Source organism: Rhinolophus hipposideros (genome assembly GCF_964194185.1).
Source record: "Rhinolophus hipposideros genome assembly, chromosome: 10".
NCBI classification, from domain to species: Eukaryota; Metazoa; Chordata; class Mammalia; order Chiroptera; family Rhinolophidae; genus Rhinolophus; species Rhinolophus hipposideros.
Genome location: NC_138056.1, coordinates 74,150,737 through 74,222,825, shown reverse-complemented (window position 1 = coordinate 74,222,825; position 72,089 = coordinate 74,150,737). Strand labels below are relative to the sequence as shown.

The 72,089-nt window shown below is 38.7% G+C and overlaps 1 pseudogene across 1 annotated transcript; it reads left to right on the top strand.

Moving 5' to 3' along the window:
* The first annotated feature begins 41,330 nt into the window (after positions 1 to 41,330).
* On the top strand, positions 41,331 to 41,727 carry LOC308503521 (small ribosomal subunit protein eS12-like; annotated as a pseudogene). Its single transcript has one exon. The product of its transcript is annotated as a small ribosomal subunit protein eS12-like (transcript).
* The last annotated feature ends 30,362 nt before the right edge of the window (positions 41,728 to 72,089 follow it).

Below are 72,089 nucleotides of genomic sequence, written 5' to 3'. Positions count from 1 at the left end.
GCTGTTCTGTGTGATGAGCAGAGAGTCCTTTAATGTGTTATAGATGCCCCATGTGTGATAAAATCTGGAGGAAAACTCAAAAAGTGTACCCTACTGCTGCCATTCCTATGACGTCTATCCTCATTTTTTTTCTTTTTCTTTTTGCTTTCTGATTTGGTGATTTCTGCTACCTTATCTTCTAAACTGCTGATTCAATCCTCTGACTCATGGAATCTACTGTTGATTCCTTCTAATGTATTCTTCATCTCAGTTATTGTATTCTTTATTTCTGACTGCTTCTTTATATTTTTTACCTACAATTTTATGTTTCTTATCTCTTTGTTGTTGAAGTTTTCCCTGACATCACTGAGCATCCTTATAACCAGTGTTTTGAACTCTGCATTGGGTAGATTGCTTGTCTCCATTTTGTTTAGTTCCTTTTTTGTGGAGCTTTGTTCTGTTCTTTTATTTGGGACATGTTTCTTTGTCTCCCCATTTTGGCTGTCTTCTTGTCTTGGATGGATATATTAGGTAGGACTATTATGCTTCCCAGTCTCAGTAGCAGGTGACCTTATGTAGCAGGTGTCCTGTGGTGCCCAGTAATACAATCTTCCTGGTAACCTGAGCTGAGTGCTCCATGTGTGTCCCTTGTGTGGGTTGTGTGTGCCTTCCTGTTGTAGTTGAGACTTGACTAATGTTTGCACATCAATGGGAGGGACTGACTCTTGGGCTTATTGGTTGTAAGAACCTGTGGGGGTTCCAGTGGAGGAGCTGCTGTGCAGGGGCTGACCCTACAAAGCAGCATTCACTTTAGCAGGATTCTGGTGCCTACACAGTCTGCCCTTTGGTTATGTCATCCCCAGAGGTGGCTGGGTAATACTGCAGCTGTGCCTGAAGCTGGCCACCAGGTTTGCCAGCCCCAGGACATCCTAGTAGGGACCCCACCAGAGCCCTAGTTTAGCCGCAGCCTGTGCCCTGCCCTGGAACACCTGACATGAACCACAAAGCAATCTGCAGATGGACACCATCTGTGCTGGGCTTTGAGGTGCCTCAAGAGGCCAAGACATGAACTGAGGCTGGCTGTCGCTAGTGCCAAGCTTAGGGCTGATCAGGAACAGATACGAAACATGCTAAAGCCAGATGCTGCTTGTTTGGGTTTTTTAAACCTTTTGAGAAATTCTAGGAATGTCTACAACATGAGCCAAGAGAAGCTGCTTATGCAGCAAAGCCACTGGAAGAGGCATGGGCAGGCCTGAAAGTTGACTGCAGGTGGGTCTCAAGGAAATTGGGAGAATGAATGGTATTAGCCATGTTAATGGACATTCAGATATGGCAGCCTCCTGTGTCTGCATTCCAGGAACTGGGAAGACTCAACAAAAAAATGACAGCTTCCACCATTTCCTCTGTCAGGGAGAAAACTTCCCCTTCAACCCTCACCCTAAAACCAGATAATTCAGTTCCTCCCTGTATGTCCCTGGCACCTTTCAAGCAGCTGCCTCAGTGCTGGAGCTTAGAGCAAGTTAGTCTCTCAGTGAGGAAGTCCATGTGCAGGCCCTTTAAGAGGAATGCCTGTGAGTGCAGCTGCCCTCTGTCTCAGCCACAATCTCTAATGGTTTTCGCAGCCAGAAGTTATAGGGACTTCTCTCCCTGGCACTGAGACCCTGGGTTGTAGAGCCTGTTGTGGGGCTGGGACCTCTCTCTACTCTGGGGGTGTGGGAACTTCACAGCTGAGATATCCCTTTCCATTTTAAATGGTCACATGCAAGTGTGGGACCAGGCCATTTCACATCTCTGCCCCTCCTACCAGTCTCAAGGTTGCTTCTTCTGTATGTCCTTAGCCGTAGGAATTTGGTTCATCTAGACTTCAGGCAATTCTCAATGATGGCTGTCCTATAGTTTATTTGTATCTTTGATGGTCATGATAAGGTGGTAAGCACATCGTTCACCTATTCTTCCATCTTGACCGAATCTCCTAGGTAGATTTTTGAGTGGGGATGTTGCAAAGAATGTATACTTAATTCCCTTTAGAAAACCACAGAGTACTTAGGGCACTAGTGCGTTATTAGTTCCTAACCTGTTTTCATTCTTGACAACAAAATTTTTACAACAAAGATTTCAATGTCATCCTCAAATGATCCCGTGGGGTCCATCTGTATAGTAGCATCATACATTTTAGCATTTTCATCCTGTCACTACGTGGATGGACCACAGTGAGAGATTTTTGGTGACATGTTCAAGGTCATAATGAGAATTAGTGGAAGGTCTGAAACAGACAGTAGAGAAGAACATATAAAAAAGTGGAATTTTACCTTAAACTGAACTTACTAGAACATAGGTTCTAACAATGTGAACAGAACCAAGAGAATAAGAGTAAGGTGGAGGGTGAGAAGATAATCTCCAAGAGGGGCTGAAACTAATTCATCTCTGTAATCTCCCCTGACCTATCACAGTACTTAGCCCATAACAGACTCCAAAATTAAGATCAGGAGCTGTTTTCTGATGGCTCTGCCATAGCTGTAAATAAATAAATAAAACTAGAAGTTCCCAATAGAAAATATTAGTGTCCACAAGGGGACTCCAGAAAAGACATGATTTTCAGAAGCCTAGTAACCCAATAAATTTTCCAGAAGAAACAAGAATAAAAATGAGAATAGTGTGTAAATACCCTATGTGATCATAAACAAAGAAGTTAACATTTTGGGAACTCAGTTTTGACTTTGGATTAACAAGGTCATGATTATGTCTCTTCCAGACTGAACACTCTACAATTGTAAATAATTTGTGTGTGTGAGTGGACATTTGAAAAAAAAACTTACAACAGAATATTCCCTGGACTTCTGTATTTTGAGCTTTGGAGAACAGCTTGGGTCTATTTTGAGAAAATACCACATTGATAACCCTGAACTCTTCTGGATGTGGAATTCAGGGAATGTTAAATATGAGATAATTTCAACTCTGTGGAAAGAGTTACACTGTAGCTTGGGCATGAGCTAGCTATCACTTATCAAGAGTGTCTATGAGAAAAGTATTCATAACAATAGTTCAACACTATGCCTTTTAGCTTTCAATTCATTGTCCAAATAGTGGCTCCTGTTGGTTCTATTTGTGTCACAAATAGAAATAAGTCACCATCCTTTACCTCCGTGAAAGCTCAAATTCAAGTGGGGTATTTGGACATATGAGTAATGATAATGCTATATGCTAAATATAATAAAACAAGTCAAACTTATAAAAAGTATCTCTCTACCTCAAGGAGCCATCCCACTCATTCAAGTGTCAAGCATTGACACATAGAATCAAATAAAAGGAAGAAAAACAATAAGAATAGTTCCATTGTGTTAGCATATTTAAAACAACTGTTTGATCTGAAAAGAAAATTTACAAGTCAATGGAAAGAGACAGTGAAATATTATAAAGATGACCTCAGCATTTGAGTAAAACCTGGTTGGATGTGAATTCTTGGTCTGTCACATACTGCATGTGGCTTACGGTGGTTAACTACTCCTGAGCTCTGTTGCACATCTACCTAAAAGGAAGAGAAATATCTATTTCACTCGGTTCCAATGAAATAATTATGTGAATTATGTGAATTATCCTATTATCCTATTATCCTATCCTATTACGTGAATGGTCCTAACTCAATAACTAGTAAGTAGACAGGTTGAGTCTAAAAGATGACTTTTGGTACCTTTTAATGAGAATTAGAACTCAGACCCCACTGTTTATTTTTTTCTCATATTGTTGATGATTTCCATGTAAACCCTTTCTTAGTTTTGTACACTAAATATACCAGTCTAGGCCTTTGGAAAATGCTTTCCTCCACAAGAGGTACAGATCCTATGGAAAACAAGTAGCAGCTCCATAATCAATCCTGCAGTGCACAATCATGTAAAACTTTGAGTGCAATATTTAGAGGAATCCAGCATTGATTGTCTCATAGCTAGATGTGTGGCCAACGGATCTAAAACAAAAAACAAATAACTTGGAAAAAAATATGTGACACGTGTTGGTTTGATCATCAAGCTTGAGGAATGAACAATTGTCAAGAAATGTCAGTTTGGAAAGGATACATCTAAGAAGTTTCAGTGATGCTTTAGATGGAAGAAATATGAACTAGGACTGATTTTCTATGTGGAATATGATACTATATAAAAATACACAAACACATAGAAAAGGTTTGCAAATCTTTTGAGAGTCCCATAAAAAGTAAATATCTAAGGAAGACGGTCCTTGAAGTGACATTCCGTAGTTTCAGGTTGTGACATCAGGCTAGTACCCACCAAACCTGTGGCAAGCTTGACCCATGAAATGCTAGTTTCCTGAAATAAATCTAGAAACCTTAATGCTCACACAAAGACTTGCTCTATGAGTGATAAGAGCTCAGCTCTTTGCTTTTGCTCTAGACTTTAAAATCCCACTGTCGAAAGCTAATGAGCCAGTAAAATTTGGCATCTAGGATAAAAGTCAAGCCTCAGATCTGGGAGAATTCTGTATTTAGTTTATTTGAAGTAAAGATTTAAAGACTATAAATCTCACATGTTGTCTCTTGGTCTCCTTCCAGAATATATTTCAACATATCATTTGACAGAAGATATTACATGACCTAGAACAGTAACCTTTCTGTGGATTAAGACTAATTAGGCTTTTAATTGAGTTTTGCTGTGAAACTGATGGTCTAGCTATCAGTAGGGAGGTCGTTATTTTTGACCACAAACACAGAAAATACATTGAAAAATAGGAAAGAGAATCTTTAAACAAACAGACCTTAATGTGTTTAGTATTTATAAAGTGTTTTTCTTTCAACATGAGTATCTAATGTTAACTGTAGAACCTGATTTGTGAGAAGAAACAGGAAAAAAATAGTCCTTGGGCTGGCCAGGTGGCTCAGGTGGTTAGAGCTCCATGCTTCTAACTCTGAAGGCGGCCGGTTCGATTCCCACATGGGCCAGTGGGCTCTCAACCACAAGGTTGCCAGTTCGAGTCTGGCAAGGGATGGTGGTCTGCGTCCCCTGCAACTAGCAATGGCAACTGGACCTGGAGCTGAGCTGCACCATCCACAACTAAGACTGAAAGGACAACTTGACTCGAAAAAAAGTCCTGGAAGTACACACTGTTCCCCAATAAAAAATCCTGTTCCCCTTAAAAAAATAAAATAGTCCTTGGATGATTAAATAACTTTAGTTCATGAAGCATGAGGTTTACCCAGCAAGTTGGCTTTGAGTAGTTCCTTTTCCTTCTCTTCCTTAGATTCTTCATTTTTAAAGGAGGAGGTATCGCTAAAAGATATATAAATGCCATCTGGCTCCATATTAAACTGTCACTTATAGTGTTGGGAATCCTAATTATTTCATCTCTCCATATCTCAAGGATATTGGCTTATTCAATTTTTTACATGTATTACATATTTTACAAACATATATTGAGCACCTAATACACACCAAGCAAATAGATGCCAGAGATATAACCAATGAATGACCCAAACAGCAAAAATCTCTGCTGCACTGAAACTGACATTGGGGGACTGGGGGAAATAAACAAAGGTAAGTCAGGGTGATAAGTTAAGCAGAGAAATCAAAAGAAGGAAGGAAGGTAATCACTTCAATGGAGTAAGATGTGACAATTTTAAAATAGAAACCTCACTAAAAATTCTCACCATTTAACCAAGGATCTGAAGGAGGTAAAGAAGTGAGACATGTAGAAATCTGAGGCAGGCAACTCAAATATTCCCAGCCAAGTACTGGGGACTTTACCAGGACTAGCTAATTGAGCCTTCAGTGTACTAATGAGAGAAGTATTACAATTATTTCTATTTTAGTTATAATGAGGGAACTGAGATTTTTTTGTGAGTAAATTGCTCAGGAGATTTGAACTGAGATCAACAGATTGCTGAGCTCAAGGGCTTCCTCTGCAGTTGACTTGCTTTATCATCCATGCCATTCCATGTTTGTCTTACAGAAGGACAGACAGCAGTTGTAGGAGGGGAACTGAATCTGAGACTCACCTCTCTTCCCCTAAGGAAAATAATATGCACACAAATTTCCTGAAATGGAAAGGGTATTGTTTAAATGGATTGATTTGTTTAAATAAAACTGGGACATAATTTTACTCTGTAATTAATCAGTCTGTGAACACTGATAAATGTAAGTTTCATTATACCTTCAAAAACCTATCCGTGTGCCTTGTAATTACTCACCGTCATCTCAGAGGCTTGAGAATGCAATATTTAATTAATGTGAAAACCATTACCAAGCCTCAGAGCTGCATATTTTGAAAGGAAGACTCACAAAGCCTGGGTTTGCAGCTGATGTCAGGAAGTTTGACATCAGCCTGGGTACGTGGGAAACTGATGGGGAAAAATCACATACTCGCAGAGAACTGAGGATCCAGGGTCTCTGAATTCTTCCTCTGAGCCTTCCCTCAGAGATCTCGACTGAGAGGAACATACAGCTGGATCAATCAATTAAGACTTATTTATTGAGTCCCTACTATATGGCATGTATCATTCTAAATGTGGCATGTGCACAATCTGCCCTTCTTTTTGTAACTTTAGTCAAGAGACATAATCTTTCAGATTTCAGTTTGTCTTGCAACATGAGGAACATAGGATTTAACTTGAATGGTTTTAAGTAATTCTAGGCTAGGCTGTTTAGCACTCCTTTTCTAACTCTCCCATTAGTGAGCACAGAGTAAGCACAAAAGAGATCCCTCTCACTACGTAATTGCCATAAATGGGCTGAACACTGGATACAAGAGTGAGTGGCCTCACACAAGTTATTTCCTCTCTCATCTATCATTTCCTTGTAATATCGGAATGATAAAAGTATACACCTCAAAGGGCTGGTGGGGATTAAAGGACATGAATAATGTAAATCACCAGATTTAAGGTCTAGCATCTTCAATAAATTGGGTTATTATTATAAAGTTAAAGTTGTGTAAAATACAAGTTACTTTAAAATCCTTCCTTTCCAGTTTTATAGAATGCACCATGTTTACTAAGGTCAAGGAAGGCTGATTTTTTGCATTGACACCTAATCTCCTGGGAATTCCCAGGTCTCCTTATCCGTCCCATCTACAAAGGAATGTTTATTAAGCATTCTGTTACAATTTCTTCCTTTCTCAAATGGGCTAACAGAAAGCTCAATACATTTATATTGTTCGTTTGAGCACTAGCCTAGCAACTCTGATTTGGCATGAAAGGATTCCTGTTAGAAACAAAAGGCAAAAAACCCCACAAAAAAACAAAAACACTATTTCATATACTTTCTCAGTTTTGACTGTCTCACTATAATGCCAACTTTGAATGATGAGAGCTAGGATACTATAGTCAATGCTTTCTTACACTTCACCTTGAAGGATGTCAAACTTTGTCACGACGGTATTAGTGCCTTATATGGCAGCTTTTATAGATATCTACCTGGTACATCGCCTTTAATTTTCAGAAAGGAGCAAGTATGATTATCTCCATTTACCACTATGTAAATTCAAATTCAAAGAAATGAAATAACATGTTCAAGGGCATACAACTAGCATATTATGGAGTGGAGATTCAAACCGTTGACATCTAATTCTGTTGTTAGTCTTTCTCTTTTTACTACACCTTGTAACTGGCTTCTGAAGACTTGATGTTCTCACCACCTCATTCACCATGTGCTTATTTTATCTGGCAACCTTACTTTCAAATTTGTTCATTCATCAAATAAATATTTTCCTCTCCTAGTAGATACCATGCTAGGACTGGGACTTTAAAGATAACCATAAACAGACATAGTTGCAAAAACAAATGTAAAATTAGAACTGGGATGGGTGTTTTGAAGTATATGACGCTGTGAGAAGACATACGAGGGAGAGTTTATCTAGAGAGTGATCTAGTGTCGCTTCTTGAAGAAGTGACAACTAAGCTGAAATCTGGAAGATCAGTGGCAGCTACCTAGGCAAAAGAAGAGTATTCTGCAGAGGAAAAGGCAAGCACAAAGAACAGTGAAAAGGGAAGGGAGAACGAATGTCACAGAGAACTGAGAAAAGACCTGGGAAGCCAGAGCAAAACCAAGGTAAGGATGGGTGTAGTGTGATGAGACAGCCCATAATACGGATCTTCATCACTATCCTATGAAATAATATTTACCTCTTTCTCTTATTGATTCAGCACACATTGATAGAGCACTAGGAGAGCCAATGATAACAGATACCAACCCCTGCATCTAGGGACCTATAGCCTTCCCCTGAACACAACACATAGGTAATTGAGATTCAATTCTATGATAGAGAAAATACACGATACTAGAGGTAGACTGAACAGGGACAATTAACACAACCTGAGAGATCAAGAAAGCAATAGCTGATCACTTCTCGGCCTTTTGGCTAAGATCAAGTGTAAGAAAGCAATAGCTGGACCTAAAGATGGATGAATGCTAGCCATGTGAAGAGGTGCAGACGTCCTTTATACATCAAGGTAACAGATTAGGAGAAGGTGCAGGGTAAAAAAAGGAAAGAGGACTAAATCATAGAACAGAAGAAGAAGGGCCTAGAGACGACATTGGAAACTTACGTATGGTTAGCATGAGTCTCAGAAGTCATGTTACAGAGTGTGTGATTTATTCTAATCACTGGAACATTTTAGTAGAGAAGAAATCAGATTGATTTATGTGTTGGAAAGTTCTCTCTGGCTGCTGAGTTGAAAATGGATTGAATGGTACACCACAAAAAGTAGAAATATAAGGAGGCTATTGCTATAATCGAAACAAGAGATGATGGCACTCTCACAGCAATGATGGTGGGTATAGTGAGAAGCAGACGGACTCACGTCATATCTGGAAGGTAGAATCAACAGGATGTGCTCTTTTACATAAATTGCCTTTTTCTTAGCACATTATCTGCCACGCCTACAGCTCCTTCTATTGAAAATGATTCTGCCCCTGGCCACTGCTAAAGGAACAGCCATATTTTGTACCATGTGATGCCACAACCCAGCAGGTCCAGGCAACTGGACACGAGTCATCTTATTTGATGAAAGCTGAGTATTTGACCCAAAGCTAGACTATAGTCTGTCTTAAAGAAATTCACAGTGTCCCACATGGGAATTAAAATCAAGAAATACAAAGAGAATAAGTTAAGGAGCAAAGTACAATCGCAAATTATGAGAAAGCCCAGACATGTGGAGGTTAACACTGAGTTGGAGCCCTAGAATGAAAAGCCATATATTCCAAGCTGCTGAGATCACTTAAGCCACTTGGACTCAGAACCACTCTTCACCTCCTGCTGTTCTGAGTTTGTTTGACTCTCTCTGAGGAAGCATGAGGACCTCTCTAAGGTACCATGCCTATATTTTCACATAACTTCCCAGCTGTTTGAAAAAATTTCAGTTAGTCTCAATTTCTTAAGACTAAATTGGTCTAACTAGAACAGTCTATCATACATATCTTATGGATGATACATCAGATATCCTCAAAAGTACTGAGTCAATAGTATTTTTATTTCAAAAATCATTCCCTAAGAGAACTCTGTTTAACTGGTGATTATCCTCAAGAGCATACAGAAAGATTCAAGGGCAGTGATTCATTGTTCCGTATTTTCAATGAGAAGTAAACAATAAAAAAGTGGACTTCAATTGTAGTAGGAGAAATTTAGACCCAATTTTCTGTAAAATTAATGGTTTTGTTACACTGGAAAGACTACAGAATAAATCTCCTCTGGATGAAATAGACAGCAAACCATTTTAGAAAAGCATGATTGTTTTTTAAACTGGAGTTCATTGTCCTCATCCCTCTCCAAGGCTCCATGTGCTCTGATGGTTGCACATATCGTAACCAAAAATCAGCTCATCAGCTCTAGTGGCCACAGGGTCCCAGGGAGCCATTTGGAAAATACTACAGCCTGCAGATCTTTACTTCACATTGTGATGGAAAGCCGCAAAACCAGCATTTAGAGTCATAATATCTCCATTGAAGGCTTAGCTCTACCCATTCTAAGTTTCTATTTTAGAATTTGTAAGGCGGAGGTAGGAATACTTTTCGTGGATATTGTGAGGATTAAAAAGAGTTGCCACGTAGAAAACCATCATATAAACTGGACATCACCATACACTCTTAATATTTGCAATAAGAAGAGTTTTCTTACAAAATAAGAAAACTACAGGTGAAATTCACTTAGGAGTTAAGAACAATGACTTTGGGATCAGACTTTGGGACCTAGCTTTGTGAGCCTACTTACTATTAGATCACTAAACTCTTAATATTGGACAAATTATTTAAACTCTCCAACTCTCAGTCTCATCAGCTATAAAATGAGGTAAAATAGCACCTCACCACATAAACTGTTGTGATTTAAAATTAAATTGAATTACATGAGATCAGGACTATAAAGCACTAAACCATATAATTCACACTTATTATACACTCTCAATGTCAATTAACAGTAGTAGTAATAATAGCAGCAGCAAGTGGTATTTATTTCCAATATTATTTATAAACAGAAGAGTATCATCTCAGATCCAGTAACATCTTGGATTGCCTATTCCCAGGAAGTAACTCAGATCGGGCAGACTTGACTATGAATCAAATTTAATACCAACTAGCAAGTGGCTTCATTCAGGCAGCACAATAGTTTTCTCTTTGTAAACTTCTCACACAATTAGCAAAGGAAATTAAATGCAGTCAGCTTTTGCAGGCACAAATATGCAGTTGTCATTTACGGAGAATTTAGGACTGGTGGGCCGTAATTAGGAAATATATTCCCTTAACACCGGTGTGCAATTTATTGTTTAAAGTCTTCTAATTTAGCCTACACTCAAGACTGAAATCTGGCAGGAAGAAAATATTCTATGCTGTAACAAAGGAACGCCTACATCCTTAGAGGTTGTAATTTTGACTCCTATTTAAAATATTTTCCCCACTTACCCAATCATTAAACATAGATTTATTGGCACTGGATTAAACATCGGCTATTTAACAGCAAGCAAGATACACACAGTCTCTGCCTTTCAGAGCTACTAGCCAACTGAATGCATAGGTAAGATATCCAGCAGTTACAATACTGTGTTAAAGTTATGATAGGAGAAATATGCTTTACGAGTAGCTAGGAAGGAAAACTTCCCAGATTCTTGAGGAAGCAACCCACAATATAAAGACACTGAACTTGTCTCTTCTCCCCTGTTACATTATAAATTTCTCGATAATAGAATCTGGCTTACTCATGTTTATATTCTCTGTAGGACCTGCAATTATTACTTCACACAGATACTTGTCTGGGGTATATCCAGCTGATTGACTCACTCCACATCTATCCCAACCTCCTTGTATTATCCTGCAAGGCTAGAAAGCTACAAACATTTCCCAGACTCCCTTGCATATTTGGTTATGGATGTGACTTAAATTATGCCAGACACAAACACACAGACTTGTTGTGGAAATAAGTTAAATAGAAGCAGTATGTGAGCCACCCATGCTGCTGTGGATTTCAGCAGGCACGTGGGACTGGAGCCAACAACTTCAACAGCGACTTCCTGGATTATATAGTCAAGGAGCCAGCAATTTGAATGGCAGCTTCCTGATTTTCTGGCTTCTTAACTGTGACAGGGCTGGCAGCTCTCTTTGTGGGACAGTTCTGCAGTGTAACTCTTATTCTGCAGTCATCCCAAGAGGCTCAGCCTAATGGCTGCTTCTTCAGCATTTTGAACAATGTTGTAACAAACTAAATCCCTGTATGAAGTCTCTTTCTGCTCAAACTAGCTGGAACCGTTTATCTGCAACTAAACCTTATTGCAATTTAAGGTTGGCTCAACACTGTTGAGCCAAACTGAATTAGAAAGAAATATATACTAATCTCTATAGTCAGTACATAAAGCACCATAACATAAGATAAAACCACTCACTGTGTGTGAAAACTGTAAGAATGAGCATACAATGGCCACACTTAATCAACTACATCAATAATTCTGCTTGAGGTGATTTGTGTATGTGGTGTTTGTCAGTAAGTTGGCACCACTTAAGGCCAATGAATGAGGTCTGTTGCATGCTTAGAACTGGCATGCAATAAGTGGATGATCGAAGCTGTTACATTTAAGAATATGCTGTTGTCTGCAAAACGTCTACAAAGAAGGAAGTCAATGAACAGGAACAGGTCAGTGTGTCTTTGCCACCTTAGAGTAGATGGTGACCTGACCAGCAGATGACAATCAGCTTCCCTTGGAAGGTATAATTCTGTAGGTTATAGAACAATGACATTTTCCACAAAGATTTGCCACCTAATTACTTTGTGTCTGTTCACAGATTAATTATACTTGTAAATTGTTATAATATCTACCTACCTGCCAGTCATGTGGTAAGTACTTTGCATAAATTCATTTTATTCTCTCACCCTGCTCTTTCTAAATCCATTTTATAGATGAAAAAGCTGCAGCTCCTACAGAGTAAGTGATATATCCCAGGTTTCATAGCCAATAGTTTGCAAAGCCAGGATTCTCTGGTTCTTTAATGCTATGTGCAAAAATTTTTCTATTATTATTAAATTTACTGGGGTAATATAAGTTAGTAAAGCTATATAGGTTTCAGTGTACGTTTCTATTAATACATCGTCTATATATTGCACTGTGTGTTCACCATCCAGTCAATTCTCTTTCCACCACCTTATATTTGACCCCCTTTTCCCTCTTCCATCACCCCCTCCTCCCCCTTACCCTCTGGTAACCACTAAACTGTTGTCTGTGCCTGTGAGTTTTTGTTTGTCTTGTTCATTTGCTGCCTTCAGTTTTATATCCCACATAAGAGTAAAACCATATAGTTCTAGACTTTTTCTAACTCATTTCGCTTAGCATGATAATCTCAAGATCCATCCAGGTTGTCGCAAATGGCAGTATTTCATCTTTTCTTATGACCAAGTAGTATTCCATTATGTATATGTACCACATCTTCCTTATCCAATCATCTATCAAAGACACTTCAGTAGTGTCTATGTCATAGTCACCGTGAATAATGCAGCAAAGATCATGATGAACACATATCCTTACAGATAGATGTTTTTAGCTTTTTGGGGTACCTACCCTAGAAGAGGGGTTGCTGGGTCATATAGTAATTCTATCCTTAGTTTTTTGAGGAAACTCCATACTGTTTTCCATAATGGCTATACCAATTTACGTTCCCACCAGCAGTGTATCAAGGTTCCTTTTTCTCCATAGCCTCTCCAACACTTGTTATTACTTGTCCTGTTCATAATAGCCATTCTGATAGGTGTGAGGTGGTATCTCATTGTGGCTTTGATATGCACTTATTTAATACTTACTGAAGGTGAGCATCTTTTCATATATCTGATGGCCATTTATATGTCTTCTTGGGAGAACTGTCTATTCAGGTCCATTGCCCATTTTTTTATTGGGATTTATTTTTCCTCTTGTTGAGTCCTATGAGTTCTTTACATATTTTAGACATTAGCCCCTTACTAGAGGAGTTCTTTGCAAATATCTTCTCATTTAGTTGGTTGCCTCTGCATTTTGTTGATGGTTTCTCTTGCTGTGCAGAAGCTATTTAGTTTGATATAGTCCCATTCAATTATTTTTGATTTTATATTCCTTGTCTTTGAGGTCAAAATCATAAAATCCACTCTAAAACCCAAAGTCCATAAATTTAGCACCTATGCTTTCTTCTATGCCATGTTGTTTCAGATCTTATATTTAGGTATTTTATCCATTCTGAGTTAATTTTGGTGTGTGTTGACACATAGCAGTGTACTTTCATTTTTCTACATGTGACTTTCCAATTTTTCTCAGCATTATTTGTTGAGGAGACTTTCTTTTCTCCATTGTATGTTTTAAACTCTTTTGTCAAAAATTATCTCCACGTATATATGTGGGTTTATTTCTGGGTTCTCAATTCTGTTCCTTTGGTCTGTGTATCTGCTTTTCTGCAAATACCATGCTGTTTTGATCACTGTCACTTTGTGGTATAATTTGAAGTCAGGGAGTGTGATACCTTCGGGTGTGTTCTTTTCTCTCACGATTGTTTTGGCTATCAGCTTGTTTCTGTGATTCCATACAAATCTGATGATTTTTTGTTCTATTTCTTTGAAAAATACCATTGGGATTTGGATGAGGATTGATTAAATCTGTATATTGCTTTGTTTGATATGGCCATTTTAACTATATTGATTCCTCTAATCCATGAACATGGAATATTTTTCCATTTCATTGTGTCTTTTTCAATTTCTTTTAATAATGTCTTCTAGTTTTCAGTGTATACGTCCTTCACATCCTTTGTTAATTCCTAGGTACATGTATTTTATTCCTTTTGTTGCAATTGCAACAGGTGTTTTGTTTTGTTTTGTTCATTTGTTTTTCTGAAATTTTATTGTTAGTATATAGGAATGCAATGGATTTTTGTACATGGCTTTTGTATCCTATGATGTTACTGTATTTGTTTGTTTCTAATAGTATTTTTTGCTGTCCTTCTCAGAGTTTTCTACGTAAAGAATCATGTCATTTGAAAAAGGTGACAATTTGACTTCTTCATTCCCAATTTGGACCATTTTATTTCTTTTGCTTACCTGATTACTCTGGCTAGCACCACTGATACTATATTGAATAACAGTGGTGAGAGAGAACATCACTGTCTTGATCATGATCTTAGAGGAAAAGCTTTCACTCTTTTACCATTCAGTATTATATTAGCTGAGCGTTTATTATATGTGGCCTTTATTATGTTGAGGTACTTTCTTTCTATACTCACTTTATTAAGTGTATTAATCACAAATGGATGTTGTGTTTTGTCATGCTTTTCCTCCATCTGTTGATACAATCATATGATTTTTATCCTTTATTTTGTCTATGTGGTGTATCACACTGATTGATTTGCATATGTGGAACCATCCCTGTGCCCCTGGAATAAACCCCATTCGATTGTGATGTATAATCTATTTAATGTATTGCTGTACTCGAGTTGCTAGTATTTTGTTTAGGATTTTTGCATCTGTATTCATCAGATATTGGTCTGTGGTTTTCTTTTCTGTGTGATATCATTACCAGGTTAGGGTATCATGGTAAAGTTGGCCTTATAAAATAAGTTAGGAAGTATTCCCTCTTCTTCAATTTTTTGGAAGAGTTTGAGGAGGAAAGGTATTAAATCATCTTTTAGATTTTGGTAGAATTCACTAGTGAAGCCAGCTGGTGCTGGGTTTTTGCTATTGGAGATTTTTGGATGATTGTTTCAATTTTCTTACTGTTGATCAATCTGCTCAGATTTTATACTTCTTTGTGATTCAGTATAGGAAGGTTGTATATTTCGAAGAACTATAGTATTGACTACAGTAAGAACTAGTTTATTGAATTGGTGGCAAAGCATTCTTATATGATCGTTTGTGGTTTTATGTTATTCCATTGTAACTTCTCTTTCATTTCTGATTTTATTTGTCTTTTCTCTTTTTCCCTTTGTCCAGCCAAGGGTTTGTCAATTTCATTAATCATTTCAAAGAACCCACTCTTTGTTGCATTATTTTTTTTATTGTCTTTTTATCTCTATTTCATTTAATTCTGCTCTAAATTTTATTATTTCCTTCCTTCTGCTCAGTATGGGTTTCACTTTTTCTTCTTTTCCTAGTTCTTTAAGATATAACGTTAGGTTATTTGGGATTTTTCTTCTTTCTTGAAATAGGCCTGTAATGATATAAATTTCCCTCTCATTACTGCTTTTGCAGCATCCCAAAAGTTTTAATATGTTATGTTTTCATTCTCATTTGTTTCTATGCATCTCTTGGTATCTCCTTTCTATTTCTCCTTTGCACCAGTCATTCTTTAGTAGTATGTTGTTTAATCTCCACATATTTGTGGGGTTTTTCCCACTTTCTTTTTGCAGTTGATCTCCAATTTCAAAGCACAGTGGTCAAAGAATCTGTTTGGTATGATTCATGGTCCAATGTACCATTTAAAGCCAATATTTACTTATTGATTTTCTGTTTGGATGGTCCATCTATAGTTTTCAGTAGGGTACTTAGGTCACCTACAATAATTGTATTTTCTGTCAGTTTCTCCCTTTAGTTCTATTAGTAATTGTTTTATATATTTTGGTGCTCCCTGATTGGGAACATATATATTGAAAAGTGTTATTTCTTCTTGATATATTGTCACCTTTATCGTTACGAAATGTCCATCTTTGTCTCTTGTAACCTTTTTTAGCTTGAAGTCTATTTCATCAGATATAAGTATGAATATACCTGATTTTCTCTAGATACCATTTGCTTGGAGTATCATTTTCCACCCTTTCACTTTGAGTCTATATTTGTCCTTACAGCTGAGATGTGTCTCTTGAAGAAAGCATATGGTTGGGTTTTGTTTTTTGATCCAATCTGCTATTCTGTGCTTATTGATTTGTGAGTTCAGTCCATTTACATTTAGGGTGATTATTGATATATGAGGATTTTATACAGCCATTTTATCTTTTGTTTTCTGGTAGCTCAGTGTATCCATTATTTCTTTGTCTTTTTGTTTCTGTCTGTTATTTTACTTTGGTAGTATTCAATGATTTTTTTTCCCTCTGTTTCCTCTTTTTTTAAGTTATGTGTCTCAGTTGTGGATTTCTTTTGTGTGCTTACCATTAAGTTTATGTAAAAGAAAGTTTCATATTTACAGTAGTCCTTTTTCATCAGTACACATATTATCTCCATTCCCCTTTGCAAATTCGGACCTTTACTCCTCCTTTTATGGTTTTTCTTCTCACAAATTATCCTTATTTATGCTGTGAATTCATTTTTCAGTTGCAGTAGCAAATTGTCCCCTTTTCCTTTTTTTATGTTTTTATCTTTTTTACTCTTTATGTTGTGTTTAAGTGTATAGTGCCCTATTCTGTGTCGGGGTTGCCATTTCCTGCTCTGTCTGTTTGTTAGTAATCTGACTCATAGGTTTGTATCCTTTTGTCTTTCTGTTTCAGGTAGAATAACCCCTTTTAGTATTTCCTCTAATGCAAGCCTTGTAGTGGAAAATTCCCTCAGCTTCTGTATATCTGGAAAGGTCTTTATTCCTCCTTCATATCTAAAGGATAAGTTTGCTGGCTATATTATTCTTGGCTGGTATTTTCTGTTTCAAAAGTTTGAATATTTGATTCCACTCCCTCCTGGCTTATAGAGTTTCTGTTGAAAAACTTGATGATAATCTAATGGACTTTCCTTCGTAGGTTACCATCTTCTTTTCCCTGGCTCCTTTGAGAATTCTTTCTTTGTCATAAATTTTTGACAGCTTCAGTATAATGTGTCTTGGGGAAGGCCTATTAGGATTGGGGTAAATAGATGGTCTGTTTGCTTCTTGGATTCAAGGATCCAGTAATTTCCTTAGGTTTAGGAAGTTCTCATTGACTATTTGTTTGAACAGAGTCTCTATGCTCTTCTCCCTCTTCTCCTCCTGGTATACCCATTATTGTTATATTCCTATTTCTGATGGAGTCAAATAGTTCTTATAGAGTTCTTTCATTTCTCTTAACTCTCAAGTCCCTCTCTTTTTCCATCTGTGTCATTTCCAGATTTCTATCTTTGATATCACTAACTCCTTTCTCCATCCTGAGCTCGTTATTTCATTCTCCATCTCCTTTATTGAATTCTTCAGCTCCAAATAGAATTTATATTTGGTTCCATATAGAACCAATATATACATTTCTATATATTGGTTCTATATAAAATTTTCAATCTTTTAGATAATGTATTTATTTTGTTTGTTGATTTTATTTCTGATTTCATTAAAGAGCCTATCTGAGTTTCTTGCATCTCATTGAGTTTTTTCAGAACTGCAATCTTGAATTCTGTCATTTAAGTCACACATTTCAATGTCTTTAAGTTTATCTTCTGCAGATTTTTCATTTTCTTTCTGAGAGGCCTTGTTATCTTGGTTGTTCTGGTATTTTAGAGATTATTTCTCTGCCCCAGCATCTATGGGGGTGAATTCTGCAGCAGGTTGATAAGAGGAGGTCTTTTATTTTTCAATAGGTAATGCTGGAGCATTTTATTTTCTCTTGCAGTGCTCCAGTTGGCGTTTCAGATCTTTGCTTCGTCGTAGGAGATGACTTATATTCTCTAGGAAAGTGATTATCTCCTCTGTGACCAGGTCACTTCAGTCTGAGGACACCATCCCCATGTGAAAGTGTGATAGTGATGCGGTTCTGAGCCCCTGAAATCCCAGTGGTGCCTCTGCAGACCGATGCAGTGCTGTCCTAGATCCCCAGCTGGAATAAACTTTGAAGAGGGGTGGGGTGGGGTGGGAGAGACCACTGGTGTATTTGTGTCTTCGTTCTCCTCCCAGTAATAGCAACTGCCAGACCTCAGCTGCCTTGACTCTTTATCTCCACCCTTGTTTTAGGATTAGCTGCAGTGTGCGTCTGTTGTTCAGGAATTGCGTCTCTTGTTCACAGGGCTATAGATACTCTGCTTTGTAATCCAACAGTGCTACAGTTTCTTCTCGGGCTCACTGCTAGCTCTGCAAGGGCACAGGGAGGTGAGCTCTGGGAGGTTGTGTGGAGGTAGCCATCCTCCATGCCTTTGCTTTCTGCCTGACAATGGCAGCTGCTAGAACACAGCTGTCACATTTCTGTATTTGGTCTTTGCCCTAATTGCTGGGTTCAGCCATATTATATGCTGATCACTCAGGCAGGAATACTAGGACCACAGAAAGTATACCTGCAGCCTTAAATCCTCCTGTCTCCTGAGAACCTCAGTAAGCTCCAGGCCGCATCCACAGTACCCATCTCTGCTCTTCTCCTTTACCTCTTCCCGTTTGCCCCAATTTGCCCACGTTCAGATATTTTGATGCGTGGATCTCTCAGATGTGTTTGTGTGTTGTGCAGGGAATCCTTTGTTGAATTATAGCTGTTTAACTTGTAACTTCAAGGGGAGAGGTCAAGGGGACTCCTCATACTGCATGCTTCTGCTGTCATTTGCTATGTGCAAAATCTTGACTGGCAAATTCCACTCTGCTGCCTCCTACAGAGAATTTCCTTCCAGGGAGACAATGCATTGACCGACTGACATTAATATTCAGTTCCTCTTGCCCACCAAAGTTCTCTATAAAATAAATAATTGTGTCTGATTGTAAAACAGTCCTATGTGAGTTGGGTTAACATGAATTTTCAGATCTCCACTCCCTCATACTTAATGTATCAATTAGGTAAATAGTAGGAACTGACAAAATAGGCTCGGAAACATGCTGACCCACCAAAATGCTGGATCCTGGGGGACCCAGCCTGGACAGCCTATTTTTACATCCCTCTTTTCCAGTGCCATAACCCCCATCTCTCTTTCTCCCTCCGTTTCCTCATGAGGCTGCTGTGGTTTATGAATGAGGCACTTGGGTGTTCATTGTAACCGCATGACACAGATTTCTGAGCTATTTTGGTGAGAGGCTTGCCCCATGTTGTTCTCACATGAAAGATTTTCCAAAGGTTTTATAATTCCACAGTTCAGTCTTATCTTGCCTAGTCTCTTTCAGTACCGTCTCCATTAACAGCAGGGAGTCTTAGCAGCTGTTTTGTGATATAATTTCAGGATTAACAAGAAGGCATTTCTGACCCTCATAAAATTATGTCTCCAACTGCTCAATGGTGTCTAAAAATTCACAGAGATTTGTTCCTTTAAGCTGTGGCTTCCTGCATTTCCCACAATTCAAATACCCCTAGGACACTAGTATATTAAGCTCTATCACTCATTAACATCCTACTGAGCCTGAGTTTATCAGATTCTCTATTAACAGAAAGTTTTTAAAAGTAGGACCAGACAGGTAAGCCTCAGAGCATAAGGCTGTATTTAAGACACAAAAGAACTGTGGTGTATTGTCTCTGCCTTTCCAGAGACAAATTCTAGGTGGAATGGGCAGGGGAAAGGTCAAATGTATGGTTCACGGTCACTCTCTCCATTGCCTCTTTTTTTTTTTTCAGTTCCATATGATATTTGAATAACCTTTAATGTTACTGTTTTCAGTACTAAAATAAGGAGTTTAAAATGGGCTTATTTGGGCTACTTAATACTAGAAAACAATGTCAAAATTCAACTTTGGAATCCAAATACCAGCTCTACCTCTTACTACCTTTGTAAACCTGCATTTTTTCTTTTCTATTTCACCGAATTCTCTGCAATCTGACTTCCGCTGTCATTCTCTTAACTGAACTGTAAACTCTCTAAGAGCTGGAATCTTGCTCACCACTGTGTCCCACTTACAACTGGGACTTCCAGAGTCAGTGCTCAATGAGATTTGTTGAAAAAATTGTTTTATGGAACAATGACCTTCCAATTATTCACCTCTTATCCAGTTAACCTCTATGGAGCATTTGTTCACCACTTCTCCATTCTTGGAACTGTTTCTCCCTTGGTATCCATGTTTCTATGTCTTCTTGGGATTAGGGGTGGAGGGATGGTGGTAGTACATTAATTAAAAGATTGGAGTCAGATGGACAAGGTTTAAATCCAAGATCTTCTTTTCACTAATTGTGTGATCCACAGAGGTACTTAATACTCCAATCTTGTTTCTTCATGAAAAATGTGAAGATCTGAAAAGTTTTTGTCTTATCAGATTGCTATGAGGATTGTATAAAATAATTCCTATTAACATTGCACAGTGCCATATATAGTAACAATTAATAAGTAATAGCCATTATTTGAATATTTAAAACCCTTTGGTTACTATTTCTTATGTTCTTTCTCATTTACCAGTCACTTAAATATTTCACTGATGTGAAAACTAAATAATCCTCAGGATTTCATTATCTTGTTTTCAAATCTCTACTTTTATGAATTCTCAGCTACTCTATAGTTTCAATTGCCCATGTTACGTTATTGATTGTTAATTCTATAATCTTGGTCCAGATCTCATTTCTGAACCATAAATCCCTATGTGGCAGATATCACTGTGAGTCCGCCCAAACTCATTTTTTCTATCTCTTTGGTACACTGCTAGACTTCATTTCTCAGCCTCTCTTGTAGATTCATATGGCCATGTGAGTGAATTATGTCAACAGAATATAGTGTAAATGAAATGAGCCATCTCTAGGACTGATCCATAAAACAGCTTCCATATGATCTTCCATACTTTCTCTCCTCCCATCAACCAGTTGGTGCAGATAATCTAGGAGATTTGGAGGCCCTAGGAAATAGTAAGATCACAGAACTGAAGAAGCCAGTGTCCCTAAATGACCACGAAGAAGGCTACTTGCCAACCAGGAATATCTGCTTTGGTCTTTGCATGAACAAGAAATAAACTGTGACTGTGTTAAGATTTTGAGATTTTGGGGGCCTGTCACAACAGCTAGTATTACTTACCCTAATTAGCAAATCCTTTATTTGATGCCTACAAAACCTTTTACTTAGCTATTCCTCCTGCAAATAAAACTCAGCATATGAATTCATACTTGTTGAAATTTTTACAACTTCTCACCAGGCAAATAATGACGATGAGATTATCTTCCAGGGACCACCACATTTCACCTCACAGAATGGCATTACTTTGGTGGATTCACTTCAGTCCTGGGTCACTGTTAGTAGCTCAAGATCTGATACTGTCAGCCTACTAAGAATGACTCAGTTTTTTGAAAGTTTCACTTTATACCAGATTATAAAACCGGTTTATTAAGCCAGAATAAAAATTTATTAATTTACAGTGAGAATTGTAACTGCCAAGTACAATGTCTATTTGAATCACCCTCACTAGCACAGTTTCCCTCTAGGATTACTGTAAGTAAATCAGAATTAATAGAAGATGCATTTGGAATCAAGGCAAGGAGAATTTATTAAAGGATTTGAGGGTTTAATGATGCTGGCCTCTCATAATCTGATATATAGAATCTAACACCACTAATAGGAGAATTTCCTTCACTTATTATTTTTCCTTGTATCCCACCAATACCTACTCTCTTAAATCTTCATCTGTCCATCCTCAATGTTAATGTCTTAATTCAGGGTTTCATCATTCAAATCTAAGCTATAACAACTTCTTAATCAATCTCCTTACTTCCCCTGTTACTCCATTTTAATAAATGCCCCACAAACTTAACACTCAGCTTTCAAAATATGCATGTGAAATCACATGGTTTCTCCAGTTCAGAATTCATCACTTTCCTTGTATAAAAATTCCAAGTAAATAATGTGACTTTTAATAAGCTGATTCATAAACAGCCTTCTGTCTATTGCTCCAATCTCATTTATTCCCTTTTTCCACATGCTCTAGCCATGCTAACATGTATGAAGTTTTCTCTAAATAGAACAGGCTTTCTCTCACGTTCTTGCCTGTGGATAAGCTTTCCTTTACACAGGATGACCTCCTTTCTTCGTTTCTGACTCTTTCCCTTATTGGCTTAGGTATGCCTCCAATAACAGGCCTGACGATTAAGTTTGTGAACTCATCCTAGAAAAAGTGCTACATACCTCATTGCTGAATATCACTACAGGCCCTTGGGATCACCACCACCTCCCTCAAGCTCTCACCAAATATCGTCTGACCAAGCTTTGTGGCCAGAGTACAGAATGTGACTTCTATGCCAAAGGAAACAAACATTATATCTAGAAAACAAGTATTTTTTTTTTCTTTCTTTGGTGATAGCTACATAACCCAATGCTGAACAGTTTGCATTTTTGCCAGAAAGCTCAGAGCTGCATTCAGTGCTTGCATACAGCAACTAACATTAAATGTCTAGTACTATTAATTTATCTACTTCTTTTAAATTTGTTGTGCAGTTTAGTTGTCAATTACAGCCTCCCTGATCCTATAATAGTAATCATGATTATAATCATAATCATAATAGATAACCATTATGGACCTCTATGCATCATTTGCTTTCCTAAGCTGTGTATGTATGTGTGTGTGTATATGCCATATATGTGTAATTTTGTGGTTGGTGTTGTTACCCCTGTTTTGTAGATAAGTAAACTAAATTGCTGAAAGTTTAAACAACTTGACCAAGGTCTGATTAAAATTTGCCTCAAATCCCCAATTTCACAGTTTTGGAAGTTCAAAATCCTCCCTGACATTTTCTGAGAATATGTGGGTGCTTCACAATCTCAGAGATAGCGAAATCTTCTGACCTCTTCCTTTCTTCTTTGATGCAGATGATGCCCATTTGGGGATCTTTAAAACCAATAAACAGATTCAATCTTCCCTTCCTTGATTAGAACAAATAAGAAATGAAACTTGATAGCTAGAGAGAAGGTTGTCAAAATGTCAGTCATATTACTAATAAACTGATTGACCATGTCTTTAGATCTACAGCCAAATGCACTTATTAATTATACCCCATAGAATTACATGGGCCAATTCATCCAGTCACTTTCACAAATGAAAAATCACCATCCTTCTTACCCCTTTTCCTGTAAGTTTACTACATGTAGGAGCAGTGAGATTGGTTCTATAGAAAGAAATGCTAAAATGTATGAAGTTTTCTCTAAATAGAACAAGAATACCCAGGAGACTCTCAATTCGTTTCTTCTCCCAATCTCATTAATCAGGTAAGTCATTCTCCCTTCTTTGGGGGAGAGCCAGAGGATTATTCCAATTGAAATCCTCTTCCTGGAGACATGAGGCAAAAAACGTGAAGGTTCTCCCTAAAAATCAGATATCAAAATCAGCCCATTCCTCAATTTCCATGCATTTAGTAGATTTTATTTAAACTTTGGGGAGATGATAAAAATGGGTTTAAATCACGGCAGTGTTCCAGCTCCAAATTTTATATCTATATTTTTAATCTATCCTGCAAATAAAATTAGATGGAAAATGTGGTTTTAAAAAAAATGATGATTGCTGCTATATTTGTGTCTTTTACTTTTAAGAATTTGGTCTTATATTGGGTTTAATTATATAACTGTGTTTAAATAAGTTTTGGGAGTAGACATAAAATCTGCAATTAAAGTAAGACCTGAACTATTGAGCAAGTAAGTCTGTACATCTCACCAACTGCAAGGGAACCAGGTCAGAGCTGATGATCTCATATAAGTATTGTCCCTTGGAAACAGTAGACAGAGCCATTGAAAATGAGTAATGACAAATACAAACCTACACTGCACATGTTTTAATCTCTTATTCAATTTTACATCTTAAGATAAATAGAGTGATTCAATAATTCAAAATATTTTTTCAATATTTTCATTCAAATTGCTCAATACACAGAAAAATAATGGACTGCATCAAATTTTTATACTGTTGGACTTCCTCAGGGGGAAAAAAATGACTGATCCTGTAGTTTTGAAAAAAAAAATCTAGTGGATTAGCTGAATTGGGAATATGATCCCCAATCTCATTAATTCACATATGTGCTTTAATTAAAATTTTAATTTAGAATTTTTATGGAACATTAATCTTCAAAGCACCCCCGAGAAGTGAGTGAGGGCTATTAATATTCTTCTTTAAGCTCTCACTCACAAATAACCAATAAGGGCCCACTGATGCAAAGGGAAGGGAAAACATAATAAAATGGAAAGCAAAAATATTATCAATATCCTTGGTGTATTTTTAGTGCAAGGAGGCCAGGGGATTCTGTAGGCAAAACCCTAGTCACAAATACGAAGCTTAGAAATATATACAGTTAAGGATGGTTACAAAGAACCATAAAATATTTTAACTGTGGTAGGCCAATAATGCCCCGGCACGCCCAGAAGGTGTTCACACCCTAATCCCGGAAGCTGTGAATAAATTACATTACAACGTAAGAGGGATTTGGCCATTGTTAGAGTCCCTAAAATAGGGAGTCTCCCAAATTATCTAGGTAGGCCCAATCTATTTTCATGAGCCCTTAAAACCAGAGAACTTTCTCTGGCTGGAGTCACAGAGATGCAATGAAAGAAGGCAGAGACCTGTGGTGGAAAGGGAACTTGGACAGACGAGGTAGAAGGGGAAGTCAGAAGAGATACTCAAAGTATGACAAGGACTCGGCCTGCCACTGCTAGTTTTGAAGATGGAGCATGACCACCAGGAGCAAAGGAATGCAGGCAACCTTTGAAAGCTAAAATTGACCCCCAGGCAGCAACCAGCAAGAAAAAGGGACTTGCGTCCAACAACCACAGTAACTAAACCACCTAAATGAGCACGAAAGTGGATTTTCCCCACAACCTTAGATAAGTGCTCGGGTTGGCCAACGCCTTCATTTCTGTTTTAGGAAACCTGACGTATAGAAACCAGCCATGCTTTGAAAAAAAAATTAACTTAAATAATAAATGATTCATAATTTCTCTTAGTAGTCCCTTTGGAGTGGGTTTAACAGTGCTCCTCCAAAATTCATGTCCACCTGGAACCTCAGAACACGAACTTATTTAGAAATAGCATCTTTGCAGACGTAATTAAGGTAAGAATGGAGATGAGATTATACTGGATGAGAGTGGACCCTGAATCCAATGAGAATGTCCTTACAAAAGACAATAAAGGACACACAGAGTCAGAGAGAAGAAGACCATGTAAAGACAGAGGCAGAGAGTGGAATTATGCTGCTACAAGCCATGGAATGCTAAGAGCCACCAGAAGCCAGAAGAGACAAGGAAGTATTCTCCCCTAGAGCCTCTGGAGGGAGCATGACCCTCCCAACATCTTGGTTTCAGACTCCTGGCCTCTACAACAATAAGAATAAATTCCTGTTGTTTTATACCACCAAGTTTGTGGTGATATAATATGGTAGCCATAGAAAACTAAAGCAGCCTTTAAAAAAAAAAAGTGTCCATGCATAGAGCTCTCACATGTCGCATCAATTTTCTCTGACCTCACTCTTAGCCTCCCTTCAATTCTGGGTACTAATTACACTCTCGATTTTACATTTCTGTTTTATGAAAGTTGGGGAAAGACTAAAATTAAGTACTTGTATCACTACAATTCACAGATTTTTTTTTTACCCTGTCTTTTTTTGGCAAATTGCTGAAAAGACCTGAACTGTGAGTAATGCTCTTCTATCCTAAGTGTATGTGGTCCTCTAGGAAGTCATCTTCAGTTTCTGCATTTTTTAATTAGTTTCAGGTGTACAAAACAATGCAATAGTTAGACATTTCACCTTTCACAAAGTGGTAATCTCCCCTCCCCCAATCTATTGTCCCTCTGACATCATACATATCTATTACAATTCCATTGACTCTATTCCCTATGCTGTACTCCATATCTTGTGACTATGTATATATATATATATATATATATATATATATATATATATATATATATACACACACACACACACACACACACAATATTATTCAGCTTCAGCTTCAGGTGTACAGCACAGTGGTCAAGCATCTACAATGTTCATGAAGTGGTCTCCCTAATGAGACATGTGCCCATCTGACACCATACAAAATCTTTACAACATTATTGATTATATTCCCCAAACTGTCTTTCATATCCCCGTGGCAATATTGTAGTTACCAATGTATGCTGTCTAATCCCTTCCCCTTCTCCATCATCCCCGCCCCCTCCCTTCGAGCAATTACCAGTTTTTCCTCTATATCTCTGAGACTATTTATGTTTACTTTGCTCATTTATTCAGTTCTTTAGATTCCACATATAAGTGAAATCATGTGATATCTGTCTTTCTCCGACTGACTTATTTCACTTAGCACAATGTTCTCTCAGTCCATCCATATCGTTGCAAATGGTAAGGTTTCATTCTTCTTTATAGCTGAGTAATACTCCATTGTATAAATGTACCACAGTTTCTTAATCTAGTTGTCTACTGATGGACATTTCAGTTGTTTCCAATTTTGGACTATTATAAATAGCACTGCAATAAACATATGGGTGCATATATTTTTTCGAATTAGTGTTTTGGTTTTCTCTGGATAGATACCTAAGAGTGGAATTGCTGGGTCATAAGGTAGTTCCATTTCCAGATTTTGGATACCTCCATACTGATTTCCATAGTGGCTGCACCAACCTACAATTCCAACAGTGCACCAAGCATCCCTTTCCTCCACAACCTCTCCAGCACTTGTTGTTTTTTGATTTATTGATGATCGCCATTCTGACTGGAGTGAGGTGGTATCTCATTGTGGTTTTTATTTGCATTTCTCTAATGATTAGTGAAGTTGAGCATTTTTTCATGTCTGTTGGCCATCTGTATGTCCTCTTTAGAGAAATGTCTCTTCATACCCTTTGTTCACTTTTTAACTGGGTTGCTTGTTTTTTTTTGGTGTTGAGCTGAATGAGTGTTTTATAAATTTTGGATATTAACCCCTTATCAGATCTATCATTTACAAATAACTTCTCCCATTCAGTAGACTGTCTTTTTGTTTTATTGATGGTTTTCTTTGCTGTGAAAAAACTTTTAAGTTTGATGTAATCCCATATGTTTATTTTTTCTTTTCCTTCCCTTGCCCGAGGGGATACATCAGTAAAAATATTCCTCAGAGTAATGTCTGCAAAGTTACTCCCTATATTTTCTTCTAGGAGTTTTATGGTTTTGGGTCTTAAACATTTAAGTCTTTAATCCATTTTGTATTTGTTCTCGTATATGGCATAAGGAGGTGGTCCAGTTTCATTGTTTTGCATGTGCCAGTCCAGTTTTCCCAGCACCATTTATTAAATAGACTGTCTTTACCCCAATGTAAATTCTTGCTTCCATTGTCATAGATTAAATGACCATATATGAATAGATTAATTTCTGGGCCTCCATTCTGTTCCATTGATCTATGTGTTTGTTTTCATGCCAGTATCATACTGTTTTGATTACTATAGCCTTGTAGTATGATATGATGTCAGGTAGCATGATACCTCCCACTTTGTTCTTATTCCTCAAGATTGCCCTGGCTATTCCGGGTCTTTATGGTTCCATATAAATTTTAGGATTAAATGTTCTTTTCTGAGAAAAAATGTCATTGGTAGTTTGATAGGAATTGCGTTGAATCTATATATTGCCTTAGGTAGTATTGATATTTTAACTATATTAATTCTTCCTATCTGGATGGTTCTTTAGTCTCAGGTTAACACCACTGATTTGCAGGCCAACCTGTGTTTTCCTTGAAAACACATCTAGGCAACATGGTGGGAGTGTTGAACATTGGTTGCCTAATTCTTAGTGGTTCTCTGGATTTGTCAACAGGTTTATCTGCTCTGGGAGGATATGGATTTCAAATGCAATATTAAAGGTTACTTTTTGTAATGGCTAATTTTATTTGTCAATTTCACCAGGCCATAGGATACCCAGATATTTGGCTAAACATTATTTTTGGATGTGTCTGGGAGGGTGTTTCTGGAAGAGATTAACATTTGAATTGGTAGACTAAGTAACGCTGATTGCCCTCCCTGATATTGGTTGATGTCCTCAATAGAACAAAAAAGGCAGAAGGAAGAATTTACTCTCCCTGGTTGCTTGACTTGGATATCTGGCTTCTCCTATACTTGGGCTGGGACTTACACCATCTGCTTCTCTGGTTCTCAAACATTTGGGCTTGGACAGGAATTACACCACCAGCTCTCCTGGGCCTCCAGCTTTCAGACAGATTGTGGGACTTCTCACCCTCCATAACTGTGTGAGCCAATTCCTTATTTTATATATATTCCTACTGGTTCTGTTTCTCTGGAGAACTCTGACTAATACACCTGTACCACTAGTACTTCCACTTGTACCACTAGTACTTCCACTTGTACCTCTAGAGGTTTGGGGTTTTTTTGCTCCAAATTATGCCAAGCCCTCATATGTTATCTAAGTCTGGGTTATTTTCCGTACGCTTCCTCTTCCTTCAATCAGAGAAAACCATGAGGAGTCATAGAACTTCTTCTAGCTTTGTCAAATAATTTTTTATTTTGGGGGGCAAAGAGTTCCCTACATTGATATTCTACTATTTCCCCCTGAAACTGCCAGGAACTCAGTAATTATCCACGAAGTTGGAGTATCAATGAGTCTTGGTGTGGTATAAGCACCTGACAGCTTTTTGATTGTAATGTAATTAAGCAAATTGCCAGCTACACAGCTAGAAAAAGAGCCAGGCCATTTCACCCATTAAGTTCCTTTTTTTTAGAGAGGTCTGGTTGACTTTAGATAACCCACCATTTAACCACTTGCTTTTCCCTAATTAACATCCTTTCATTTGAGCTGTAGACTCCTTTCAGTGTTTCTTATAAGGCAAGTCTAGTGGTGATGAATTCCCTCCGCTTTTGTTTACCTGAGAAAGTCTTTTCCTCTCCCTAATTTCTAAAGGAGAACTTTGCTAGGTGTTCTTGGCTGGCCTTTTACTCTTTCAGTAGTTTGAATATATCATCCCTCTTTTTCCTGTCCCATAAAGTTTCTGCTGAGAAATCCGTTGATAGCATTATGGAGTTTCTCTTGTAACTTACAAGGGTTTTTTTTTTTTTTTTTTCTATCGCAATGTTTTGAAGGGTTTCTTTGTCTTTGATTTTTGATTTTTGTCAGTTTCATTATAATGTGTTTCTAAATAGGATTTTTTATTTTCATTTATTTATTTTTATTTATCTATCTATTTATTTTTTGGTGATCTATAAGCTTCACGAACGTGGATATCCAAATCTCTCCTTAGATTTAGGAAATTCTCAGCCATTATTTCCTTTAATAAGCTTTCTGGCATCTTCTCCCTCTGTCTTTCTGGAACTCAAACAATTCACAAATCATTCCTTTTCATGGTTTCCCATTGATAATACACACTTTCTTCACTGTTTTATTCTTTTTTCTCCTCTGGCTGGATAATTTCAAAGTTCCTGTCTTCCATCTCACAGATTCTTTCTTCTGCTTGATCCATTCTTCTGCTGATGATCTCTGCTACATTTTTAATTTCATTCATTTCATTCTTTAGTTCCAGAACTTCTGTTTGGTTATTTTACATGATTTCCATGTAAAATCTCTCTTGGCACTAAGCTGTGTCACTTTAGAGGAGGGGTGCAGATGAAGGCAAGCTGTTCTTCTTAACTACTCCAATGTGCCCCAACTCATTTTTTATTTATTAATTTTATTTATTTGTTTATTTATGCATATATATATGAATGTATGTATGTACGAAGTTGGACAATTAAGTTCGCAAACTCATCCTAGGAAAAGTGCTACATACTTCATTGCTGAATATCACTATGGTCACCTTCAAAATACACCCCTTGGGAAGCTATGCACTGATGCCAGAGCCTAGTCCACTCTTCAAAGCAATTTTCGAACTCTTTCTCTGGAATGGCTATCAGAGCTGTCATCATATTACCCTTGATGTCCTGAATGTCATCAAAATGTCTTTCTTTCCATATTTCCTTTATTTTCAGGTGAAGAAACAAGTCATTGAGGACCAGATCAGGTGAGTAGGGAGGGTGCTCCAATATAGTTATCTATTGACTGGCTAAAAACTCCCTCACAGACAGTGCCTTGTGAGCTGGTTCATTGTTGTAATGCAAGAGCCATGAATTGCTGGCGAAAAGTTCAGGTCATCTAACTTTTTCACGCAGCCTTTCAGCAGTTTCAAATATTGTGTTTCCCTGAAAATAAGACCTAACTGGACAATCAGCTCTAAGGCATCTTTTGGAGGAAAAATTAATATAAGACCCGGTCTTATTTTACTATAAGATATGGTATGGTATGATATGATATATGATATAATAGCAAGTCTTATATTAATTTTTGCTCTAAAAGATGCATTAGAGCTGATTGTCCAGCTAGGTCTTACTTTCAGGAAAACAGGGTAGTAAACTTGGTTAACTTTGTCCAGTTGGCACAAATTCATAATGCATAATCCCTCTGCTACCAAAAAAAGGTTAGCAACATCGTGGCAACAAGTTTGCGAACTTAATTGTCAGACTGCATATGTATGTATATATGTATGTATGACTGTATGTATGTATGTATGTATGTATGTATGTATGTATTTTTGTTGCAATGGTGTGCTGGAATTTCTCTGGATACCTGTACTTCCACAAAAGCTCTCCTGTCCATGGGTTACTGTCTAAGACAGTACTCTCTAATAAGTGTTTTCTGGGGGCTCCTGGACCTCAACCAAGAGAACCTGGAGCCTGTTCACACACTGGATACCACAGGGTCCAAATCTAGGACTGAGGTCTGAATGCCTATTATCCACCACTCAGGTGGGCAAAACTCTTCCCAGGGTCCCTAGCATTTGTTGCTAGATCCCATAGCTCTGAGGATGGAAGCCAAATTTTTGATGTTGAGAGGGGTTAAAAATATGACAAAGATCTTGTGCTGCCATGATGATAATATCATTCTTTTATAAAAATTTATTTTTAGTACTAATTAAAATATTTACAAATAAAATCCAGAAATGAGTTTTTAAAATTATATCCAATTACTAAATTGGATTCATTCAAGAAACAGTTCAAATTTAGAAAATCTATTCTTTTCCTATCAAAGGTAAATAAAGAAAAATTATACGATCAGCTTGATTGTTGCCTAAAAGTGTTTGAAAAAAAACAACAAAGACTATTGATGAACTCTGGGGAGAAATGAAGGTAGGAATTTCCTGTGGCAGACACTATTACTTAGGTAATAGTTATCACACACCTACCCCCTTTTTTCCAACAGTCACAACCCTAATTTGGTCCAGTTCTTCACCCTTCCATGTGTTCTGAGAATGTAACCACACTCTCTCTAGTTTCGGGGAGTGAATCATGATTAATACATAATATTTTATGTGTGTGTGTGTGTGTGTGTGTGTGTGTGTGTGTGTGTGTATACCAGAGTGGTCTGTTTTCCTTTGCCATGCATGAGTTTGGATATGAACACAATATCCTGGCCAATGGAGAATAAAGAAATACTTGCTGGAGAGATTTAGGGAAATGTTTTCCTCACTAATTAACAAGATGCATTGAAGGAAACCTGTTTTTTCTTATTACCAGATATGCTTGTGCGTATATATAATACCTGAAATTACAATAGCCACCTGGCAACCATAAGGCATGATATCATCAACATGCTGAGGATGACAAACAGAAAGATGGAAAGCACATGAATACTTGATGATAGAGTTGAGTCACCAAATTAACTCTAGCACTCTGCCTTTTTATGTATTATGAGAGAGAAAGAATGGCTTTTTCTCATTTTATGACACTTTTAATTGGATTTTTGTTATTTATGTCCTCTTTCATAACTAATACATTCTCTTAATGTAGTTAAGTATAAAATAAAAACAAGTCAAAAACATTAAAAACACTGCCATTAAGTTGGAAAGCAACAAAAAATACCTACTCTATAATATTATTTAACATTACTTTGCAAGAATTAGCCAATAAAAATAGAAAGCTATCATTATTTGTAAAATTCTGATCTAAGGATCACAAAACAGCTGAGGAAAATTAACATTATAAAAAAGCACACAATATATGCAACATAGAAGCACTGAAAACTCAAGGAAATCAGCATAGTAGAGAACTCTAAAGTCTTCAAAATAAGTATTTTTAATATTCTCTGAATTAAAGTAGGAAATGGGAACCAAAAAAAAGCAAGACAGAAGGCTAATGAAAAAATAATAGTTGATAATGAAATGAAAATGAGTGGCTGGTTATTTTAAAAGAACCAATTTAAAAAATCTTGGAAATGGTTATTTAAACAGATGTTTAAGCATTAATAAAAGGATACATATTCAATGAAAAGCTAATAGCAAATTTACTAATTAATGAGTCAAATTGAGGCAATCTCTCATAAAGTAGTACAAAGAGTTTTGTTGTTGCTTTTTTTTTTTAATGGGTGTGGTTGAGAAATATGAAACACAAGTGAATAGGGCCAAATGTTCTAAATATAATTAATAAGATTTCAGGAAAGGAAGAATAGAAAAATTGTGGTAAATAGGCAATATTTAAAGAAAAATGCTGAGTATCCCCATTATTCAAGAAGCACAAGTCCTAAATATTGAAAGAGTTGAACCAACAGGAAGGATATACTTTCGAATCCTATAGACCCCTTATGGCAAAACTTTTGAAATAAAGATAGAGGTATAAATTAATATAAAAACAACTACAGTGTAAAAACAGATTGCCTACAAAGAAGACGTATCATATTAATATTAGTTTTGTCATTACCAACATTAGATATCAAAAAACAGTGGGTAAATGTATCTTCAAAATGGTGAGAAAAAATAACTCAGAATCGTGAATTCTATGTCCATGTAAATGATCATTCAAGAATGAGGAATAAATAGAAGTATCTGAAGACTCTGAAAGATTCAGAAAGTTTATCTTCTTTAAACCTCAATGAAAGAACTACAAAAGTACATTCAACAACAAAAATAAACTTAGAAGGAAGTAACATAATGCAAAATAAAAATGTGCAATGAAATCTGTATAATCGATGTCAAAATACATAACAATAACAATGAAATAAAAAATAACAGTGAATAACAATAACAATTTTCACAGGTGTACATAGCAAGTTAGCATACAATTTTTAGAGTTCAGTAACATGGGAACTTTGAGGAACTAGCCCAAAAGGAAGTAAAAGCAAACTAAAGATTTTGTCTTGTTCAGAAGAAAAATGATAAACTTTGGACATTGCTAAGAAACATTATGAGAGTAGCCACTGGTAAAAATCAAAATAAACATTTAATTTCCAAACTATTAGAAATGGGAAATGAAGCAAATAAATTTTTAAAAATTCAAAACATCTAACAGAAAACAGGAACACAACATAAAAGAGGAAAAAAACACACAGAGCACAAAATAAGATGGCAGAAGGACAAATACATCATTAGACATACCATATTTTAAAATTTTAAATGCATCCTTTAAAAGAAAATATTTTTCGTATGGATTTAAAAACCAAGAGAAACACCCAAAACAAAATGACAACAAAAAAGTTGAAATTAAATAGATGGAAAATAATAAACTAGGAAATACTAACTAAAATAACATAATTTTAATCATAGTTGGGGATTTTCAACTACCTCTTTGAAATTGAAAAATTAAATAAAATATAAGTATGATATATATAATAAGCATGATTAAACACATAGAACTCTGCACCCAACAGTGAACATACATTTTTTGAAGCAAGCAGAGAACATTTGTAAACACTGATCATGTGCTAAATTTCAGAGGCAATCTCAGAAAATCACAAAAAATTGGTATCCTGCTAACAGTATTCACCGATCACAGTATAATAAAATTTGAAATAAACCTCAAAAAGATATTCTCCAAATCCTATACATTTACAAATCAGAAAATATAATCCTATATAATTCATGAATTTATAAAGGAAATCAGAAGAGACAATTACAAAAGACTTAGAACAGAATTACAACAAAATTACTACATGTCAAATGCTATGGGATACAGCTAAAATGGTACCTATAGCCTTGAAGATATTTATGAGAAAGCAAGAAAGATTGAAAATAAATGAGTTAGGTTTTCTAGTAAATAAAGAAAAAAATTAACATGCATGAGAGAGAGAAAGAGAGAGAGAGAGAGAGAGACAGAGAGAGAGAGAGAGAGAGAGAGAGAGAGAGAGAGAGAGAGAGAGAGAGAGAAATATAACAAGGATAAAAGCCAAAAAAGAAAAAGAATAAAAAAGCAAAAAACTGGTTCTTTAAAAAGTCAAATGAAATAGGACAAATATATGGTAAGACAGATCAAGGTATAACAAGATATAACAAGATAAAACAGAAATAAACAATATTAAGAATGGGAAATGGAAAATATATATAATAAATACATGCATATTATATATAATACATATTATATAAATATATAAAGTAGAACATTTATAATTCTAGAAAGTTCTGTAAATAAGCATATGTTCATTTTCATGAAAACATATCAAAAGGCTATTTTCAAGAAAAAATTAAATATTAAAATCAGTTTACAAAGTTTAAAAATCTGAGTAGACCAATAACTATTTAAAAATGTAAATGATATCAGAGATCCTCTTCCTAACGAAGAGATCTCTTCCTAATGAAGAGACCAGCCTCAGATCATTTACAGACAGTTCTACCAAACCTACAAGGAACAAATAATCCATATTTTATGCAAACTGTTCAAGAGTTGAACAAAAAAAAAAGGAAAGTTACCCAACTCATTTTGTAAGGCTTGAAAAACATTGGTCCCAAAACTGGGCAGAGATAATACAAGAAAAGAAAACCATGGGTCAATCTCACTTGTAAACACTGAATCAAAAATTATACTTTTTTAATAAATGAAATTCAGCATGTAGAAAAATTTTTTTTAAAAAATTGTAAAGAAGAGGATGTATCCCCAAAATCTAAACTGATTCAACATTTTAAAAAATGTATCAATATCAATTTAATTAATTGATTATGTTATTTGATTAAATGAGAAAATCAATAATCTTTAAAATTTTAGGAAAAAAATTCAGTTTCCATGGCACCCTTTCATGATTAAAAAAGTAAAACCCATGGCATAATAAGAACAGAAAGAACTCCCCCAAATGGGTATCTATTGAAATCTTACAGCAAATATTAAAAGCATTCCCATTAAAGTCAGAAAGAAGATAACGATATCCATTATCACTGCTACCATTCAACATTCTATTGGAAGCCCTAGCTAATGTGCTAAGAAATAAGAATAATGCTTAGAAAGAACAAAACGATCACTGTAGTGGCTCTCATTTTTATGTGGCCAGCACCTCTTTCTATGTGTTTATTCACAAACTGGCACCCTACCCCTCCCTATACACATGGATAAGAAGAGATTAAAGAGGCAGGCCACTCCAGACTGGTAAGTGGCAGGTTTAATAAGCAAAAGAATTTATTTATGAAGCTTGTGTTCAAGTGGCCATAAGACAAGAAGATCTCTGCACACACCCACCAGAATCTTAAATGTTTCCATAGAGACCCTAACTGGATTCACACACATACACCATCCAGATGGTCTCAACATCACCTTACTCTCTCAAACCTATGAGATCTGACAATTAAGTTCGTGAACTCATCCTAGAGAAAGTGCTACATACTTCATTGCTGACTATCACTATGGTCTCTTTCAAAGTACTCCCCTTGGGAAGCTATGTATAGACGCCAGCACCTAGTCCACCTTTCGAAGCAATTTTGGAACTCTTTTTCTGGAATGGCCATCAGACCTGTCATCGTATTACCCTTGATGTGCTGAATGTCACCAAAATCTCTTCCATTCAATATTTCCTTTATCTTCGGGTAAAGAAAGAAATCATTGGGGGTCAGATCAGGTGAGTAGAGAGGTTGTTCCAATACAGTAATTTGTTTACTGGCTAAAAACTCCCTCACAGACAGTGCCGTGTGAGCTGGTGCATTGTGGTGATGCAAGAGCCATGAATTGTTGGCGAAAAGTTCAGGTCATCTAACTTTTTCATGCAGCATTTTCAGCACTTCCAAATAGTAAACTTGGTTAACTTTTTGTCCAGTTGGTACAAATTAAAAATAAACAATCCCTCTAATATCAAAAAAGGTTAACATCATTTTGACTCTTGATTTGGACTGATGGAACTTTTTTGATTGTGGAGAATTGGCTGACTTCCATTGTGCACTTTGACGCTTTGTTTCAGGGTCGTACTGGTATACACATGTTTCATCACCAATGATAACAAGGCCCAAAGCATCATCTTGCCTCTCCAAAAGGTCTTGGCAAACTTCGACTCTCCTTTGCTTTTGTTCATTGATCAGTAACTTCGAGACCATTTTTGTACACACCTTTCTCAGGCCAAGATTTTCAGTAAATATTTTCCTTACTGCTTCTCTATCAGTGTTTACTTGGTCTTCTATGCTTCTCACAGTCAGCCAACGATTTTGACACACAATTTGATAAATTTTTGCAATATTTTCAACAGTTCTGCTCGTTCCTGGCTGCCCTGACCTTGCTTCATCAGTAATGTGTTCTCTCCCCTCAGAAAAATGTTTAATGCATTTGTACACTGTCGTTTTCTTCAGGGTATTATCCCCATAAACTCGATCTAACATGTCCCTTATATCAATTCCACTCTTGCCAAGGTTCACAAGAAATTTAGCATTTGTTAGTTGCTCTAATTAAAGCTCAGATATTCTCACAACGGCACACAAAAAACACAACAACAATAATGAACTCCACTCAGCAAGACACCGCCACAAGTCGACACAAACACAGCTGTGAGACACTGATATACCAAGGTTATAAAACCTTACCGATCTGTTTGTACGTGCTCCCAATCAATGCAAGCGCACGGTGGCAAGTTTGCAAACTTAATTAATTGTCAGATCTCATAAGTCCTTAGAAGTGCTCCTAGCTCAAGAACAGTAGGAAGAGCATGCATTCCAAGGACAGAGAAGGAGGTGAAGAGCTCCAGTAGAGCTCGAGGGTCAAAAGATGGTCACATCCTCTCAATGATCTCCAACACTATGGTAACAGATCCCATTCCCAGTGTCCACAAGATTTGGGTCACAACTCAAATTGGGAGAGTCCTAGGACCCGATAGCCTTAGCCATTACTACAGGATTGGCCATAGGAAGTAAGCCAGATCAGCTGAGTTCTTCGCCAGAAATTTTGTAATGCTAGCGCTTTCCTTTTCTCACAGACCTAGAAAGTAAATAATTTGGCTTCTAACAAACCACATCTCCTTGCAAGTAAAGTCAATCTGTTTACAATACAAGAGAATAGAACCAGGCACAGATAAGCATTAAAAAAAAGAACAGGAGAAGAAGCATCTTAAAAGTACTGATTTCCTCATTCTAGTCCTTTTGAGTTAGGGTTCAAGTGGCTCCTATTTTTTTCTTCCCATTCTACAGGCTTTTATTCCTTCTCCACATCTGTCTTTATCTTTGGAAATTGGGGAATGGGCAGAACCAACTATACAAATCCCAATCTAAGCATACTTCCACAGAGTTTCCCCAGTTCCTAGAGCTGTATTTCAATTTTGCAAACTTCCCCAATATCTTTCCATTAATACCCATAATGTCCTGATCAGTGCTCCTTATAGCTTTCTGTATTAAGGCAAAAGAACATGTAAGTATATTTTTAGAGACTTTTCATGAGAATTAAATGATTTTAGAACTAAGCAAAGGACGGAGATGTATTGATCATTTACTATAAATCACACGATAAATAATTAATATGTATTTTCTTAACATTCACAACAGTACTGAAAGGTAAGAACTGCTGTCTCCATTTTACCAATGAGTCAAATGAGATTCGAAGATTAAGTAACTTTCCTAAAGTCATATAATTAGTATTGGAATAAAATTGAAACCCTGGCAAGTTTGATTCTAAAGCCAATAATCTTTCCAATTTACCATGCGTCTTAGAGTGAACCTGCTATAAATGTCACAAAAATAGAGTAATTAATTAGTGGTTAACCTTAATTCCCATCACCATTATTACAAAAAATGCGTATTACTCTTTTAGATTTCAGTCTTCTTTTGCTTAAAAGTTAAAAATTCCTCCCAATAAGTGCAAAATAGAGAGAAGACTGAGTTTCTTGGACATTTTAACCTGTATTCTGTCCACCCTGTGCTTGCTGTTGCACTTATCTGCTTTAAGGAAGTTTTCTATTTTTACCTTTGATCAAGATAAACTATAGTCCTTTCCGTGACTCTTTAATACTTTCTTAGATCTTTGTGTTCCTCAGATCCCTGAAATGCAACTATTGCCCAAGATTCTTTCAGAGATCCTATTTTCTTCTTGATACATAGTTTATCATTCAGCAAATATTCGCATGTCTTCAAATGTCATATTGCAACAAGTGTTTACCAAATTTTCATCACTTCCATAGATGCACTCAAAACTGAAGCCCCACATACACAATTGAGACATATGTAACTAGGCATTACAATAATACTCTAAACTCAACATAACCACATCTGAACAGTTTTCCTACCAAACAAGCCTGTGCTTCTTCTGCATTCGAGATTAGTTGCCTTTCCACACTCTGGCTCACAGCCTAAGAGTCTTCTAGGTCATTTTCTCTTCTTTCATGTAGCGAAGTTTTAGTCATTTGCTTCCTTGCCTATTTCTCTTACATCCATGATCTCCATTCCATTACTAGTTCAGACCTTCTTACTTAGATTGTTTTTTTTAATTTCCTAAGTTTTCTACATATATCCAGTATGCAATATTTTCATTACCAGTCTGTCCTTCAACTCCTATAATCCATTCATTCAACAAATATTTATTGAGCACAAACTCTGTATCAAGCACTGTGCTAGGTTCTGGTGGTACATAAATGAATAGGAAATAGGTAAGTAAACCTACAAGTACAACCACATAAATACAAACTATATATGATGTACTGTGAGAATTCAGAGGAAGATAAACACTTTGGGGGGTTCAGAGGAGGCTTCCCAGTGGAAGAGATGTCTGAAAGATATAAATGAACCCTCAGTTTTCCTGTGACTCATGTTCATACTTGTTACACATTTTTTCCTTCGGGTATAATATGTAACCCATAGGATGGGCTCTTTTATTTCTTGCTTTCACCCATAGGGTATTTAGCTAGATATCCTCAGGAAAGAGGGTAATTTGGGAAATGATTTCATAATTCTCTCAGTTGGGTCTATGTCTGTGACTAGATGGTTTTCTCCCTTCAGTAAGCTATCCCTTATAGTGCCTCCTGTATCTTTCTCTGAAATCAAATAACTGCTGGATATCAATAGTGGTTTAAGAAGCCCTTTAGAGAATGGCATCAAGTAGTGGAAGAATTAATCAAGCATCATGTCATGAATTTAGCTTCTTAGATCTCTACTACCACACCAACATGAGTCTTCTCTGCTTGATCGGGGATGCTATCCCCATGTAAACCTACCTGCTGCCCTTTGATTTACCTGTATTTCTTTATCCTCTGTCTCACAATGTCAACTATGCATTCCTGCAGAAATAATCAAGTCTTCAATAACCCTTTGCTATGTGTTACAAATTTTTCTTTCTTAGTTGTAGAATGTAAATGATTTAGACCTCTGTCAAGTTCCTGTTGCTCAGGAAAAAGACTGGCCCTAGTCTCTGGTGTCTAGCAGTGGGAGTTGGAGGGAAGAAAGGTGAGGGAAGAGCTGTGATCCTAAAGATGGAGGGAGGGGATGAAATGGTGGGGACTTCCACTCTGGAAAATTGCTATTTTTCTCCCACAGAGTTTCCAAAAGCAACTAGATGTTTTAACTGAGGATTTATTTCTCTTTGATGATCCCCTACCTAAACTGATTTTACACAAGGAATAACATTCCTTCTATTGACACAATTTTATATTTCTTGTGAACTAATACTTTGCTTTACTGTGCTAATATTTCCCTCTCCATTCTGAGTTATATCATAAAAGTTGCTTCTTGCATTGAATTACATCAGTCCAATTTCCTTTGTTCCAATTCCTAGGAAGTATGTAGGAAGAAGAGTCTGCATTGTCTTAGACTATTAACTTTTAAGCACCAGGAACTCTGTCTGATTTTCCTTCATTTGACCAGGATTTGGTTGAGTCTGGCACATAGAGATTGCTTGGTCAACTTGATGAAGAATGAGTGCAGCAGCCTGCCAAAGCCTCTCCCATAAAAGCTGCTGCCCTGGTGCTCTTCTTCATTCTGTTATATCTCAGGTCCATTGTAAGAAAATCTTTAGAACAAAATCTATATTTGTGTCTCTCCCTTGTCAACCCGCGTTGAAATCATCAAGAGCCTCAGGAGCAAAGAGATATGAAACAGAAATTGTGTCTTGTTAAAAAGTAACAGGAAACCTAATTTAAAAGCACTATCTATGAACATGCTTTGCCAATACATGTTGCTACTGTTGCAAGGACTAATTTTCGTCTCAAAGGAATATCCTGTACTTAAAAAAAAAAAAATCTAGTGATCTGGCCTGAATTTTGAGGCTATCATGAAAAATCCTTAATGCTTTCAGATGCAAATCAGATGGTGAGGGATGAGCACTGATGAGCCAGAATATAGGGTACAGAATATTTTCTCACATTAACATATGTTGTAGCATTTTGAAATGGAAATGAAAGGTGTTTCTACAAAAGGGTGGTTGTCATGGAACTTGAATCACTAAGACCCTTTAGAAGCAGAAGAAGAGGCAAGGTAATAGGAGCAGAGTGCAGCAGACCTTAATGATCTCTTCAGTGAGAACTGTCACAGCTGTGGTGCGACAGAGGCATGGGGAGTGAGTGAGGGAGTACCAGGCCTTCAGGCCGTAAGGACTTCAACCTCATCAAGGGAACTTGCTGAGTTTATACAGGGGTTTACCAGTTAAATTTCACTCTTACATTGGTGGTTAAAGAATCCTTGAATTTCTAACTTGAAAACACCATCGATTTCACAGCTAACCCATATAACATCCCCTTCCCCTATGCTTAGGCCTTCCAGTTTAATCTTGACTTGCAAACCTCCAGTAAGATTAATTAACATTTGGGCCTGTCCAAAACATTCGCTGACACATTTGGTCCATGCCAAAAGATCCTTGATATTTGGTCCTATCAAAAAACATCCATGCTTAGCTCTTTCCCTGTCCCTGCGGAACAGCACGGAGGCGAGGCTTGGGTGCATTCAAGAATCGGCTCCACCCATAACCCACCGCCATGGCCGAGGAAGGCATCGCTGCTGGAGGTATAATGAACATTAACACTGCTTTAAAAGAGATGTTGAAAACCGCCCTCATCCACAATGGCCTAATGTATGGAATTCGTGAAGCTGCCAAAGCCTTAGACAAGCGCCAAGCCCATTTTGTGTGCTAGCATCCAACTGCCATGAGCTTATGCACCTCAAGTTGGTGGAGACCCTCTCTGCTGAACGCCAAATCGACCTAACTAAGGTTGATGGCAATAAGAAACTAGGGGAATGGGTAGAGCTCTGTAAAACCAACAGAGGGGGCAGCCTTATAAAGTGGTTGTTTGCAGTTGTGTGGTGGTTATGGACTATGGCAAAGCGTCTCAGGCCAGGGATGTCATGGAGGAGTACTTCAAAAGCAAGAAATGAATAAACTTGGCTTTTGTATTTTTTTTAAATCCATGCTTAGAAAACATCCCTGAGTTCAAATAGCTCATAACGTTTATTTATACTTTTTGTTTACAGGATTAATACATAAGATATATATATATATATATATATATATATATATATATATATATATATTACCATGGATCAAGGACCTTTTGGTGTGGACCAAATGTCTCCACGGACATTTTGGACAGGACCAAATGTCCTGCAAGTGTCCTGTAACAGGAAACCTAGTTCTTACAGGGAAAAACATTCCACTGTTGAGTAGATCTAGCTGGATTATAGAGGCAAAATCATTTTCGAATTTCTAAATTAGATTACTTTTTGGTAGGTCTCTGTGCTCCCACAGTGTCCTGTGGACATTTTAAAATAGCTCTTATTGTGTTGCTATTGTTGTTCTCTTTGCTTGACTTTCCTATCAAACTTTAATCCTTCAGGTAATTTAGCATCTAATTCATCTTTATATCTTCAGCTATATGCAGAGTATTGACATAGGGTGCCACTTAATATATTTAACATATATTGAATTTAGAAAATTAAATTGACATACACCTACCTATTTTTGTTCTAAATTTAAGAGACAAAAACAGTAAGTTTAATCCCTATTCCACATGATACCCCATTTGGGTATGGTTTCCAGAGTCTTCCATAGAAATTGAAACACCATGAATACTATTCTCAAGAAAACTCAGAAGCAAACCAGAGGCATGCATGACATGAAATGACCTAAAGAGAACAATTCAGCACCCCTTTCCAATGTAGAAAGAATACAGACCCCTTTGAAAACTGGTAGAGGATAGAAAAGGAAGAGCCAGAGCATAACTTCAAAAGGGATATAAATGATGAACGTCTAAGTAGTACCTTGTCTTGTACACCTGAAACTAATAAATTAAAATTTTAAAAAATCATAATGAAAAAAACAAAACATTATTTTATTATAGAGAAACAGGAATTAAAGTGTTTAAAAGGTTATAATGTGTTATCTTCCCTTTCCTATCACAGTAGTAAAATGGGCTGTGTTTATAAAGGTGAAGCAAATAAACTGAAGCAATGAAGACTCACTCACCAACCCAGCTGGGCCTCCCTAGCCAGCCTGCGCAGTCATACCCCCAACCCAGCAAACTGACTTTTCAGCACAATTCAGTCCACTCGAATGACTGGACAGGTTGCTCCACCAGTAGAAGAAGCAGCAATCAGTGGTCAGACACCCTCTGAGCCCTCATCATTGTTCTCCTAGCAAAGAGGTGGGAGAAAAGCCTTTGACTTGATGTGTTGTCTTCTTCACAGTCCGTCAGCATCGGAGCTTCCAGACATGTTGGCCTCTGTGGGAAACCCTCTGAGACAAGCAGCATTCACTGCTGGTGAACTGACACTCAAAAGAATTGCCACCTCCCTCGTCCCCTCCACACAGAAGGTCAAGGAAAACATGCCCCCAGAGGTACTTCTATTTCTCTCAGAGAAATTCTGCCACTGTAAAACTAGTGGACAAGTCCCACAGGCTTTGTAGATATTCTGTAATTTTATCTTTAAACAACAATTTCTCCACCGTTCTTTTAGGAAATATAGATTTTTTAAAAAATCTAATGTCCTATCAGTTAGTCCTGATCTGGTTTTAATATATTTGAGGAAATAACTACATGACAGATGAATTAAATTCAATGATTATATTCATTTTATTCTATGAACAGCTCTTTAATCCACTTAACCTGTTAGAGGATCATCCAGTATTCCAAATGTTAATTTCTCCTAAGAGTCCAAATTCTGCACTGACTTACAATCTTCTGATCTTCTCTAATTTCCTGATAAACAGTAGGATGCAGAACTTGAACTGACACAGTGTCAATGACATCCAGATACTCAGAACATTTTCATGAAACAAATTAGAGGTATTTCTTCATTTCTTTTCAGAAGGACTTCCAAAAGAAGCTAATAATGAAACTACTCAATCCCAACTTATTTATAACATATTTCCTTACTCATAATATTTTATAACTCATTTTCTTTTAACTTCATATTTCACAGGCTTTTGCACTATTGAATCCCTCCTTTAAATGGTAGGCAAACTGGGCAGAGCCCCATCTTGCATTGTATTCATTCTTTCTTAAAATATTTTCTGGAGAACTACTCTGGGTTAGATACTATGCTGTGTGCTGAAAATGCCAATAATTAATAATAACAATAATAATAATAATAATGCACAACCACTGACTTCTGAAAGCTCAAAGTCGAGGGGGAGATACATACATAAAAGCATAATACGTATTTCAATACAATATAAATTTGCATTTCTAAATGAGGTTCTCCCTACTCCACCTTTGGGAAAGCTAGCAAGACTACAGAAAAGAACCAGTAGCGGTATTCTTCACCTGTCTTCTCTGTTAGAAATCAATCCCAACTTGTAGATCAAGGCAACTATCGGACATTGTTGATTCGACAGGTATATCAAACTCCGCAGGTCCTTAGTTTTACAAAACTGAACTCCTCAATTTTACTTCCTTTTTGTATTTCATGTTGCTCCTACTTATCTCAGAATTCATCTTTCATCTGTGCCATTGACATACTGACTTCTATATCTCCAGTCTATCCCCATTCATAATCTATCTTATGCATTGATATCAAAATTTTTGAAACACAAAACTGATCACATGCCGTTCTTATATAAAACTTCCAATAAGCTCTGAATGTTTATAGAAGAAACACAATGTTCATGTGCCAAAAACATACAAGGTACACCTATTCTGTGTTCAGTAACTATCTGTTGAATAAATAAACACCTGCACTGTATCCTGTAAATAGTCTCATGGGGTAAGCAGAGTAATGGCCTCTAAAGATGTTCACATCCTAATCCCCAGAACCTATGAATATGCTATTAGATAGCAAGGAGAATTAAGGTTGCATATTTATTTAAAGTGGCTAATCAACTGGCCTTAAGATAGGGACAGTTATTCTGTCTTATCTCGGTTGGCACGATGGATCCTTATAAGTGGAAGAAAAAGACAAGAGGTCAGTGTCAGAGGGATGCAGCATGGAAAACACTCAACTGGCCATTGCTGGTTTTGAAGATGAAAAGAGGCAAAGGAATTCAGATAGTCTGTAGAAACTCGACAGGGAAGGAAATGTTCCCTTAGGGGTTCCCGGGGAACACAGTTCTGCTAATGTCCTGATTTTAGCCCACTGAAACTCATTTTGGATTTCTAAATTATAAGATAATCAATTTGCATTGTTTTAAGCTACTAAATTTGTGATCATTTTTTATAGCAGCAATAGAAAACTAACACACCTCATCACAGAGCATGAAACCTTTTACTGTCTTGAAGTGTTTATATAACTGACTTCCATCTCAGATTGAGAAGAAGTTTTATTCATTGGTGTATACTCACAACTACCTTAGACATACATAGTAGTACCTTAATAAACATTTGTCAAAAGAAATATAGGGAGTTTTCCCCCCTAATGTTTTTAGAATTCCTTAGGGATTTGATGTCAACTAAATTTCCACAAATATTGAACATCAATTTCTTTTTTTTCTTTTTTTTAGGATTAATGGCAATGTGTATTTTACTGTAATATTTTCTTTTATTTACTGGGGTGACAATTGTTAGTAAAATTACATAGATTTCAGGTGTACAATTCTGTATTACATCATCTATAAATCAAATTCTTATAAACAATCACTGTTCTCACTTCACCCAGTTTGCCATCATATTTTCTATGTAATATATTGTTCAAACTGTGTATTCTATTTTTCTTTACACATTTGTAGACTTTCATGTTTTCCTTCTTCCAGAAAGTCTTAATTCCCAAGACAGAATATTGCTCATCCTCATTCTCTTAATTTTAAAGCCTCTTCACTTAACTCTACCCATTCCATCTTTGTCCTACATATTCCTACTCCACTAATTCCAACTCTCTTGAGTTTTGAATCATTCATAGATTATGTGTTACTGAGATTCCTCTTTCATTGGCATTCCCTTGGGAAAGACTGTCTCTCTCCTGACCTGGATTTTGATCTTAACCTTTATTAAGAGCACTTATGTAACATACACTGCATGACACAGTCATTTGATCATGGATCAATTCCCTGCAGTCCCTTAAAAAATATTTTCATTGTCTACATCGTAAAGTCAATCCTCTTCTAACTAAAGATTTCCCTTGCTACAGTGCCATGAAAAATGCCACCATCAATGAAATGATGTATCTATTGGTGGGAGCCATGCATCACTGTTTTATAGGTAAACTGCCAAAAGAATCTGATTGGTAAGCCTTGTCTCTTTTCCTACGATAAATACACATCTACACATACCCATTTAATATTTTTTTCCCATTTCTCAATTGCTTTGTACCTCTTGAAGTAAATACCAATCACTCTTATTGGATCATTCTACACTTTTTTATATCTTAAATACCATTCATTTTTTCCTTTTGTCTCTGCTTTATATGACTTTGTACTTTGTTTTATTGTTTACAATTCCAAGAATAATCTTCATATATTTCAAAGGTTGGGACTTCTTTGTTATTGCCAGAATGACATCATCTGGAAGTTATAACAGGTCTCAGACTATTAGCATCCATTTTGATCTTTATTCTTTGCATTTCTTCAATCTAAAATTAAATTTTGTTAGGGAAAGATCGTCTCCAAGACTACAGAGACTGGCTGTGAGCAATACTTTCTCACTTCCATTGTCTCTTTTATTTGTTTCCCTCATTTCCACATGAAAATGTAAATTACCTTGGTTTATATGTCTTAACATACCATGTAAGCTCATGGTGGAAAGTTCGCGAACTTATTGTCTGACCTTTCGTATATTGGCAGTTTTTCTAGTACATATTATGTTTGCCTATTTGGCAATAGAATTTAATATTAATTCGCTTTCTGTTTTCACTGTTGTAATATCATTTCTTCTCCCTATAAAGTAGCCAAGCTTTATGATGTGGGATCTGAACTGCTTGCATCTTTGAAGAGTGGTTTCAGGGAAAGGTGAGATACGAGAACTGGAGAGCATTCCTAAATTTATATTGCAGGGTATGGCAGTTCAGATCCTCCACAATGCAGATATCAAGATGGATTTCAAAGGATACATTTATCTTATAAAGGATAAAGAAGAGAGGAAACAGAAGTAAATTGGTACAGCCTCAGACTGTGATTGATGCCAGTCTGACATATGTGAGGGGAAAAAATGGAATGAAGGATTAAAAAAATAGGTAAGAAGAGTCTAAGACTACACAGCAGCTCTAAGAAAGTCTTATCTAGATCAATGGGGAGCCCCAGAACAAAGACTGTCCATTAGAGAAACCCAGCATTGGGCAGGAATGGCCTGGCTTTAGCACCCCTCCCATGCTGAATCACTAGCTGGGAGCAGACTGAGGAGAGTAAAACACTGGTATGAACATGGGACCTGATTCTGAGGGTGCAGCAGCTGGATGCTATCTGCTAACTACATTCCTTGCATCAGGGTCTCTCTTGAAGGGAAATCTGAGCGACCCACTCCCATGGCTGCCACACAAGACCCAAAGCAGAAGCTACTGGCCATGTAGTTGGCAGTCATCATCCAACGTTTTGAAGGTGGAGGAAATCCTAAGCTGAAATATGAGTGAACTTGAGGTGGGGAATGAAATTTTCTGGGGCTTATTCCCTTACTACCAGGTTCCAGGAAACGGCGAAAACATAGAACCCATCCTGCATTTACATCCTATCTCCTAAGTGAAGAGTGACTGTAAAATAGTCCAGAGATTGGACTCTATGCCAACAGATTAGCAGCGAGGGAATCTAGAGGTATGCCTGCAGTCAGCGGAGTGTTCCTGTGAGCAGGATATCTGAGTATTCCCAGAGTGAGGTGTTTCACTAGAACTTAAAACCCAGAGTTCGAGAGCAACATCAGGTAGCAAAAGGAGAAATCAAAAGACAGGTGACCTCAATGGAATCATTCTTCTGATGTCATATAAGCCTGAGTTTATTTGAAGAAATCATGGAAAGGAAAACTAAAGAAGTAACTAAAAATGAATTTACTATAGCCAAGTGTGGGAAGCGGGCTCAGAGCAAGTTAGTCTGTGTGTGGAGGATAAAAGCAATGTGACTGTCACGCAGAGGACCCTGCTCGCTGTGCCATTTGTCATGCAGGGCGTCAGGCGGGGTCTCAGCTCCCACTCCCCACACAAGAACGCAGGACATGGTGAGGCCAAAAAGGAACACCCACGGAGCCATAAGTAGGGGAGTCATCACTATATTCTCACCGGCGGCATCCGCCTCTCTGCAATCCACTCTTGCTAGCCCCCATTTACTGCTAGCGTAGCCACAGCAGTTATATTAGTGGCCAATGGCTCACTGGTTACAGCTGACGGCCAACTAGCCACAGCTGCTGGCCATCTGATCACAGTTGATGGCCATTTACTACTCGAGCCAGCACCTTTCTATGCGAGGCCGAGAGCCTGGAAACTGCTTTTTGGGGCTTTGTCCCCACACTCCACCCCTACAGGGTCTCACCTCACAATCTACACGACAAGCGTCTTCCGCAAGGGTCCCTGTGCGAGGAGCCTGGAGGTGAATGCAATATCCCGGACACAGCCAGGCTCTCTGAGCACAGCCAGGGTTTCTCAGGGCACCACCAGTACTTCTGGGCACAGCCAGGCTTCCTGGGCTTCTTAGGGTACCACCTGTCTCCCAGGGCACAGCCAGGGTTTCTCAGGGCACTGCCACTCTCTCTGGACATAGCCAGACTTCCTGGACTCAGCCAGGGCTCTCAGGGCACTGCCACTCTCTCTGGGCTCAGCCAGACTTCCTGGACTCAGCCAGGGCTCTCAGGGCACTGCCACTCTCTCTGGGCTCAGCCAGACTTCCTGGACTCAGCCAGGGCTCTCAGGGCACTGCCACTTTCTCTGGGCACAGCCAGACTTCCTGGACACAGCCAGGGCCTCTCAGGGCACCACCACTCTCTCTCTGGGCCTCTCAGGGTACCGTGCTGGAACAACAGCGACTCACAGTCAAGGTGCTTACAGATTCTGGATGGCAGCCAGTCAACACACAAAGCAAACATCCGCCAGTCCCACTACATGGTGGTATGTTCCCAAACAGTCAAGCGGTCCATTAAATTAGAGATGGAAGGCAATTCCCCATAGTCCATAGTCTTTCGCCAGGGCTGTCCTGGGGGTGAGGGATGACCTTGACCTCACCCTCATCTCCCATGGAGGGCTCAGCAAGCATTTCCTCCTGGAACTACAAGTCCTGCATCCAGGCTGCCTCAGCAAGCACTTCCCAGCCCACAGGGCCGCAACAACCTTCGCTTTCTCCGGCGCTGGGGAACCATCCATGTCTTCCCACCCCTCCATGGGGTCCAGCTCTCCGGCAGCTGCTCCTCCTGGTCTTCCTCAGACTCACGCACAAACTGCTCCACTGCACTTCGGAGAGCTCTGGCCAGCACCGTATCCTGTGGACTATGCCATGTGTCGCGCAGGGGACCCGGCTCGCTGCGCCATTTGTTGTGCGGGGAGTCCGCCGGGGTCTCAGCTCCCACTCCCCACATAAGAACGCAGGACATGGTGAGGCCAAAAAGGAACACCCACGGAGCCATAAGTAGGGGAGTCATATCACTATATTCTCACCGGCGGCATCCGCCTCTCTGCAATCCACTCTTGCTAGCCCCCATTTCTTCTGCTAGCGTAGCCACAGCAGTTATATTAGTGGCCAATGGCTTACGGGTTACAGCTGACGGCCAACTAGCCACAGCTGCTGGCCATCTGATCACAGTTGATGGCCATTTACTACTCGAGCCAGCACCTTTCTATGTGAGGCCGAGAGCCTGGAAACTGTTTTTTGGGGCTTTGTCCCCACAGTGACCTTTATTGCTTTTTAATGTTTTGGGATGAAATGAGTACCTTTGGTGTGTAGGTGAACCCAGGGTGGCTGTGTGACACAGAACGTGCGCTCACCGTACATCAGAGCTGCTGCCAGCTCTTCTGCGGTCTCTGCTCTGGGCTGCCATCTTTCTGCTCTATTGACTGCTTCTGCTGTGTTGCGTCACAGTGATCTTCTCAAACCACTTATAACATCTTCTAACATGCGCAGTTTCCATGCCACTGGGCTATTCCTACAGCTGCCAATCGCATATAAATCCTAATGCTCCGTAGACTTTGATGGCAGAAGATCATTCCTGCTTCATGTGACCACCTTTCCCAAAAGTGTTTACTTCAGGAGAGCTTTCCAACCTTGTCACGTTACTTTTGTTTTGTATTCTTATATGACAGTCTTCTATTTCCCAGATTGCATAAACATTCCGGGATTGAGGGTTGCAGAATTGAGTATATGGCTAGTCAGGCACGGTTTGAAACTTGAACTATGCCACCTATTAAATTATTGTCTCCCAGCTCCTACGCTGTTTTGAACTACTTTGTGATTCTGGAACTCAGACTGCAAATTACATTTCTCCTTTGCCAACCAGGTCAGTGTTAGGCCCTGCCAATGGAGATGGCTAAAAAGAGAGAGGCTGCCCGGAGGAGAAAGGAAGGGCTTTCCTTCTTCCTGGTTTTATTTTCCCTGTGGCAGTGAGTGGATCATTTTGTGCTGGTCCCCACACAAATCAAGAGAGTGGTGGTGGCTCTCACACTTCTGCATTGAGGGTCCTCCAACAAATTTCTTTTTCCATAGAGTGCAATAGCCATATTCTCTGCTGAGAGGTCTGAGTCTCAGCTTTGCAGGGCCCTCCTCTCTTTCTAAGTTCCTTCATTACTCTCTTTGTTCTCAGTCTTATGGGTGTTAGCTACTTTCTGCTGTTGCTACCTTTATTATGCCTTTCATTTCTTTTCTACCTTTCTAAAATTAACCATCTTTTACCTAATTAGAAATTCTGTATAGTAAACTTCCCCTACTCAAGTTACTGGTATACTCTCTGTGAGCCTGACTAGAGCCTGCTAATTCACGGACCCACTAGTGCCTTCAGCATCCTGAGCTCGGTCAGCCTACTCTGAAACTCCGACATATTTCTTCCACACTCTGTGTCCTGATGTTCCACTCTTCAATCCAACTTCCTTGTAAGACCCACAGGGCATAAGACAAATCAGTATGTCTCTGAACTCCAACAGTGGACATAGTTCAACTATAGTCCCCCAAGGCGTTAGGTGTCATGCAAATTAGTACAGCTGTGCAATATTTAATGTGTTATTAAACATTCCTATAAGGAGCCTCCTAAAAGTAAATAAGATAAAAATAATCAATATGGATTAGTGAAAAAGAGAATATTATAATACATTAAGTTCTGCAAACGTTGTAAAGATAGCAAGAGGATATTTTAACAACTGTATGCCAATAAAGTTGAAAAGTCAGATTAAATAGACAAATTACCAGAAAAATATGTAACTCATGAAAACCAACTCAAGAAAAAAATACTTGAATTGTCACATAACTGTTAAAGAAAGTGAGTCAGTAATACAGTCAGCCCTCCATATCTGCGAGTTTTGCATTTGCGAGTTCAAACAACCACGGATCGAAAACAGTACGTATTTTCAATCCATGGTTGGGAATCCACAGATGTGAAGGGCTGAGTGTACACATTGTTCTATGCCATTTTATATAACAGACTTGAGCATCCTCAGATTTTGAAATCAATGGGGGTCCTGAAACCAACCCCCTCCGAATACCGAGGGGCACCTGTAATTTTGGGGCAGTCAAAAGTTATATGTGCATTTTCTACTGTGTTTATTTGAGGTGATTGTCACCCCAACCCCCGTATTGTTCAAGGATCAACCACACATCTTTTCATAAGAAAGTTCCAGATTTAAGTGGCTTTAACATTGAATACTTACATATACTCAAAATTCAAACATTTTAACCTTACTAGAATAATTCCAGAGGATAGAAAAGGTAGGACGACTCCCAATTCATTTTTGAAGCTAGCATTTTGAGGCTGTTAGTTTGAGAAGATACCTGTGAGGCAACACAGAAACAGCAGTCAATAGAGAAAAAAGACAGAACCTCAGAGCAGAGAGAGTACAAAACAGCAATATCCTGTACACAGTTTCAGAGCCTGAGTTCCAGTATCACAAAGTAGAGCAAAGATGTAGGGTCTGGAAACCAAGGGGCAAAAACATGGCAAGGACAGTATACAGACTCATAGCACCTACCATGTTTCCCCGAAAATAAGACCGAGCCGGGCCATCAGCTCTAATGCATCTTTTGGAGCAAAAATTAATATAAGACCCAGTCTTATTTTACTAGACATAATATAAAACCATATATAATAATAATGTAATGTGATATAATGTAATATAATATAGTATAATATAATAAATATAATATAATATAATAAATATAATATAATTAATATAATAAATATAATATAAATATAACATAATACCGGGTCTTATATTAATTTTTGCTCCAAAGGACGCATTAGAGATGATTGTCCGGCTAAGTCTTACTTGTGGGGAAACACAATAAGAACACTGATGCAAAAACCTTAAACAAAATGTTAAATCAAAATCAGTAATATGTAAAATGGATAATATTTCATGACCAAGAATTATCCCAGAAATGCATGCTTGTATGTTAATATTAAAAATAAATTTTTGAAAGCCTTCATATTAAAGAATTAAAGGAAAGAAAACATATTTCAATAGATGCTATAAAAGCATTTGATAAAAGTCAAGACTAATTAATAATTTTTAAAACTCTTAGCAAATGAAGAAGAGAAATACCTTTAATTGGTAAAGAGTATCTACAAAACACTAAGAGGAAACATACTTAATGGTGAAATAGTGAACATTTTCCCTTTGAGAACAGGAAAAAGTCAGAGAGGCCCATTATTGCGTCTACTATTCAACATTCTACTTGTGTTCCTAGCCCAGTCGCATACCAGGAGTTGTTCCTCAAAATGTGTATAATTCTTTGCTGCAATGGCATGGCTTTACTTCAGAGCCCTAGAGATCTGTTCTGTGATGTTTCCCACAGGGGCTTCCACCACTGATAACTCTCAATGCTACGCTTCCTCTAACACCGCAAAACACGCACCAGGCATTGTGCTTCCTGGAAACAGATAGAGGTAGAGCACCTAAGTGGGGATACCAAAAGACCATGTAGCAGGAATTAACTATCATGAACTGGATGCTGTCAGACTGGCCAAATCAAAAAACTGAGCAGACCCACCAAAAATCCATCTTAACATGGAAAAGGTACATCTCAGATCAAGTATAAACAGCACCAGTCATGGCATGGCACCCATGACTGTTTCTCCAGCATCCCTCTCTCTCATCCCACATAACCAGCTGAAGGAGAAACAAAAAGTCTGAGGTTAATTTACAAATATGTAGGCTTGATATACAAGTGCAAGAGTAGAGCCTCACTTGGGGGTGGATGTATAAAACAACAGTAAGAAAAAAATCCTCCTCCTGGGTAGAGCCTTCAGTGGTATATCTGGTCATCTTTTCACTTTATGTGAAAAGAGAAATGGCCCAAGGTTAGAATATATACTAACTCAGTGGCAAACAGCCTGGCCTGCTGGTCAAGGACCTAAAAGGAAAAAGATTGAAAGACGTGAGACAAGAAAGTCTGGAGTAGATGCATGTTGATGGATTCACAGGACTGGGCAACAAATGTAGAGGTCTATGTACCACATGTTAATGCCTACCAGAGAGCTTGATCATGAAAGATGCATGTTGATGGATTCACAGGACTGGGCAACAAGTGTGGAGGTCTATGTACCACATGTTAATGCCTACCAGAGAGCTTGATCATGAAAGAGGCACTAAATGACCAAGTAGACAAAATGTCTGCCAGCTGATGTCTTCTAACCTCCATCACTAGCAACACCAGTGATGACACAATGCCACATGCTATGGCGGCAGAGATGGAAACTACACATGGGTCCACCAGCACGAACTCCTGCTTACCCAATCTTATCGAGTTACAATTGCTGCCTAATATACATCTTGCAAACAACAGACACTGAGTCCCCAGTATGATACCATTCCTCAAGGAGAACAGTGAACCAGTTTGTGGCCACTTAGTGGCCCATTCCATACTTCAGAAAGCCATTAGTTTGTTTTCATAAGAGAAAAATGAGTTTATTTAAGTTATAGGTTTGTCTTTCTTGGCCGCTAGGCCCCAGTCAGTACCACAGTTCTAAGGCTTATGGAATGGTATGGCATACAAAATAATATCACATATTACATCAAATCAGACGTAATCACAACAAAGGAGGTGCAAGAGTGAGCCCATAATCATAAGATTCACCAGTTGTATCATATACCCTACCACCCACAAACTGGTCATCACTGAGACCTCCTGTGCAAAGCATAGCTGCAAGCTGAGTACCGCTCTGGCAGCAACACTCTGCAAGGATGACAGCCATTACCCATATGCATTATATACACTGAATCAAAGACCTTTATATCACACTATGTCTTCACTAGAAAGAATACATGAGTTCAGGAATGAAGGGATAGAAGCAAGAGTTGCTTCACTTCTCCTTACTCTCAATGGTCCACTGGAAAATACATGCTTATAGGACTGGCTATCCTTAAAAGAATAAAAGTCCCATGACAGTGGCAAAATTAAGTTAGAGGAACAAACATGGCCCCAAATTAAATTAAAATGACAAAGAAAAGTCTATTTTTGCTGACTACTGAGTTTGTTTGTTACACAGTATTAGGTAAACTGAAGAATATTTTCTTTCTTCAATACTAAAAAGGAGGCAGTTAATTTATTATTTGTCAGAGTCACTAGTGATTTTCCAAAGATAAATACATGGAAATAAATTACTTCTGAGCTAAGTTTTCCCTAACCTTCTATTTCCCATTTCCAAGCAAGCACCCTACAAGGCCACCCCAACATACTAAAGCATTCATTCATCTTGGAACCACACTTGTGAGTCTATTATATTTAGTCTGATTTTTCTCACATTTGTTCAGGAATGATAAGAATAATATCATGTTTAAGCCATCCATGTCTCATAGAAAGCTGATACCTATATGCATATGAGGTCTGACAATGCTAACTCATCCTAGAAAAAGTGCTGCATACCTCATTACTGAATATCACTACAGTCATCTTAGAAGTACTCCCCTTGGGAAGCTATGCACCAATGCCAGCACCTAGTCCACCCTTCAAAGCAATTTTGGAACTATTTTTCTGGAATAGCCATCAGAGCTGTCGTCGTATTACCCTTGATGTCCTGAATGTCATCAAAATGTATTTCTTTCCATATTTCCTTTATCTTCAGGTGAAGAAAGAAGTCATTGGGGGCCAGATCAGGTAAGTAGGGAGGGTGTTCCAATACAGTGATTTGTTTACTGGCTAAAAACTCCCTCACAGACAGTGCCGTGTGAGCTGGTGCATTGTGGTGATGCAAGAGCCATGAATTGTTGGCGAAAAAGTTCAGGTCATGTAACTTTTTCACACACCCTTTCCAGCACTTCCAAGTAGTAAACTTGTCCAGCTGGTACAAATTCATAGTGAATAATCCCTCTAATATCAAAAAAGGTTAGCAACATCATTGGTACAAGTTCGCAAACTTGTCAGACCTTCGTATATCGTGTATATGTGTGCATACACATGGGTATATGCACCTCTATATTCTTATCCTTTTTTCTGTGTCTAATCATTGATGCTTGCTGGGCTCTCCCACACTCTATCACTTCCATTGTGTAGCTGTATTGGTTCTTTTCTTTCCCTATCTTACAATATGCACTCAAATATCCTTGTTCACTTCACCTGTTTTGTGATAACCACTATCCCTTTTCTGGTTGTTGAATCTGATGCTATGTGACACACTGGCTTTGGAGTCAGACAAACCTGGGTTACTGGCTCTGCCAATTTGCCTAGTCTAGAAAGGATATTTGCTCACCTATAAAATGGGACTTACACCATTTACCTTTTAGAGTTGATAAGGGTTTTGACTGATGTGTTTAGGATACTAGAGGAGATAAAGTAAGATACTTATAGGAGTATGGCTTCTCCTCAGAGAACACATGGCTCCCTAGGCCGAATTTACGTGTTTTACTCTAACGGCTCCATATTAACACTTACCTCCAGATTAATGAATGTGAAACTCGTTACAGCAACATATGTCTGTTGTGATTACCTAGCACAAACCCGTAAGACAAAAAGCATGGGACGTTCCTCAGTGTTGTTGTTTTTCTCCCTTAACCCAGCACATTATTGATTTAATGTACTTAGTGAGATTAGGTGACTGTGAGATTTCTAAGCAGCACTGATGCTCGCCTCCTGACAGAATACACCACCACCCGAGGCGCCTAGATTTCCTTTTGCTAATTAGCCATAGCAGAGCACATATTTCTCTATTTTTACCTAGATACCAGTAGAATAAAAATATTGCTATTCATTGAGCACCCATTTTAATGTTAAGCTTATACTAGGATTCATGGAATTTTTTGGTGCAACTTCTTTTAGTTACACAATAGTTAGACATCTAACATGAATAGATCTGAGGCCACAAACTCAGCTGTAAATAAGTCTTTATTTTCCCATATTGCTCAAGTTAGTATCTGCCTTGAGAGCCCATTCTCTGGAAGTAGCAGAAATGTCATCTCAGGCAGTTTGAGGTTTTCTCATACGTCTGTCCTCTCCCCACCCTGGGGAAATAATTTTCCTGTACAGGAGCCTGAAGGAGAAGAGAAATCAACTCTCATTCTTGTGATATCTCCCAAATATTTTGTCTGCTGGAGTTTTGTTGTTATCCTTCCCAAGGTCACCAGCCTCTGGAGACCAGAAATTGTCCTTTTTATTCCCTTTGTTTTCACCCTATCATGTTTCTCCCAGAAAAGATAGGCATGTAATGACAGATGCTTGAATAGGGAATAGAGCGAGTGGGTAAAAATGGTTAATACTTCAAAAGCATTACTCTGCCACTTATATACATTCTCCTATCATCACTGTGTTGGTCAGGGCTTTTAGATACAAGCACCCTGGCTAATTTAAACAGAAAAGCAATATATTAGATGACATAAATAGCTCACAGGATCTTCCAGGAAGGCTGGGAGAAACACACTTGGAGTGTGGAAATGTTAGGAATGACATGCAAACCCAGGAAGATACTGCTAGCACAGGGCACAGACTCCTCTGAGGCTAGACACCTGCTATTACAGTCCCCAGAAGTTGATGTGGCTACTCATGCTGCCTCTTCCTCACCAGAAGGCCATCTGGATCATCCCTATCTCTTGAAATCACTAGTTTCTGAGTCAATGTGGGTGCATCTGACAAGTACATCCCAGAATACAGCCTTGCTGTATCCTGACAATAGCAGGGAAAGCGTTTCCAGCTTCCATGTGGGATCGGTGCTGCTTTCCACCATGACTCCTAAGATAGCGAATCCCCTGAACACTGTACTTGACCTAGTTTGCAGCACACCAATGTGCTCAGCACTGCTTGTCCTCTAGACCCCGGGCCTCTGCCTCTTTTTCAACAGAGCAGGTCAACAATGGCTCACATTGTATCCATGAACATAAAACCAACACTGACACTGTCACCTCACCTCCTGCCATCATTATCTCTGCACTTCCCCCGTGCTGAGATGGGAGCTAAGCCATGGCATTGTCTCAAGAATGGAGAGAAGGGAGAAGACTCAGCATCTCTGATATCTAGGTTCTACCCTGGGCTTCTCCAGGGGCTGCCCAGAGGGACCGTGCCCCACATCCCAGAGGTACAGGGCAATTCATGTCTCGGGGCAGATTTAATCAATAAGCAAAAGAATGCGGGAAGAATCCACCTGCTAAACTGCTGTTTGTTCATGAAAAACAAACAAACAAACAAAAAAACTGTTCTCAGTTTCCGTGACTCAGGAAGGTCTCTGAAAATGCTCTGCAGGGATGAGCAACCAGCAGTGTGCTTCTGAGAAGCCATGGCCAGCTTGATAACACATTGTCTGTTTCTGCTTTCCCTCCTTTTCTGTCTCACTCCCCTTTTACTCTCACTCTTGCATCCCTGGGGTTTCAATAAAGTGTTAGCTGATAAGCTCTGACTCTGACTCTGTGTTCTAGGAAATGGATTGAGATTCATGGGGGAGAAAGGGGATCAAAATATCACAACAGATGCCATCTTCACCATAACTCTGAAAGTTATGTACATTTTATAGAAGAGAAATCTGAGGCTCAGAGGGGTTAAATAATTTTTCGAAGCTGACACTACCAGTTAGTGACAAAACCAGAATTTGAAATCAAGCCAGAATGACTGTAGCTGATATTTATTTTTTCACTGCACAGTGTTCATTGCCTATGTTCAACAGCCCTGTGGGGAAAAAAAAAAAAAAGATCAGAAAATAGGCAGGGAGTTTACATTCTTTTATATTAAAGCATCTCAAAGTGAAGTCTATGACACCAAAGTGGTTTTCTTCACATCCTGATGGCTAGAGCCTCAGGAGAGTCTATGTTCTTTATCTGACCTACTTTCCTAAACCTATTCTGTGGAGTGGGAGGGCTGCTGGGTGGGCTTAGCTTTGAGCAAGCAGCACTAGCAGAGAGATAATAGGGCAAAGCACTTAAGCTCTTAGGGCAAGATTTAAGAAAAGGAAACAGAATGTAAGTAGAGGTGGAAGAGCCTTCAGACTTGTGAGACAGCATTGTATAGGGATTTCCCATCCAGAGTTTGGAGTCAGACAGACAGAAGTTACCAACCCAAGGCAAACTATTTAATCTCTTTCTGCCTCTGTTTGTTTATCTGCAAAGTGGGGACATTTGTAGTCTCATTAGCCCATTGCTAGGTACTTAGTAAATGTAGGTGAAAGAAAAAAACAGCATTACTGTTATTAGACCTATGAAAAAGAAATATGAAAGGATCCAGTATCTTTTGACTACCCTGCCTATATTTTGGTAATACGCTCCCTAAGATCTCCATCTTCTTAAGGTAAAATCCAGAACACTTTGCTCCTCAGTGCCCTAGCAAGATGAAGGCATGAGACCTATGTTTCACCTGTCATAATACTTATGCTGGATTTCAATTTGGAAGTAACCTAAAGAGAGAGACCTTGAGCGAGACATCATTTTGCTGACACAGGTGACAGCACAGGGGAGCTGTTGTGGGGAAACAGTGCAATCAATATCTTAGCCGATTTCACAATTGCAGCAAGGTCAAGTACCTGGAATAGGTAAGAGTAGCAATAGCAGGGAAGTTTTATCATACCTGTTCTGAAGTGTGGTTCTGAGTGCTGATCCCGAAAGCTCAGCTTAGCTTTAAACCTGTTTTTATAACCCTGCAATATATTCCATGTCTACCTAATGTCCTTTTAAAATTCCCAATTCCATCCAAAAGGAGCAAGAGTACATTCTTTGTTTGTGACGAACAGTCCTTATGGAAACAGAGGAACTAACATATATCATGTTCAAGATAGTCTTACATCACTAGCATTTTAATTTTATAGATGAGGAAACTGGGGTTTAGAAATGTTAAATGACAAAAATTCAGATTTAAATCATGTCCCATTTGTCTTCAAATCTGAGATCTTGCCCCTGACTCCATTTTCCAAGGGAGAAGCTTTCTGCAGTTGTGCTTTAGGTCTTAGATACATTTTGGGGAACCTGATAAGCCCAAGGTTTTACTGGGAATCTGTTTTTCCCTGGGGTGCCCACTATGCCAGGTAATCTTAGAAAGACAGAAAGTCTGACTCCAAGAAGTTAGAAAGTGTGGGTTGGATTCATTTGTGAGCATGAAATGAGTTACTGAGAAATAATAATTTCCTGAAAGATAACAAGAAGCATTTGTGTGTTAGGCACTGAGCTGGTGTCAAATGAGTCCCTGACAACTCCGAAAAGCTTTGGGTGATCCAGTAAACAAGACACAGATATGGGAAACTCAAAGGATTTAACATAACTTTCTTTGAATTTTCACAGCACCTCTTTCTGAATGTATTATTTTAAACTCCAGATAGCAAACTTCTCAAGCAACAGGACAATGTTAATACTTAGGATTTATTTTTGATGTGCCATGAAACTTTTTTTGTATCTTCAAAATTTGATACAGGGCATTCTTAGCTGGTGGTCTGCTTGTAGATTAGCCAGAATGTGTTAACAATTTTCTGGGCAAGGTATTTAGCAAACCACTATTTATTTGGTATAATGAACTATGGTTATTTCATAAAAATACCAAATGTTCTGCCTAATGGATGACTTCATGGAGAAACTATCATTGCTTTGTGGACACCTTATGAGGATCTTTTACTAACAAAGAATTGGAGACGAATGAGAAAGCCATCTTTCATAGGTCTGAAACCCATAGAAAATAGCTAAGCAAATTTTTCAGAGAAAATTCATATCTATGTCAATTTGCCTCTAGGTGGCAAATTCACAAATCAACATCCAGAACACATTGCCTCTAGCTGGAAAAAAAAACAAGGAAATTCTACTAATTTCTTTTTCTAAAAAAAACCCGGAAATTCTACTAATGAACAGCATACTTCTTTTATTGTCTTTCCCTTAGGTGTCCTTCAATAATTAAAAAGATCTACCAACTTCTTATTCAGGTTTGGTGTTTGCTTTCTTCTTATTACTCTTTCATAAGCTCCACTTAGGCCAAGTATCATAACATAATAAGAATTATAATATTTGTTATGCCCTTACTATGTATCAGGTACTCATCTAAGCACTTCATATGTATTCATATTTAATCCTCACAAACATTCTGTGAAGTAGGTACCGTTATATAAATGAGCCAAATATGGCCCCTGGGTCCTTTATTTCTTCACTGCAGCCTGAAACCTCTTAGCTCAAAAGCCCACCGGCAACAAACTAAAATGTTTGCACATTCAATTATTTTAATAATATCCCAAACAAGCATATTTTTAGCCATTTAGATCCTGCCTGTTTTACATACCTACAAAATCTCACCCAACATCTACTGACAAGAGATAAGCTAAATCCAGGCCATGAAGACCCCAGACTGCTGCTCCCCTTCCAAGTCCCCTGACCCAGAGACTCCTTGCTGTACTGCTGAAGAACATCATCTGGACACATAAGCCCCCTCTCGGACCGCCCTCTCTCCTGGCAGTTTCCGTGCCCACCTTATCCCTTCTGGATAGCCACCCTACTCCCCATAGTCTCTGGATATAGGCTCTTGCTATGAGGTACTTTCCCCCAAAGGCAAACCTGTCAGAGCAGACCCAGTAAAGCTGGTATGTGCTACTGCCACCTCATTGTCATAATTTTTTTCCTTGGTCAGGCCCCAAATCCCTTAAACTCATTCCCCATAATTGGCAAACAAGATTGGATTTTTGGTGATCACAAAATAAGATATGGGGACACTCAGTGAAAACATCATCCTGAACAGTCTCTGTGGTTGGGAATAAAATTTGAAATGCCTCTGCATGCGTTCGGCGTGGCATTGCTCTGCTGCATTCCACTTTATATTTTCCATGGTCTCCCCTTTACCTCATTAGTCCGGCCAAGTGGCAGGGCCAATATTTGAGTGAACTCACTTCAACAGAACTGACTTTTGGCGTGGCGGCAATGAGATAACTGAGAAAGGAGGTCAGCCCTCCTGCCCAGGTGCCCCACTAGGCAGACATGTGGGTCTGAATAGGAACAAAGGAAGAGTGCATGTTAATAAACCAAGGGGGAACTGTGATGGGAGGAGCTGATCTCAGCTGGGCCAGTAATCTGGGTACTATGAAGACAGAGTAAGGCCTTGGCCTTGGAGATTGCTATGGCAGGTAAATGCACCTACAAGGCAGAGGCAGAAGGCTGAAGCCAGTTCCTTAAACGCAGTTGGGGGAAGTACCTTTGTAAACAGCTGGCATGAAGCTGCTGCTTCTCAATTGGATCTACTGTTGAGATTGGTGTCATTCTGGCTCCCCCACAGAGGAATACTGAGACCTCAACCCTTGGTCAGAGCCAGCTAAAGCATTACTTAAAATGACTAAAGGCCAGGAAGTTTATATTCCTGACCCTCCCAAGACTCCAGAGGAGGTTGCTATCCTACTGAAGGAGGGCTCAAAACCAGCAGGAGACTAATGTTAGGCCCAGGTCAGGCAGCTTCTCACAAGGACACCACTCAGAAGGAGGGTATGAGCCCAAACTCCTTGGTAAGCACAAGATGGAAGGGAGAATCCTGGGGAAGAGGACTGGTGCCCTCTAGAGAAAAAAGGCACACATATCACCATGGTAAATAAAGAGTGGAATCATTTACTTTCTGTCCCCTTTGCCAGTAACCACCCATGAAGTCACACAAATGGACAAAGGGGGAAGGCCCTGAGGGGGGACTGGTTTGCTTGAAGGACATGCATGTACTTTCTCCCCCCAAGGCCCAGTCTTTCCTTAAGGATCTCGCCCAAGAACCAAATGAAACCGGGGTCTGTGTACTTAACACATCTTGGTGTATGGAGATAAATAACACTCACCAAGGAAATAACATCCCCAAGATGAAGACATGGGAGGCTTCTGCCTTTCCCTCCTTGTAAGGGCACACAAAATCTGCATCAACACATGGAGCAATTCCTTCTAAGAGAAATCCAGGTCTAGCTGACTGACTCTTACACAGTAGGTAAATGAGAAAATACCCACAATGAAATGGGTAGGAAAGACCGAGACACTCTCACCATAAACCCCACGCCTGGCAGAGCCTTACAATGGGGAGGGAACAAACTCCCAGCTTCTTCGCAAGGAGCGAAAGATTTGGACCACGCATGTAGTACTCCAACTTTTCAGGCTCACATCTGAGCGACAGGCCCCTAAATCACTTAGCTCTGAGAACCATAGAAAACAAAAAAGCAGTCATTAAATAGAACCCCTCTCCCATGCCTATCTCCTTCTGGGCTTAGCACAGAAGGAGGCAGCAAAAACACCCATCTTCCAGTTTTTTCCTGGAAGGGGTTTGATTGCAGACTCTCAGCTACTGCCTAAGGGTCCAGCTTCTATTCAGTCTGCATTTTAGAGCTGACTAGGATCCTTTGGGAACCTGCAAGAGCTGGCGAGCACATCCCCAGCTTCTCCCTCCGTATTGCGCCAAGAACAAACCAAGTCGCCAGTATCTCCCTGGAAGTAGCTTGTCCACATACTACCTGGCACCCAAACTTTTATGGCTGCCACCAGAGGGATGAGACCTCAAATCATTTAGCTCTAATAGCCAATGGGGCTTAGCACTCGTGAGTCCCAGACCACATTAAACAACAACAGTATTCAGATGGTGGCACAAGCACTTCCCGTGGCTCTCCTACCACACCAAGCTCCTGTTAGCCTTTCTGACCCCAAATTTATATTCTTCTCAAAAAGAAGATAGATCAACATAGTTCAGGAAAGAAACTGACTAGATCTATACAACAATCACAACAGATTATGTAACAAATTTAAATTTTCAATGCTTTTATCTGTATTATCTCATTTTATCCTCATTTCATTCTACTTCTCAGACTCCTTATACTTATTTGACCAGAGATGTTTCCCATGTCTTCAATCAATGAGAAATAATGCATCGCATTGATTGCACTTTTTACTCTGTTTCAGCAGCAGAAGGAAAAGAGTTTTACTATACCTTAAACTCTCAAGTTTTGTCTATCAAGGAAATGTGTGTGTGTGTGTGTGTGTGTGTGTGTACAGAGAGAACACCTACACAATTCTAAGCCACATGTCATTAAAGGAACAAATAATTTCTACACAGGACTAAGTTTATGTTTTTCAATCTCTTTTTGCCTCATTTCTGAGAACTAGGCCTATTTTGACAATAGAGCTAGAAAAGCTCATCTCTCTAAACAGCCCTTTATTCTTTCAAAACCCTTTCCTTTATTTCTAGTCTTCACTAGAGTTCTCTTAGCCAGAAGTGAAGCCCAAATAGTATGTGTGTGTGTTGTAGCGTGTGTGTGTGTGTACACACATAGATAGACAGATGATAGACAATTATTAGAACATTATATAATTGATCGCTTAGGTAACAACTTCTGAGATTGCCACTTACACAATTGAGTTCAAGAATGCTCAGTAGGAACTGCAATCCAGGAAACAGAGAGCCACAATCAAAAAGTCCCCAATGTAGCACCCACCACCACAAATGCCTCTCAGCACCCAGACACCAAAAATTAAACACTGGAACAATTTACGGGTCTATCAAGTTGATTCCCAGCAGAAAACAGCCAACAGGGATAGAAGATGATCTTTGCCTTATTTCTTTTCAACCCCATGTGGTTGCCTCTAAAACCTAGTTGTAAAAGTGTCTAGGATATATAGATTGTTATCTTGATAGTTTCTGCAGGTCAAGAAGTCACTCTTACAGGAGGATGGAATGGACCTGAGTGAGCAAATCACGCTCAGTGTATGCCATTATCAAAGGGAATTGCTACACGTAAAATAGAACTTAAGCAGGTCCTGAAGGTACATTTAAATTGCATGAGCAGATAGCATACACTCCCAGTTTCATATTCTTGCAGCACTGCTGGCTCTCTGCCAACCCACCTATGGTTTCAGATGTAGACCCTCACCTGTATTGCTTATTATACACCTGGATGGATTAAAGTAACAGGCCTGTGTGAATTCCCTACATTTCAGAAGCTGGGCTACACTTGAGATATATATGGCTGCACTGAGATGAACAACCTGTACCTTTTGCTTCACTGCCAGATGGATACAATCTTTTGTTTCACTGATATTTGCTATAAGCCTTTTACTATTGATGTGTAGGTCCGCTCTTAATGGTGTCTCTCAGCCTGATTTTATTATGCATAGGAGATACATATATAATACACACACACACACACACACACACACACGGTACCAAAAAATGTATACACATTTTAAGAAAGTAAAAAACTGTATGAAAATTGTAATACAATGAATGACGCCAGCATTCATTTGATTAATGCCATCTTTTGAGCGAACGTCATACTACACATTGCTACTATAACTAAATTCAACTTCGAAAAGTAATACATAGAAAACACCTAAGTGCACATTTTTTGGCATCCCTGAGGTGTGTGTGTGTGTGTGTGTGTGTGTGTGTGTGTGTGTGTGTGTGTGTATTTCTGTTTCTCTGGAGAACCATGACTGAGAAGCTATCACATTCTCTAAGAATTAAATTCTTATCACTGTGGGTTGGCCTCCTCCCTGTAGTTGCTGACCACTATGTTAACACTCTAACTAAAGCTAATATCACACTGTATCATAATTATCTGCATACATGCCTATCTTATTAGAATTTGAGATCCTTCAGAGCAAGATTAGGGTTTTACTTATTTTCTATTAAAGTATTATGGAAAGTTTCAAACATTTGCATAAGTAGAGAGAATAGTATAATAAACCCCTATTCACCCATCACCCACATTAAACCATTATCAACTCAAGGTCAATCTTGCTTCATCTATTTTCCTACCCACTTTCCCCTCCTCTAGATTATTTTGAAACAACTTCTGGACATCAGTATCATTTCATCCCTATATTTCAACACATACTTCTAAAAGATAATTATCTTTGTAAAATATAATCACAATTCTATTATCCCTGCCAGCAATTATATAATGCATTAAGATCACTAAATGTTCAGAAAGTATTCACATTTCTTTGACTATTTCGGAAATATTTTTTACTGTATATTCATCTGAGTCAGGATTATAATAAAGCCCACAAATTGTAATTGGTAGATATGTTTCTTTTAATCATAGAGTTCCTCTTCCCTCACATTCTTCTTTTTCCTTGACAATTTATGTGTTGAAAAAAACTGGCTTATCTGTCTTGTAAAGTTTCCTACAACCAGGCTTTTGCTGACTATACCGCCATGTTGTCATATAAAACGTTCCTTGATCCCTTGTATTTAATATAAAGTAATAGTTAGGCCTAAAAGCCTAATAGATTCAGGTTCGAATATTTGACAATACTACTTCAAAGGTAGTAATAGCTACCTCTATTATGACATCTGTATTTTCAGGTTCTCTTTCTGTGATTTCAGCAGTCATAGATAATCTTTGCTTAGAACCATTATTTCAGTAGACAATTGTGTTTGTCTACTGGGGCTGACATAACAAAATATCACAGAGTGGGTGGCTTCAACAACAGAAATTTTTTCTCACAGTTCTAGAGGCTGAGAAGTCCAAAATCAAAGTTTGAGCCAATTGAGTTCTTGGCAAGAACTCTCTTAGTGGCTTACAGATGGCCACCTTCTCACTGTATACTTATACTAGGGAGAGAGAGTGCGAGCTCTAGTGTCTCTTTCTCTTCTAATAACTGCACCAGAGCTATGACCTCATTTAGCCTTAATTACCTCCTTATATGCCCAATTGCCAAATATAATCACATGAAGGACTAAGGCTTTAACATATGAACCAGGAGGTGGGGCACAATTCTGTCCATAGCAGCATTGTAAAATAAGATCTTCTAATTCTATCGTTTACTCTTCATTCATTAGCCCAAATACTCCCATAAAGAAAAACCTCTTTTCATCAACTATTTGGACACCCTGAGGAATAGTTAATATAGGAAAGATGAGGATATTTTCCCTATGTTATTGTTTTTTGAAATAATGATTTTGGGTATCATTCATCTTTGTTTTCCAGTGCTTTTAAGATGTCTGACATATAGCAGTTACTTAAATGTTTATTGAATTGAGTTGCTTTCATATTGCCTTAATGGATAGTACTAAATTTTTTTTAAATCTCAATTTTCTTACAAATAACATTTTCTCTCTAACTTGTCCTGACAGTGCTCAAGTTCAAAGATTGGTTACTCTCTGGAAAAGATCTACTTTTAAACCCTTTAAAGCAAAGTTGTCAGTACATGAGGATACATGATGAAGAATTCTCAGGTCTCAATCCCTTATTATTCTTTCAGAATTTGCACAATAGATCTCAAGAAATCCCTCCAAAATACAGCCAGCCAACATATCTACATAAATTGTTCAGCCCTAGCTGGTCTATAATACAATTCAACGTTCAGATTTTCATAATGTAACATAACATTTGCCAATTGCACATTGTAGAAACTAGAGCCAGCTTGTTTGTATGTCTTGCTGGGGCTTTAGCATAGAAGAACCAATGAGAATAAAAGCAAAACAAGGACCACCTTTACAATGGCTCTTTACAATGTATAATTTTCTAGTCTTCTTTGCCATTGTAGCCTGCGATTAGCACATGATAGGTGTACAATAAACATTTATTAAATGAATAAATTAAACAAATAGGCTGAATGAATGAAAGAACAAATAAGTGTGAGTATAGAAGAATGAAAGTGTATTAATCAATCTGCTTTTTAGAATTACTCACCTAAGGTCTATTTGTTTCAACATTCTATCCACGCAATAAATATTTTCAATAACATATGGTGAATTAGTGATTGCATCATATAGCTAAAATGGCTCACTGTAGCTAATATATCCCCTGAATATAAAATGATTCAAACTAGAAAGCAAACTGATACAAGGAAGTTACAAACAGAGCAGGCATTACAAAAAGCATGATGTCCTACTGAAGAATAATACGAAGCAATCTTGACACCTGTCAAATTATGAGTCTTTGTACAGATTTTTTTTTCTGTTATGAAAGGAAATGCAACATTAATTCAAAAATTTTCTTAAAAGCACTGAGAAACCAATAGCAAGATCTGAATATCCATGTAAGGACATTTCATTTAGTTTTGGTTTGGTTTAGTTTTATTTAAGAATATGTATGTTGTTTTGGTTTTATTTTCTATTCAAAAGGATGAAGAGAAAAAGAATGTAGATAATAGATATCTGCTATGAGCCAAACACAGTACCAGGTGGTCCCTTCCAAAATAACTCTGTCATGGGTTGCTTAACTTTAGAAAGAGAGTGGCAGAGTCAAGTTTTGAATCCAGGTCTGTGGCCTGCAAACACTGGTCTTTCTAAACACAGCTCTGTCTGTAGTTCCTTCCAGGCACAACCACTTTCCTTTCTTTTTTTTACCAAGAACCAAAACCAAATTACATTTATTGATGGGGCCCACCCCCTGCTGTCCAGGGGAAAGGAGGTCCCCAAAGAGCCTTCTGCCCCAGAACAAAACAGAAATGGTGGGAAGGACCCATAAAAGAAAGAACGTCTCTGAGGGCCTTCCTTTTTTTTTTTTTTAAATAAAATGAGAGTCCTTCGTGTGGGGCCTCCCAGCCATCCAAGCCTTAACCGGAAGTCGAGCTGCCCAAGGTGTGACCTCAGACCCCCAACCTGCAGACCAACCCAACCGATGGAACTTGGCCTTGAGCAAGGGTCCTGGGCAGAAGCTGGGGCCAGCAGTGGGCAAGCGGCTGCTGCCCCATCACACGCGTATGGCCATTCCGGATGAGTACTGGCCCTCCACGATGGTCTTATTCTGGCCCCCAAGCAGCCCCATCAGGGCCTGCCAGCCAGTCCCACTAGCCCGACACCGCCGCTACCACAGGAGTTAGTCGAAACACTCAATTACACTATCGCTCGAGAACTGGAGCAGGAAGGGCCCAGCAGCCATGTCGCCATTGTTCCCGGGTGTGCCCAGGGCATTGCCCGCGTGTGGCCACGGCGCCAGCCAACTAACTCCACAGCAACCCACCCATGTCGCCTGAGCCCAGGCATCTGCTCACGTGGCAAGGCTCCACCGGACTCATGGCAGCATGGGGCCCTTTCAGCACCGGCAGAACTGGAAGGTAGCCCTGCAGGCGCCCGACACCGTAGGGTTCATGATGGTGTACGTGTTCTCACTGGAGTTGATGGAGTCTCCAGCGCTGGGCACGATGGGTGTTCCAGGGAGCCCACCTTCTCCTAGGGGTCCGGTGCAGATGTTCATAGTGGGCAGGCCACTTGCCACCTCAGTAGCTCTGGGGCCCAACACTGGCCATACTTTCTGGAGGCGTCACCCTCTGCATCGGATGCCCCTGAGCACACAGGGAAGGGTCCATAGTGCCAGGGAGGAGGAACTGGGAGCCGGTGAGGCTCAGGGGAGGCTGACTTGGCATCCACAGAGTGTGCCAAGCGCCCACTGGGAACAGCAATGACATGAAGCGGTGGAAGAGGGGGGCCAGGGTCAGCACCTCCCCCTTCTACTCATCCAGAAAGCTACCCTGTTCCTCTGGCCTCCCAGCCCCTAATCGCCCTCTCCTCTAGGCCCCCAGCGGGCGCTGGGTGCATGCGCATGCTTGGGCGAGAGCAGGGGGGCGGAGCTCCAGGGGCTCTCAGGCCCAACCACTTCATATTTCCAATTTGAGGAGCCCCTCGATGTACTCAGCAGTAGCAATTATCTCATAAGTGCCCCAATAGAGTTCAAATGGTACTGTGCAAAGGGTTATAAAATAGATATGCAGCTCTGCTCTTTCTGTGTGCCCCCTTTTAAACAATACATAGGGGAGTAATGGGTATGAAAATAGGAATAGAAATAATAGGATACAGTGTAAAACTTAGGGATAAGGAAATACAATAGAATGAGAGGAGTTTAGAAGAAAATGATGTATTGTCGTGTGGGAAACCCTGCTCGCTGCGCCATATGTCATGCGGGGCAGCAGGCGGGGTCTCAGCTCCCGCTCCCCACATAAGAACGCAGGATGTGGCTAGGCCAAACAGGAACAACCATAGAGCCATAGACAGGGGAGTCATACCACTATAGTCTCACTGGAAGCACTATAGGCTCACTGGAGGCAGGATTCACACGACCTGCAACCTGCTGTCCGCTTCTCTGCCTGCCAACTCCCCGATTGACTCCACTCCACTCACTGACTCTCCACTCTCAAACCAGCGCATCCTAGGCAGTTATATCAGTGGCTGATTGGCTAACTGGTAATAGCTGAGGGTCAATTAGCCACAGCTGATGGCCATCTACTACCTGAGCCAGCACCTATCTAGGTAAGGCTGAGAGCCTGGAAACTTCTCGCTGGGACTCTGTCCCCACATGTATGTTCAAAGATCATTGTTATTTTAAGGTGCACAGATTTTTATACAAGTATTAAGGACTTTTTCTGATCACTTTAAGAGTTCTAGTTCTAAGTAATCAACATGTGAATAGTAATGCGTTAGCAAAAATCAGCATGCCAACCAATTACAGAGCAAAATTGTTTTGTTACCAGTGAAATTTCTTTAGAAATAAGTCATTTTTACTGAAGGAGCTTACCACCATTTGTTTCCAAAAATATCTCAACATAACATAATTATTCCCAAAATCATTTTTCCCTGGCTAAAGTACATTTTGTTTGTGCTCCACACGTATTTGGATGATAGTCATGAAGTAGGAATATTTCTCTGTGAGTCCCCAAATGATATAGGGGACTTTTGAGTGACTGACGGGATCGTGCCTCCGAAGAATGGAAACACGGACCCAGGAGAGGCAAAGAGTTTTAAAAAGAGGATAGTTTTGTTGAAAGCAAAGGGTCAGAGCTCCCGAGTGGGAGGGAGTCCTGAATGGGGGTGCCCAGTGACTGAGGCAAAAGCTCTTATTGTTATACCTTCCCTTGCATGTCTGGGGAAGTGGAGCTGGCGCCTTTTAATGAAATTCATCTACCAAGTTTGTTCTGCTTGCTCATCCTGAAGGAATTAGCAAAATAACCCACTCTTATCTATCAGATTTGCTCTGTTTGTCAGGCCCAAAGGAATTTTATGATTAACCTCAAGGCATTGTTACATTTTGTCCTGGAGAGAAGGAGTGATTTCAAAACCTGGAGTTTTAGGATATGGCTATCTTTGTTTATTCCACCAGAGACCTCTCTGTCTACCTAGCAACATACTAACCTGTCTCAGTCAGGCTTTAACCTATGTTAACTTTCAGTATTCAATATTGAAATGTAGGTGTCTTTATTTTCAAAACATTCAGCTCTATTAAGTCAAAGAAAATTTTTATCATTTATCTACCTCTAGAGAACCTAGAGAATGTTCACTCATTTATGCAACAATTGTATTAAGGAAATTTATTTACGTTATTTCTGGCTCTCACCAAAACCTGCAGAGTAGGTATGACAAATTCCATTTAGTGGCTTCCAGACTTCAACAAATCTGTCTGAACAGCAAACTATTACACTACATCAAGAAAACTGATTTTATCTCCAAAGCAAACACAAGCCAATTAATAGCTGTCCAGAATGCTATCCTAGAGAGAAGTCTGAGCTTTATTGGAGTTCAATAAACAATTAGCAAGGTCTGCCATGGGCCTATATAGAAGAGTGACTACAACTTTGCTATGTATAGAGTGGGCTGAATGGTGGCCTCCCCAAAAACATGTCCACAACTAATCCTGAGAACCTGTAACTATTACATTATATAATAGTGACAGAGTGAAATTACCTTAGACAGCAAAATATGTGATTAAGTTAAAGATTTAAAGAGGAGTTTATCTGCATTATATGAGTGTGCCCTAAGCCCAATGACAGGCGTCTCTGTAAGACTGAGGCAGAGGGAAACACAAAGAGGGGACAATATAAGCATGGAGGCAGAGACCGGACTGACACAGCCACAAGTCAAGGAATGCTAACAGCCACCAGAACCTGGGAGAGACCGAGAATGGATTTTCCCTTTGAGCCTCTAGAGGAATTCAGTTCTCCTGACACCTTGATTTCAGACTTGGTAAGTGTGAAAGAATAAATTTCTATTGTTTTAAGCCACACAGTTTGTGAGAATTTGTTACAGCAGCCATAGGTAACTGATAGACCACGCACCTGCTACCTCTGTAACTCAAAGCTCTGTATGCTAAAGATAGAAAAAGAGATGCTACTTGCCCATGGGCACTCTGAATCTCATGAGGTGATGTGCTGGCTTTCTATGGGTTTCTTTATCCATAGACCATATCTTTACCCCTTAGTAATGGAACTTCAGCTACCTCCTGAGACCACAGAGAAAAGTGAAGAGGGAGGCCCAGGACTGGCAGATGCCCACATGTAGCAGTGCACAGGTATGTTGCTCAAAAGGGTAGTGTGACAAAGGAGAAATAACAGGCTGCAGGCAACAACAAAAATTGGTAACTGGGTGAAACCTAAGCACAGGAACCAAGAAACTAAGTGATGCCAACCAAATAATCTAGAGTCATTCAGAATGAAAGGTTAGCATAGTGATTAAGTGAATTGACTCTGGATGGATGACTCAGTCTAAATCCTACTTACCAGAAGCTTGACCTTTTATAAATTGCTCAACCTCTCTGTTTTTGTTTCCTCATCTCTAAAATATGCCTGAAATACCTATTTCATAGGACTATTGTAAGAATTAACTGAGATAATTCTTATAAAGTAATCAGAATTCCTGGCATTTAGTTCATATTCCATAAGCTTTCGTAGTTATGATCATTGGTATTGTTATCAGGAGCATTTATAGAAGCATGAGACAGGAAACCAGAGAGATCAAATAATAAATACAAAAACCATACGTAAGAATCTGCTGTATGTGCCTCCAGCTGTCTTTTATTCCTATCATTTTATTTCTGCCTACCAGGGCATTAAAGGAAACAAACAGCTGCTGAATATTTTGGCAAGCCATTGGGTGA